Raw genomic sequence first — 72089 nt, forward strand, 5'->3', positions numbered from 1 at the left:
TTCCCCCCTCCCCCCAAGATTTGAAAGTATCTTCTTTCTTCATTGGTCCTTCTGGTCAGGTGCCAACTAGATTATTTGAACTACTTAACACCTTACATGTAAGGCAATTTAGTACATTTAGTACAGCTGCCAAGGAGGGATTTTATGCTACCCTTCTCTCTATATTTATGACACCCCAAAACTATAATTAGATTTCACCAACCGAGTAACAGGGGTGAACTTCTAAAGCACTATAACAGTCTTATCATGGAGTTACAGACAGTCCCCTGGGGCATTCCAGTCTATCTTGCCACCCAGTGATAGATGATTGCTATACACCAAAGATCACTAGATATTCAGGATACTCCCAGCCCCAAAGGACCAGTCACTTACCCCAGGTCAACTGGTACCTTAGCTATCACACCAAAGACAATGCTTGTAGTCAATTCTATAGTAAACTATGTAAGGATTTATTAACTAAGAAAAGAAATGAGAGAGTTATTACATGGTTAAAGCAGGCAAGCATATATATACACAAATGAGTTACAGCCTATGATTTTAAAAGGTGACAGAACTGTAGTAATCTGTCAGTTCTGAATGTCTTTTAGAGTTAACCCAGGTGGACCCTGGGGATCTCGTCTTCTGTTTTGTAGCTCCGACTTGTGAGAGCCCAAACAGCAAAAGAAATGAAAAATTTTCTTGTTGGCTATTTTTTATTTCCTTCTTTCAGAATGCAAGCTGATGGGATGAGCCCTTTTGCGCTAGGCTCTTCATGGCTGCAAGGGGGCAATTAAAAAAAAAAATTGTATTGTGATGTCCCACAATGGCCCAATTTGTTTTGGTAGGCCTTCTTGATGGGTAGATCCCTTCTGACGGGGTTCACAGTTTCAGAGCAAACATTTTTTCCAGTTACAAAGCAAAAACTTAATTACCTTATAGCAGCTGATAAAGAAATTCATGAATGCAGCAATTTACAAGCATTTCATAAAGTCTAAACACTACACACATTGTTATAAGTCCAGTACCCATCTTAACCATACTAACACAAAGGTGAAACAGATTCATTTCCAGCAATGAATTTGTCAGTGGTCAGCTGAGGCCTAACGCCTTGCCAAGAGCTGGCACCTGGTCTGCCAGCATCAATCATACACACCAATAGGGTTATGTTAACAATAAATAATGCTGTTTGTGATGGGACATACAGGGCTCATACTGGCGGGGGAGGAGGGGGGGGTTAATGAGAGCCTGTGGACTCAATTGGCCCTGCCCTGCCACACCTGTAGCAGATGTCAGGTGTGGAGACAGGAGTTAAAAGGAAGAGGCCCAGCTCAGTTTGGGGCTGATCAGGCAGCAGATCAGAGCTCTGGTTCTTCCTTGGTGAAGGAAGCCTGTTGTCAGCCAATGGCGTGAGACAGTTTGCTGCCTGGATGAGCCTCCTGGGCCTAGGAGGACTGACTAAAAGTAATGGCTACATGAAGACAAGCCCTAAGTAGGTGCGTGGGGTCCCACTGAAGACTCCTTAGATGACCCTAGTTTTGAGTTCATAGTAATCCTTATTTTTGGACTTTAATACCTGGAAAGGGTGTAACTCATGTGTACCTTAGCCGGGGATCAATGAACATACCTGTAAGCATAAGCCCCATCAAAGATAAAAGGAGTGTGTGAATATGCCCCAGAGGTGAGTATTTTGGGTGGCGTGGGAGACAGAACACAAAGAAATTGAGAACAGACAAGAAAGACTGGGTGAGATACAACCAAAAGGAGCAAATGAAAGCACAGTGACTGACCCTGGAAGAAACCGAGAGAGGTTTATGGGTTGGGGTGCAGGCCTGAAAGGGTGTTCTTGATGCTGTGAATTAAAGAAGCTGTTTCCTGCTATTTGAGTACTTCTGCATTCAGAGATATAGGACTGTGCATTCTTTGTAAATAAACAAAACAGTATCAAAGAAATATCTGGCTGACACCAATTTCTACTGCCAACTGGAACGTTCATTGGGCCTCAAACCTTGACAAAACTTTGGTCAAAAAGGGCATAAGAGGCAACTTGATCATGGTCTACAAGCACAGGGAGAAGATACTAAATGGCTCTTTAATCTAGCAGGCAAATACAGAACAAGATTTAATGACAGAAAACTGAAACTGGAAAAATTCAAACTGGAAATAAAATGCACATTTAAAAAATTATAGTAATTTAACAGTTTACCAAGCAATTTGAGATATTCCTCATCACTTGGAATCTTTCAATGAAGATTGGATGTCTTCCTGAAAGACATGTTCTAGTTCAGCTACAAGTTATTAAACTCGTTGCAGGATGAGAGTAGAAACATAGGAACGGCCATACTGGGTCAGAGCCATGGTCCATTTAGTCCAGTTTTCTGTCTCCAAATGACTCATACCAGCTGCATAAGAGGAAGGTGCAAGAAAATTCACAGTAAGCAGATATGGAGTAATCTGAGCCCCATAAAAGTCTCATCCTAATCCCTAATAATTAGAGCAGGAGTGGGCAAACTATGGCCTGTGGGCTGGATCCGGCCCATCAGGGCTTTGGATCCGGCCTGCAGGATTGCCACCCCCGTGGCGCTGTGGGCCCCGCGCCACTCTCGGAAGTGGCTGGCACCATGTCCCTGCGGCCCCTGGGGGGAAGGGGGGGGGGGAAGAGGGCTCTGTGCACTGCCCTCACCTGCAGGCACTGCCCCCCCCCCCCCGCAGCTCCCATTGGCCGCAGTTCCCCGTTCCTGGCCAATGGGAGCTTTGGGGGAGATATCCACAGGCAAGGGCAGCGCATGGAGCCCTCTGCCCCTCCTCCCCAGGGGCCGCCGGGATGTGGTGCCAGCCGTTTCCGGGAGTGGTGCAGGGCCAGGCCAGGCAGGCAGGCAGCCTGCCCTGGCCCCGCTGCATGCCGCTGCCACCCCGGAGTCGCTCCAGGTAAGCGGCGCCAGGCCAGAGCCCACACCCCGAACCCCTCCTGTGCCCCTTTCCCAAGCCCCTCCCCTGAGCCCTCTGCCGCACCCTGCCTGCACCCCAACCCTCTGCCACACCCCACACCCCTCCTGCACCTCAACCCCCTGCCCTGAGCCCCCTGCTGTACCTCACACCCGTCCTGGACCCCAACCCCCTGCCACACCCCACAACCCTCCTGAACCCCAATTCCCTGCCCTGAGCCCCATCCCACACCCCTCGTGCACCCCAACCCCCTTCCCTGAGCCCCCTCGTACACCCTGCACCCCATCCCACACCCCAACCCCCTGCCTCAGCCCTACATTCATGGCCCTGCATGCAATTTCCCCACCCAGATGTGGCCCTCAGGCAAAAGGTGTGCCCACCCCTGAGTTAGGATCAACCACTGGCTCTTCTCTCCTTCCCCCTCAAAGTTTAGATGCTTATTGTGATCACATTTTAAAAGGGAAAATTACTGCATGGAGAAGGAGTGTGTTTGAAATGTCTTTATCAGTGTGGCATGGGGAAAAAACCCTCCTCCCTCCCTCAACACTACCAGCCATGTTCTTTCTTCTTCTCTCCTCCCCTGCCATTCCCTCCTAAACTTAAAAATGAAAAATCAGAACACTTTACAATAAAGGGTGTGTTGGCTGAGAGGAACAGTAATTTCCACTCAGTGGCCCTCTACTGTGTTCTCCTAACCCAGGGGTAGCAAACTTTTTGTGCCAAGGGCCACATCTGGGTGAGGAAATTGTATGCAAGGCCGGGGCAGGGGGTTGGGGTGTGGGAGGGAGTGCGGGAGGGGGTGCAGGAAGGGGCTCAGGGCAAGGGATTGGGGCAGAGGAGGGGTGCATGAGGGGGCTCAGGGAAGGGGGTTGGGGTGCAGGAGGGGGCTCAGGGCAGGGGTGCAGGAGGGGTTTGGGGTATACAAGGGGGCTCAGAGCAGGGAGTTGGGGTGCAGGAGGGGTGTGAGGTGCAGGCAGGGGGCTTAGGGAAGGGAGTTGGGGGGTGGGGTGCAGGAGGAGTTTGGGATCCAGCCTGGCGCCGCTTACCTAAAGCGGCTCCGGGATGGCAGCAGCATGCACCAGGGCCAGGGCAGGCTCCCTGCATGCCTGCCCTGTCCCCGGCCCCACGCCGCTTCAGGAAGCACTGTGGCCCCTGGGGGAGCAGGGCTCCGCGTGCTCTGCCCTTGCTGCGCCTCCAGGTACCTCTCCCGAAGCTCCCATTGGCCGCAGTTCCCCATTCCTGGCCAATTGGAGCTGTGGGGGGCAGTGCCTGGAGGCAAGGGCAATGCCCGGAGCCCTCTGCCTTCCCGCCCGGGGGCCACAGGGACGTGGTGCCGGCCGCTTCTGAGAGCAGCACAGGACCCACAGTGCCACGGGGGGCAATCCTGCGGGCCAGATCCAAAGCCCTGAGGGTCTGGATCTGGCCCGTGGGACGTAGTTTGCCCACCCCTGTCCTAACTGGACCTTGTAAGGATTGCTCATCATAACTTTCTGTGATTTATTTTGCACAATTATGAGTTGTCTCATTAAATTAAAATATAATCTATTTAGTGCCAAAACCAGAGAAAATAAAACTTGATCTCATCTTCAAACCACCTTTAGGGAATGACACTATGAATACAGCATAAACAAACCACTCTGCTCTTATGTACTATTGTATTACAATAATGCATGATGGGAGGAAAGCAGGCTGATTTGCCCTAGTAAGTTATTTGACGTTTAACCAAATAATAAGGCTTAATTTATTGTTATGACATAGCCTGTCGTGAAAACAAAAAACCTATATAAAACAAATCCTTGCTTTCATGAAACTCTTAGGACTGTTCTCCTCCTTAGCCTCATATAGTTTCTCGACTTCATTGTAGTCATTGCCATGGGAATGGATTAATTTTGTCATTACCCTTTCTCACTTTCCTTCTTTGATCAGAAAAAAAGAGAGTAAATTATGTGCCAGTTCTCAAGACAGCCAGACATCAGCATTTTAATTCTTGATATATTGTGAACTGGAAGTAGTTAATTAAGACCTACAGATTAGAGAAGGGTTTGGGGTTTTTTGGTCAAGAGCTTGTTCTGGGATGTTAAACTGTGAGGGGAAAAAAATAATTATAATTAATGGAGATATCCCATCTCCTAGAACTGGAAGGGACCTTGAAAGGTCATCGAGTCCAGCCCCTGCCTTCACTAGCAGGACCAAGTACTGATTTTGCCCCAGATCCCCAAGTAGCCCCCTCAAGGATTGAACTCACAATCCTGGGTTTAGCAGGCCAATGCTCAAACCACTGAGCTATCCCTCCCCCTCTTTTCCTTTTTTTAACTGCGTAAAGAAAAACAATTTCCTGAATTAAAGTCTTGAACATATGTATATTTCTAGGATGTGATCCATATGGTATATTTGAAATGTTGCTGTATGCATCCTGACAGCATCACAAGCTCTTGAGGACAATTTAAGTTGCTGTCACGGGTGGGTGTTAATAAATAAACTCAGGACGTGAAGGCTGAGACTTCCTTACTGCTATAAAATGTTTTATTATTTATATTGCAGTAGAGCCTAACACAACTTAGTCATGGACCAAGGCCTCATTGTGCTAAGCACTGTACAAACACAGAACATGAAGATGATCCCTGCCCCAGGAGCTTACAATCAACTATAAGACAAGCAACAACAAGTGGAGGCAGAAAGGGGGAGCCTCAGGAAACACTCAGAAAATGTACTTTTGAAAGTCATTCAGGAGCTATTTTCATGCTTTGTGTGGGCGTTCATACTGTCTCTCTCTAAATGTACTGAGTCTAGATCTGCCTTGCAACCCCAGTGACTTCACTTTCATGGGTGTAGCTGAAGGGACAATTTGCCCTTCAGAATTCAAGTAACCTAAAGTATGCTAATTACAGCAGAATCTGGCCACCTCAGACGAAACAAACACCATATATCAAACACAAAAATGATCTAAGTGCTGAAATGTCCTGAGGTGCAGGCAGCTTACATATCAGTTTGGCCCTGTTGGCATCAGACCGATGTCCATGGATGCCTAGCTCCATCCCTAAGTATGTCATTTTTTGTTGGAGCATCTGAGCCTCGGTAGGGCTAACGATGAACCCAGTCTCCTGCACCTTCTTTAATACGTCATTCAGGACTTTCCGGTTCTCTCTGGTTACTGTGGCTATTAAAATATCATCCACATAACTTATGATCATTTCTCTGTTGTTGAAGCGCTCCCACATTGTAGACATGCACTTGTGGCACAACAATGGCATGTTGTGGTACCCCTGGGGTACCCAACTGAACGTGATCTGACGGTTGTCGTAGGTGAACATGAATTTGTGCCATAGAATATCAGGGTTGGAAGGGACCTCAGGAGGTCATCTAGTCCAACCCCCTGCTCAAAGCAGGACCAATTCCCAACTAAATCATCCCAGCCAGGGCTTTGTCAAGCTAGGCCTTAAAAACCTCCAAGGAAGGAGATTCCACCACCTCCCTAGGTAAAGCATTCCAGTGCTTCACCACCCTCCTAGTGAAATAGTGTTTCCTAATATCCAACCTAGACCTCCCCCACTGCAACTTGAGACCATTGCTCCTTGTTCTGTCATCTGCCACCACTGAGAACAGCCTAGCTCCATCCTCTTTGGAACCCCCCCTCAGGTAGTTGAAAGCAGCTATCAAATCCCCCCTCATTCTTCTCTTCTGAAGACTAAACAGTCCCAGTTCCCTCAGCCTCTCCTCATAAGTCATGTGCTCCAGACCCCTAATCATTTTTGTTGCCCTCCGCTGGACTCTTTCCAATATTTCCACATCCTTCTTGTAGTGTGGGGCCCAAAACTGGACACAGTACTCCAGATGAGGCCTCACCAATGTCGAATAAAGGGGAACGATCACGTTCCTCGATCTGCTGGCAATGCCCCTACTTATACAGCCCAAAATGCCATTAGCCTTCTTGGCAACAAGAGCACACTGTTGACTCATATCCAGCTTCTCGTCCACTGTGACCCCTAGGTCCTTTTCTGCAGAACTGCTACCTAGCCATCGGCATAATGAAACCACCCCCAATGAGCGGCGGTAGTAATGACAGTGGGAAATGCTCTCCTCCCAACATAGCGCTGTCCACACCAGCGCTTTTGCTGGTGAAACTTTTGTTAGTCAGGGGCTGTTTTTTTCACACCCCTGACCAACAAAAGTTTTAGCAACCAAAGTCCTAGTGTAGCCAATAGCCTAAGATGCAACTATGAAAAAAAATTAATAATATGTCATAAGTCATACCAGGCACTAGAGTATAGAGGAATTGAAAAGAAGGCATTCAACAGCTCAAGAATGGTAAACCATTGTGCACCTGCAGCAATGGCCACCATGATCTCCTGGAACTTTGCCCCTACTGGAGTTAACCTTGGTGTAACATGGTTCAGTTCTTGGTAGTCAGCTGTTAGTCTCCAGGTGGTCTTACCTGCCTTCAATACAGGCCAGATAGGCGAGTTACAGGTGTTTGCTGTTTCAACCAACACTTCTTGTTCCAGGAGGGAGTTGATGGTATCCCGGATCCCCTCCTCGGCTTCCGAGAGTACTGAGGGTCAGGACCCTCAACCATCACCTCCGCTTTAATTTTCCCACATTGGAGCTTGTTATTGGCAAAAGCTCTTGGGTACTGGCTGGTTATCTAGGTGTTTCCATTCTCTCCAGGGCCTTCAGGGCTGCAACTCTAAGCAATGCAGGTACAGCGAAGCCACCTTCTTTACCTTCAGATTTGGTCAGCATTCGGTTAGGTAAGTTGACCACTAAGTCCAATTTCTTTAATATGTCCATTCCGATGATGCCATGTCCGTCTAATGCTTGCATCCTGAATGTGGCTTCTGTAATCCGTGTGCCTATTATGCATGAGATAGGCTTCAGAAAGGGGACTGCACTCTCCTTTCCATTCTGCCCCTCCAGTATCCTAACCTCTTGCACAGGAAGTCTTTTAATCTCTGGAGCTGCTTTAGTACATATTAATGACATAGTGGCACCTGTGTCCAGTAACATCACTTGTTTAATTTCTCCAAACTCTCCCCTTAGGATGGTTTCAGTTGCTGGCCTCCTCCGTACATCATTCTCAATGAGTGCCACAAAGGAGGGAGGTGGGAGAGCTTGGCGTCCTCAGAGCAGGCTTTCTTGTTGCTCTTGCAGCTCTGGCGGTCTCGATGAAGCTGCAGCTGAAGAACTGCCATGTCCACCTTTGTACCTAGCCAGCATTCTAAACAGTTCCTCTGAAGGAAGATGATCGATCTGATCCCTTTTCTTGTATTTGAGCAGTCTTTTCCATAATACTGATCGAAATCCCCTCATTTCAGCTGCAGTACCGTTGTACTCCCGATTCCTTGCTGGCGGGGAAGGCTCCTTTCAGCTGCTGCTGCTTGATTTTTTGCTTTCAAAGTAGCTTCCTTTTCCCTTCAGCTCTCTGGCTTTACACGATTTGCATACTTCGCAGCAGCAATTTTCTTCTTGTTCCAGTGGCTTGGGAAAGCCTCACGCTGCAGCTCGAATGCATATCGGATCCTGTCCTCCAGCTCTCGAAGTGTGACAGTTTTAGGGTTGACTGGCCCCAAGGTGATTTTCAAAATGCGTGATAGTCCTTGCACAAAAGCTTCTTTACATTCCTGCGTCTTGCAGGTTGCCATCCCATGGATGGTCGGGGACATACCAGACAGACAGTATAATAGTCTCTTTCTAGCTAAGAACCTGTCAGGCCTTTCTCCTGACCACTGTCTTTTGGAATAGAATTTTCCCCAAATATTTTCATGGGGGAAGTATATCTTAAATACTGCACCATATATCGCTGTCATCTCTCCCATATTGGCTACTTGTACTTCACCCAGCAGACCCCCAAGGTCTTCCCCTTCATACACTCTTAGGAGAGCCAGTGTCTCCTTTACTAATCGCAGCCATGCTGCTGATCTTGGCTAGCCAATCCAAGGCAGTCTCTTTATTGAGGGGTGCCAGATTTTTCCTTATTGCCCTGGCCTGGTCAGGCCCATATGGCCTGGTCTCGTACCGTGTCTCTGTCGGCCTATTAGGGCCATAGTTCACCACGGTTGTGATGATTGGTGCCACTGGGATGTGTTGCTGTATCCCCTCCTCCCTTAGGTCAGACCCCACTAACTCTTGAGGAGCAGAATGTTGAGTCTGTAGCATTGTTTCTTCCCATAGATTCAAACCATCATCTAATTCTTCTCCTTCAGAATCAGAACCTTTAGACTCATACATCCTTAAGGGGTCCATGTTCAGGGCACTAACCATCCCTTGGACTTCTTAGCTTTTCTTTTAAAACATTGATTTTATAATTAACAGAAGAGTGATTCCCAGAAACTTCGTTTGTATTTTGACCAGTTCCCTAACAGCAGTCTGGGAATCTTCCATTTTCTTTACTAAAATAAAGTTGTCTTTATCTCTCTTTGTTAAATCCATATTGAATTCTTTAATTTGCTGCTCTAATTGATTTATCTGTATGGACTGGTTTAATACCTGGGCTGATAATTTCTCAATTTCAGCCTCTCTGCTACCCACCCACTCTTTTACTTGGGAAACGGTTTTGATTTTACATTTTCATTGAGTTCCCTAGAAACCATTACTAGGCCATAGATGAGAGCTTGCTTTCTCATCTTTTATTTGGGGTAGGCTTAGCTGTCACAAAGTTTTTCCAACTACTGCACAGTTTTTCCAAAGCATTTTGTCCCAAAAACAAATCGGCCCCGTAATGGGGCTCACTCACATCTCGTGAGCATCCCCTTGGCCGAGTGCGTGTGCCTGTAGTCTCTTTCTCAGTTTATTCCTGCTCCAGGATAGAGCAGTGCCCCAGGGCTCCCTCCCTGGAGACAATGTCTTTGCCTTCTTGGGCTTTCTGGCTTCAGCTCTCCAGCCAGGCCACTATAGTTCAGTTCCTCCTCTGGGGTGCCTCAATGTCCAGGCCACTTCCCCCCAATGGCTAATGGGGGGCTGGGAGTGACCCAGGCCCACCCATTACTCCTGGTCCCAGCCCAGGGACCCTGTAGATTGCAGCCACCTGCTGTGTCACTTTAACTATGTCACACAGCTTCTCTAATTCTCTGGGCCACTTCCCCACGCCGACTTCACCCTTACCTGAAGGCCTTGTCCTAATGGAGTCCCAGCAAACAGCTCAGGGCTCCTTCTCGCTCTCCCTGGCTTCTGGCATCGCTGCCCTGTCCAAGGTTCTGTAGCCAGCCACACACCAACCACCCTCCTACAGCTCCAGCAAGGAACTGAACTCCCTTTGGCCCTGCAGCTCTTCTTATACTAGGCTGCTGGGCCCTGATTGGCTGTGTCTCACACAGCCACTCTAGGCAGCTTGGAGGACCCTCTCCACTGCCCTTTTTGGGGGTGGGGTGTGGCAGGGAGGAGGCCTCAGAGGGCCTGGTATACTCCATCACGGGCGCATGGATTTTTGCCTTTACCAAATAAATTCATGCTGTGTTCTAGTGAATTTTTATTGATCTACTCGTCCTATCCATTGATTCCAAATGTCCTAACAGCCATCTTTTCCTTAAGTTGTAGGTGCCTGGCCCACACAGACACATAACTGCTTTGCAGCGCTTGCAGCAGTGCCCACCAGACCTTTTTTTAAAAGTCGGGACTGACAGTACTCAACAAGTTGTGCCGGCCTGCCACAGAGCTACTTAAAGTTCCCTGAATCTCAAGCAGCACCCCAATGTCTTTAAAGCCGGAGCCTGCTCGCACTCACCAGACAGTCACAGCTGGAGTGCTAATACAGCAGTGCTCAGTGTTAGTGTTGGCCTACTGTGCCCACCGGGCTTTCCTTGAGACCAGAGTTGACAACACTTACTGGGCCTGCAGGCCCAGAGCTTGCCGATGCTCACTGGGTCTGCTAAGCCAGTGTTTTCTGCGCCCACTGGGCCTTTTGGCCGGAGCGATAACCAAACTCACCGTGCCTTTCGGCCGGAGCCGGAACACAGAGCCACTTCTCCACAGCTCAAGCAGCACACCTCTTTGGTGTCTGCCACTGATCTAGCTTCGGTCCCAGTAGAGAAATCAACTGAACATTGTAGTAAGATGAGGCTCTGAAACATAAACCCTTGGTATCAGAGGCCTGGTATGAGGCCTGAGGCCTGAACTAAAGTAATGGTCAAGATTTTGCTAACATAAAGCAAAGTTAAGCTGTGAGCCAGAGACAGGCCCTGCTCACAAAAATTGGCAAGAAGAAGGCTGCTAATCGGACGTATACACATATCTAAAGGGTATCAAGCACTAATATGATAAACATGGACCAGGATGGCACCAGAACAGTCTGGTATGAGCACATTCCACAGAGACAATGGGGAACAGGCTGACCCATCCTAAAAGTCAGGGTCAAAAGGATAATATAATGGATAGACTTGTTTGTTCAAATCAACATGTATCAGGAGAGAGGCAGCACCCCAACACTCAGAGGAGTTGTACCTTGCTACATAGAGGGGTTGCATCTCAATATGTCAAGAGTGATGTGTAATTTGTTTGTACCTGAGTATAAGAATGCACACCTGAGGAGTTGTCTTTGTCCAGCCTAGGGGGAAGTGGAGTGTCCCGCCACTGACTGAGCTGTGTCCATTGTCAGGAAGCACATATGTACTAGCAGAACTGTAGACATCTGATCCAGGGAGCTAGAGACTGTGTTTCATTTGGCAATAAACCTGGCCGGGTGCCTTCGTATCTTATTGGAGTCTGTGGTCATTGGGGGTTCTCTCGGGGGTCTACTGTGTTGGCGATCTGCAGAGCTGGAGGGAACACACGCACGCAGCCGACTGTTATCAACATTGGATAGAGCAGAGCACCACACCGGTAGCGTCTGACAACAAACACTATCAGTGCTTCCCACCCACCAGGTCAGTGGACCTTTCAACGAACCTTAAACTGAGCAGATAATAATAAAATCAAAGCAGGAGAGAATACTGCAACCATCCGGAGTCCTGCCGCGGTCGCCACAGCTGGTACCAGAAGAAACTAAAGGGAGATGTTTAAAGACCTCTATTTCCAAATCAAGCTAGATTTCCCTGAATTAGGGTCTATCACCTATTAGTCGCAGTAAAGGAAAACTTAAGCACCTTTAAAGGATAAACCAAGAAAGGGTATTAACAGGGAAGGTAAACAGATATAAAACAGCTTGGTAGTTTTAACAAACACACTGAGCAGGAAGCCCAGACCCAACTAGAATAAATGAGCTAACAAACAAATAGTCTTAACATTACAGTTAGATGACCATAAGCTGGATGGACTCAGCTCACTTCTGTCTCTCTCGCAGGCAAAGGGAACCAGGACCAGGGAATTCCGAGGACCATGACACCAGGGATCAGGAACCGCAGATGTCTGGAGCAGGTAACCATCACCATATGGATTGCAGGTAGGTGCTTGATGTTCTTTCGAAGAACCACTTGACCTGAACGCAGGAACACAGGCTGCCTCCTGGGTGGACAGCAACTTGTCAGGCTGTGTCAGTCCCTTATATCAGTGGTTCTCAAACTATTGTACTGGTAACCCCTTTCACATAGCAAGCCTCTGAGTGCGACCCTCCCCCTTATATATTAAAAACACTTGTTTATATATTTAACACCATTATAAATGCTGGAGGCAAAGCAGGGTTTGGGGTGGAGTCTGACAGCTCGCAACCCCCCATGTAATAAGCTCCCAACTCCCTGAGGGGTCCTGACCCCCAGTTTGAGAACCCTTGCCTTATATCATGTCCTGTTACCAGGCAGATTACTTAGGATCATGTGACCCTTTCCCACTCTTTTGTTTGAGTTTCCTGCCTTTGTTCAGTTGCTGGGCAGGATTACATAAACATTAATCAATCAAAAATTAGACACCACAAAAAGGGCACCAAACCAAATATAAAGACAGTGCACCAAAATGGAGGGTAAAAGACAGTGATAAAACAAAATGGCTAAACCCCCGAACAACGTTACATTCTGTTCAACCCCACTGACTTCACGCTTGTCTGAATACACAATATATGACTCATTTTGTTCTGAACATCTCTCAAGAACAGGCTTTTTCAGGAGAATTCCAGTAGTTCTTGCTTTCAGAGGGGTTGGAAATATGGAAAAAGCTATGCTCAGAGTCTTTCCACTTTCTGACCTAGATGAAACCAGGAAGCTCAGAAGTGCATGAAAATATAGTTTACCAGTGGTTTTGAACCTCAGTAAAAGTTTGGGTTCTATGTGAATTTTGGATGAAAGTTTGCACTGGTTCTCTTTCATTTGATTCATTCTGCATAATGCTAATTTCTTGTTATGTACACCTCTACCTCGATATAACGCTGTCCTTGGGAGCCAAAAAATCTTACCGCGTTATAGGTGAAACCACGTTAGATTGAACTTGCTTTGATCCACCGGAGTGCGCAGCCCCACCCCCCCAGAGCACTGCTTTACCACGTTATATCTGAATTTGTGTTATATCGGGTCACGTTATATCGAGGTAGCGGTGTATATGGAAGGGGTACAGTATAAGATTTTTGAATATATGAAAAATGCACTAAATTAGCATAAATTTGAGTTTGTTATTAATGGATAAGATCCTGTTATTAATGGATAAGCCTGTGGCCAGCCTTAAAGTATTACTACACAGGGCCAGATTCTTCATTCTCTCCGACCAGCTTTACCCTGATGTAATGACACTCAAGCCACTGGATACCTGGGGTTGAAAACAGTTGTAACAGAATGGAGAAGTAGACTCAATTTTAATTTTAAACAATGGCCCAAATTTCCAAAAGCATCTAACATTTCTGAGTGCCCAACTTGAGACACCTCTGACCTGATTGTAGTGAGCGAGTTTATTTCCCATAATATTAACCCCTCTTGCCCTGTTTTCTCTTGGTGTTTTCAAAACCTTTATTTTTTGTCTCTAGTGCACACAGTTGTCTCTGTTCTCCCTGATAGTCTGTTTTCCTTGAACTTTAACCTCTATTCTCCCTGCACTCCCCTCTTCTTTTCCATATGGGAGAATCTTTCTTCTTTTATTTTCATCCATGACTATTGCTTTCAATTCTGCCCCATCACCTGGTCTTGTCTTCTATTTATATATTGATTTCCACTTAAATGTATGCATGGAATATCCTGTCTGTATATTCCACTTGTCCAAAAACCTAAATACATCCCATATGAACCACTTTTCCAGCTTAGTATTTATCTGTCCTTGAGTATGGTAGAGGGAATATATAAAACGATATTGTCTTTGGGAAACTTCTCTTGAGCCTGCTGTCTTCTTGCTTCTCAACATACCTTCAGGAGGATTTCAGATGCAGGAATTCTATAGTTCCCCCTGTGAATCCTGATCACTGATACTTTGCCTGCCGCTGCCAAGAATTCTGTATCCTCCCCCACCTTGCTAAAAATGGTATTTAATCCGGTGTGTTTAATTTACACTATTTTTTATACTGGTATTTTCCTGACTGTGAGGATGAAAGGCCCCCTCCATCCAGCCCTAGCAAAATATCAGCACTGTTCTTTTTGTTTTTTTTTCTGCTAAAAATGTCATCACAAGTATTTGTTTTATTGTTCAAGGTCATGTGAGAGACTGTGCGTCCAGGCCTTTCAGTTTGAAACTGATGTGGTACTGGCAGAACTGGAAATAGACAATTAATCAATGAGACAACTTCACGAACACTGTAGTCCCCACATTTAGAGAGACAGCCTTTCAATTAGTTCTGGGTCTGTGATGTGGCAGCAGATATAAAACTGAGCTACGTGGTGTAGTGATTAAAAAAAAAAATCACCTTTCATCTCTATGACCTAGATTCAGTATTAGCACGCATGTTATGACACTGCTATGAAAGGAGTTTGTCTCAACTGATACCCTCGCAAGTTCATTTCATCCTTATGGGAGATTCTGTCCCCAAATCCTGACTGTTACTGTCCAACCAGTTTGCAAAATTGGACCAAAACGTACCAGGAATGCACAGGAACTCAAATGCCACAGCTGATGAACCTGATACACGCCAGTTAGTTTCCGTGCATGAGTGGGCATCTACACTTACTGATGTGTTTATTTGCTGACAGTTGAGGAAGGAGCAAGGTGACAAGCTTGATAGAGTGGGTTGATTTGGGGTATGGGCAGAGGCTATATGGCAGTTGGGTTACTGGGTTAATATTAGAATATTTATCTTGAATATGATCTTGAAACATACAAAGAACCATGGGTATGAGATTGGCAATATGAAGTCAAAATAAATGAACGAATTGATTGAATAAAATTCCACATAGAATCATCTACCTCCAGTAACTAGAAGCCGTTTACCCAGGTGGTGGCATAGCCCACTGATGAATGTATGTTACAGGGTCCCCTCTGTGCCCAGTCCACAGAGGATATGAGTTGTTAGCTTATGCTTTTAGCTCTGGATGTCCCTGGTTCAACTGTCTGCCAGAGGGGTGACCATCACATAGGTACAAATGATTTGTTCAAACCCTGGGGTGGTTGGATGTCAGTGGTTTCTCATATCCTGGAATCTGTCACTTGAAAAGTGCTTTGATCCAGAATGGAAAAACTACTAACAATAAGGCAAACACCCAACTATACATGTTAAAAACAAAATCAGAGTTTTGAGAGGGACAGAAAAAATAATAATACAAATCTTGCTTTCTGAGAGTCTGAAAAGTCATCAGGTTTCAGTGGTAGCCATGTTAGTCTGTAACAGCAACAAACAAACAAACAAACAAGGAGTCCTTGTGGCACCTTAGAGACTAACACATTTATTTGGGCATAAGCTTTCATGGGCTAGAATCCACTTCATCAGATATTGAGCAGCTACAATAATTGTCCCTTTATATGATTCTAATGACTAGGGGTTGTATGAGGATACCATTGCACTGCTAGCAAAGGCTGACGTTTTATCCAAGTTTAATCCACTTCCTTCTGCAGTTGTTCAGATTCTCACACAAGTTGTTGTTACATTAAGAATAAAGAGATCCAAAAAGAAAAAGCAGGGCAAGGGTGGGAGAAAAATGTGTGCAATCTGGAAAGAGGAATGCAGAGATAGAGAAGGAGAGACACTGAAACAATGAAATAGAATTCACTTCCAGAATCATTTGCGGTGGCTGCTCTAGTATCTCTTCTGAAGAATGGCTAAAGCCAGTGCAAAGGCTGCTGGGAACAGCCGAAGGAGTGGTGGGGTGGGAGGCATTACATTTCATCTTTAGTTAGTGGGGCAATGCACTTTGGGCCAGCCCTGGTTGGGCAGAGTGGTGTCTAAGGAATGATGGAGTAAAACAAAGGTTGGAGAAGCAAGAAGGGATTAAAGTCCTGATTTAACCAGGAACATAAGCACTGGCTAACTTCAAGGCTTTTCAGTAGGCCTACTCTTGTGCCTAAAGCTCAGTACATGCTTAACCCAAGTGGGGAAGAAGAGTGGAAAGCAATGAAGGAAGGTGAGGAAAAGACCGAAAAAGGCAGGGAAACTAAAAAGAGAGGGAAACGGATTGGGGGGGGGGGGAGAAGAGGAAAATGTAGGTGCCTGTTGTACAGGGCATGAGGATGGAGGAATGGATAGTCTTCATGGAAGCAAGGTCAGAGAGTGGAGAGAGGGGAGAAAGGGTAGGAGATGAGTCAATGAATTGTGGGGAAGGGAAACTGCAAAGAGAAGGGCAGTGGGGCACAGATAAGTCATTTTAATTTAAACTTTTAAAACTGCACATTTAAAACTACTGTAATGTTAGAGAGATGAAATACCTACAGAATTAATCTCTAACAAATAGAAATGACATTTAATACATTACACATAACAAAAGATCACTGTTATATATATATATATATATTTTAAACATTCACAACTAAATGCTATCCAAGTATTACTAAAGCTTTTAATGCAATATTTGTGGAGGAGCGTTTCATACAACTTTCAGACCCTATCTAATCAACATAAGTGGACCTGAGCTGGTAGATGCAGGGAGTGGGGCTGCGGAATAGAGAGCCAGCACTTTTCCCTCACACTTCAACTCCTGGTACAACAACTGCTTCAAACCTTTTCACAACTGCTTTCAGGGTAATTTGTGCCAATATTCCAAATGCAACAGCTCCCCAGCTCCTTCTGCCTTTCCCCAGCACTGCTCCACCTCAGGTACCCTTCTCAGCTCCCAGGCAGCCTGGTCCTTCTCTCTCAAAAAGCTAGAGAGAGAATGTCCTTTCTTCAGGCCCACTGCCCTCTTATAAGGGCCAGCTGGGCCCTGCTTAAGCTAGCCACAGCTGTGGCTGCTTTCTCCATCAGACTACCTTTTCCCAGGTGCGACCGTGTCCAGGGCTGCTTTAACCCCTTCAGGGTCAGAGCGGGTGACCACCCCGCTACAAGTACCTAATATTTAACAGATACCTAAATATCTCAAGTTATTGTTGATGTACATGTAACTTTGCTAAGTTATAAAAGATGTGTAAATATAATATGCAGATAGCTAGGTATGTACTGCATATATGTTCAACAGAGGAAAAATTGGGCATAGATCAAGGGCTTATATAATCATCTTAAAAGTGATGGCATTTCAGGACACATTGTTCTAAAAATGGGCAAAATTATACAGAGAAAATTAGAGCTGGCAGAAAGGTAGGTCTTGATGCTACAAAGTCTTACTCATCTGGAAGTACTTCGGTGAGTTTGAATTTGCATGAAGATAAGATGCATCCATGTTCAGAATGTCTCCTCCCATCCAGGTAACAAATATTCAGGTGTGATTCTTCCATCTTGATCCCTCCTGAGATTTTAGCAATCAGGTTACCCAATGACAGTTTATAGTGTAAGAGCAAATCCTGGGGTGGAAAGGAGTTGGTAGGAGACAATACTATATCCCTTCTTAAAATTGCAAAGTAGTTCAATATTTCTGTGAAGAGGATAGAAGAAACAGGGAGGCCTTCTCCATTCCCCACTTAAATACAGTAGAACCTCAGAGTTACGAACACCAGAGTTACGAACTGACTGGTCAACCACTCTCATCATTTTTGGGAGTATGCACTCAGGCAGCAGAGACAAAAAAAAGAAGAAGAAAAAAAAAAGAAAATAATGTTCAGTACAGTACTGCATTAAATGAAAACTACTAAAAAAATAAAGAAGTTAAATAAAAAGATTTGACAAGGCAAGGAAACTGTTTCTGTGATTGTTTCATTTAAATTAAGAGGTTAAAAGCAGCATTTTTATTTCTGCATAGTAAAGTTTCAAAGTTGTATTAAGTCAATGTTCAGTTGTAAACTTTTGAAAGAACAACCACAACGTTTTGTTCAGAGTTACAAACATTTCAGAGTTACGAATATTTCAGAGTTACGAATAGCCTCCTTTCCTGAGGTGTTTGTAATTCTGGTGTTCTACTGTATTTACAATTCAAGCCCTCGATACTCTACAGTCATTATCAACAGGATACAGTCCTTTGCTCTAGCTGTTATGAGTGGTTTTGTTATTTTTTTGTTAATTTTGCAACTGTATGGTAAGTGTCTGTGTCTGCTTCATTTTTCTTTGCCTCCAAGGCTCCAAACTGATGCGTCATTGAAGATGCCACAACCTGCCAGTGAATAAACATTTAAAAATCCAGAAAGTTGTTTCACTTCTAATATGTTTAAAGGGTTTTGATTCAAAAAACAATGGACAAACAAAAAAGCCCTGTATCCCCAACTACCCCAGGCACAATCTGAGGTCAGCAGTTTGGCAAAGCACATGAGATAGACAAGACAAAGAGAAGTAAATCCAAGAATGTGCCTCCTTCACAGAGTTCCAAAGCCCCTAAGGACCCCCCCCCCAGCCTCTTTTCACCCTTGAAGTCATGTGCTAAACACGAGGATTTAGGCAGTGCTAATCCTCCTAATGAGGGCTTCTCCCACTCTCTATATAAATCTTGGCAAGCACCACAGAGCAAAGGACATTCATGGCAGTTAGAGTCAAGGATTAAACAAAAACCCCAAATGCCAACATCATAAGCAGCGAGGGAAATTATCTCAGTCTGCTGAGAATCTGGGAAAAAGTGCGGTCCTCCTCTTGTCCAGAGGCTGTTCATGAAACACCCTCACTCCTGTCATTGATTGCTGGAAGCCAAACCCGGCACAGAGCGTGGTCCCTGCAGCAATGACCTCCCAGCTGCAGTGGGTGAGATGGCTCTGCTCTGCTCTCCTGGGCTACCTGAGCTGCTGCTGCGCTCCGCAGGCTGAGGCGCAGTTCCCCCGCGTCTGCATGACAGTAGAGGCGCTGCTGGCCAAGCGCTGCTGCCCAGCCTTGGGGCAAGAGCCAGGCAATGTGTGTGGCTCCCAGCAGGGCAGGGGATCATGCAGGGAGGTGCAGGTGGACACCAGGCCATGGAGCGGCCCGTACACCCTCCGCAACGTGGATGACCGGGAACGATGGCCCCTGAAGTTCTTCAATCAGAGCTGCCAGTGCACAGGTGAGAGGAGGAGGAAAGGGACGGACTAACTCTGCTTCAGAGAAGAGCAAATCCCTGATTGTAGAAAAGGGATCAGGAAGGGTGATCCCTCCCAGCTGTACTACAAATATGGCCAAGCCGTACTCTACCGGTAGGAGAGGAACATGAACTGGCCTAGACACCAAACAGGGTTAGAGCATGGTTCTCTCTCATGCTTAAATTTTGTTTTTTCCCTCTGTACTCACAGGTCAGGAACTCCCCGCCCAGCGCCCCCCATTATTGTTACATGGTTTGGCCATGAGGCTGTTCCATCCCCCCTCTCCCCATATTTAAATCTGTTTTGTTAGGTAGGATAGACAGGGTTTGTGACTGTAGAAATGTGCATGGATGAAGCCAGGGCTTTGGAGCAGAGCCCGGAGCTGGAGCGTGGAGCAGCTCCGGAGCAGTGGAGCTGCAGGTTTTTGCCTGGAGCTGGAGCAGAGCCGGAGCATAGCTCCAAAGCCCTGGATGAAGCTGTACACCTATATCAGCACATGTTGAGTTGGGATTAATTACTACCAGAGTAATATTTTGCACTGTCTGCCCTGAAAATTTTATGGATGTCAGGGATCCCAACTGATAAACTTAGTCCTGCTTTGCAGTGCTGACAGGACCTAATGTTAAGAATTGTGCTAAAGCCAACAGGACTTAGTAGTGCTTTAATAATAGTGCTAAAATTTGGACATATGCCGGGATTTAGTACAATGCTTACAAGATAACTGAGTCCCATCAGCATTACAAAATAGAACAGTGGTTTAACTTTGTGGAGAGAAAACTGATTTGTAGCAGCCTCCAATGCAGTTGAATTTGCAGTGCAGACAGAACCTTAGATAAGCAGTCCCATTGACTTCAAGTCCTGAGTACACTATGTGAACATCAAACCCTCAATATCCTATAGCACACTGACTTCAACGGGACGATTCACCTGACTAAGGACTGCAGAATTAAGCCTTAATCCTGCAAACACATATGCATGTGCCTAACTAACTGTATGTGCATGCATAAGCTTTTAGAAGACTGGGGCATTTGATCGTGAACTCTTGTCTTTTTTCTATGCTATTATATAGAACTATGTATAAAAGATAATGTTAACAGAACACTATTAAGGTTGAAAAGTCAGACACTCGAAAGTTAGGAAAATGCCAGAATTAAGTTTGCCTGTGCAGACTTAATTTGCCCCCCTCCCTTGTGCGTATGCTTTATGATACAGTCTTTAATTACATGATCACATACTAATTTTTCCACAGGACCCCTGCATCATTCAGTGCACAGGATAGACAGTGCTCACTGAATGAGCAGCTAGTCAATATGTTGGTATATCCTTGTTGTTCAATGTGTGGTCCTAGACCTTATTTACTATACATTATTCAAACCCTTCACTGAAGACAGAATTATTACTTTCCTCATGGGCCTGTCTATGGCACTCATCACTGTAGTATCTGAGTGCTTCATAAACATTAATTAAGGTTTCTCCCTAACATCCCTGTGAGGTGTGGGGGTGGTATTATCCCTATTTTACAGATTGGGAACTGAGGCCCAGATCCCAAAAGGTACTTAGGCACCTATGTCTGACTTTTAGGCTTTGCCGTGATCCCCAAAACCCCATCTCAGTTGCTGCCAAACCTCACTTGTGGACTACATTTCTACTGTTGAAGTTCCTTAGGTGCCTAAGTTTATGCTGCTGAGCACATGCACTGCTGCCTCACTTGTATGTGGATGCCTATTTCCCACCTAAGCCCCAGTGAAGTCCACAAACTGGGGGAAGATAAGCAGAGGAGTGCCTATCTCACCTGTGGGGCTCGATGTGGTAGGTATGCTCAGAGGCTGCCTACTGGACCAGGTTCCATTCAAAATCCAGCCAGTGGAGGGGGTGCCCCCTCCCTGTAACTTTTAGCTCACTGGTTAGACTGCTTGCCCAGGATGTGGGAGGCCCAGGTTTAATTCCCTCTGTGGCTGATGAGGAGAAAAGCTTTGAAGAGGGGTAACCCACCTCTCAGGAGAGTACTTTAACCACGGAACTATGGGAGATTCTGATGTTTGGGTCTCTCATCTCCTGGTGAAGTTGTTCCACTGTAGAAAAATGATTAACAAGTTATTGGAGCAGGGAGATTGGCCCCAGGTCTCCCTCCTCTTAGGTGAGTACCCTAACCACCAGGCTACAGAGTCATTCTTTCTCTGGCTCCTTTGTTGAGCCAGGCCAGAGAGATTAAGGTTAAAAGTATCCACTAAGTTTGGGTGCCCAGTTTGAGATAATTGGGACCTGATTATTCAGAGTATTTGCATTATGTAGCACTTTATATTTCCAAAGCATAGCTCCCACTGACTTCAGTTGGAGCTGTCAGTGCTCAGTGCTCCTGAGGTCTCACACCCCAGGGTCTCATCTCAGGCATCCAGAAAATGGAATACACAGTTAGTGACCACCTGTGAACTGTCTGGTTTCAGACTTGCCCAGCATTATCCAGGAACTCTGTGACAGAGGCAGAGATAGACTCCAGTTCTCCAGCACAACATTCAACTGCCTTAACCATGAGCCTGTCCTTTCTCTTTTTTTTTTTGATTCCCTGCCTCATTCCCTGCACACCTTCCACCTGCTGCAACAAATGAGACAGAGGTCCAACAAACAACAGCTTCCTTAACTACACAGCCCTGCTCCTTCCCCAGAGCCGGTCCATCCTGCACAATGGATCAGGCAGGGGTACTATGGAAAAAATAGTGTGTGATCATGTTTATAAAGTCTGTATTATAATACCCATGCACAGGCAACCTTAACTCTGGCGTTTCCTAACTTTGGAGAGTTTGACTTTGCAACCTTAATAATGTTCTTTTAATGTAGATTTTGGCTAGACTGATAATATTAATCCAAGTATCGGGGGGTAACCGTGTTAGTCTGTATCCACAAAAACAACAAGGAGTCCGGTGGCACCTTAAAAACTAACAGATTTATTTAGGCATAAGCTTTCGTGGGTAAAAAACCTCACTTCTTCAGATGCATATTAATCCAGCATTTCATATTTTCCAAACACTTTACAAATAATAAAATAATAATTATAAATTACATTACTATCTCTCTTTTTATTTTGAAAGATCCCCAGAAGTTTAGCAAACTAAATTCATGTGTCACAGATAGCCATCTGGATCGTGATTCAGGCAAGCACTTGGGCATGTGTTTGAGTTTAAGCAAGTGCTTAAATACTTTTCTGTACAGGCAGGCTTTCCTGGATCAGGGCCCTGGTGCACAGCATGCTTAATTATATTCAATGTGGGGGGTGCACATGGGCAAATGTGAGAGATTGTGTGTGTGTATGTGTGTGTGTGTGTGTGAGAGAGAGAGAGAGAGAGAGAGAGAATTCTGGCCAAGAATAGCTTTACCAATCTGACTCTTATTGCAAATACCATGGGATTTTAAATGTGCTTGCAGAACAGAGCGGATCTTGTTTTCTAAGATCTTGTCCAAATTACCTCTATAATGATTTATCTGCTGTGGTTAGGAGCTTTGTCTTATATAAGCAATTATATCCCTCTGAAAAAAAAGTCCCGATTGTTCACACTTGCTATTTGGTCAGCCTAGTTGTGGTAGAATATCTAAGTTGATTGAAACCTTTAATTCTAAAGAATTTAAGTATTCGAAACCTGATGCTTTAAAGTTTAAGGAATCAAGTCCCCAATCCTACTCATATGCTTAACATTACTCGTATGAGAAGCCCCATTGAAGTCAAATCCAGTTGATGTTGGACTACTTATGGAAGTAGGGTTACGAGATAGCAGCTGTGAAAAAACGGGACAGGGGGCGAGGGGTAATCGGTACCTATATAAGAAAAAGTCCCCAAAAACGGGACTGTCCCTTTAAAAACGGGACATGTGGTCACCCTATATGGAAGTAAAGTTAAGCATATGAGTAAGTGTTTGCATGTTTGCGTCCTAAGCTAGCTGACTTATTGTTTAATCCTTTGTTCTTTCTTTGGAGCAGTCATTTTCCTCACATCTTTACATCCAGCTTTTCTCTTTGCCTTCATTACCGCACGATTTTTCCTCTCTTTTATCTTAGGTTCCTTTATACTCCTCCTCTTTACAGTTTCCATTCTGTAAATACAGCAGTGATCAAACACAAAACCAGGAGCAACATTTGCTACTCAAGAGATGACTTTAAGAGAAGTCATCTGGACTCTATTTAGATTCAACCCGATTGATACTGAATGCAGCGGCTCTTCCAGGGGAATGTTAAAAGATCTGTGCTGACTCAGGAGTCGGATTGGTTTTAATAGTTTCCACACAGTGATTGTTGGTTGCTGTGTGCATGCTTTTCTTTCATTCTGCAAATTGGTCCAGTTGCTGAGTGTCCAAGTTTGAAAATTTTTGGTGGGCAACATTTTGTGTTGTCTTCATCAAGTCTCTTACGTAGCTAGGGTGTAACTCCACTTGCTATGTAGATGATTGTATTGGGCTAGAATATGCCCGTTAGGCACAGCACATCATTAGTGGCAATTTGTAAGCAACACTGATGAAGGATTCTCGAAGAGGCAGTGGCCAAGATTTTCAATATCCATACAAAGGTCTTGTCTTTAATACACGCTAGAGTGGTGTACATTGTAGAGCTCTCTAAAGTATTGTGCTCTAACTGCTCTGTGTAGACCCTGCTGCTGACACAGTAAAAGACTCCTAGTGTGCAGTAATGTAGTACTGTTTCAAACGGAACTGCAGCAATATGCACTAGATCCCTTTTAGAGTGCATCTGCAAAATCTCCGGTGGGCAATTAGAGTGCAGCACTTTAGACCACTGTACAGTTTACACCCCTCTGGTGTGCTTTTCTTCACAGTGTAGACAAGCCCTTATGTATACAGATAAATTGCTTGATTTTACTAATTGCTGAGTACCCAATGGCTCCCACTGTGGTCACTTTTGGAAATTTGGCCACACCTTTTCGTTGCCTATTGGGGAGTTGAACTCTTTTGAAAGTATAACAGTTTTGAGTGCTGAGCACTTTTGAGAAACACGAGTCATTGGTTTTGAGGGGCCCAGGATAAGTAATCTAATAGTTTTCTGAAGTTTGATTGAATTTTTTTGTTGAATCATGCACTTTACTTAAACATATTTTTCTTTACTCATTTTAGTTCTAAGCCGATATAATGCTTTAGTTCTACTTTGTTTAATGTGATACTAAACTGTGATCAGTGAAACCCAATGTCTTTCCCCCTTCTTACCAAAGAGAGTTGTGGTCAAAGAACCTATTGAAAAGCTGCTTTCACAACCTTGCTTTCTGTAAAGGATTGACTTAATATGCTGATAGATGCAAAAATATCAACTCTTTAAAATGGATGTCAAGTACATTTTGGCATAAGTCTAATTGAAAGATAACATACAAACATTAGTTATTTTCAGATGTAAACTTTGCATCTGTTGCATGCTTTTTCCAGTTCATTTAAGTGCACCTACTGTACCTATCGTTCGACTCAGTTTTTGCAAATTCTTATAATGGAAAGGAGTGATTGCAATTCTTGAGACAGTTCCTCCATACCAGAGGGGGGAAGGAAGCTCATTCTTATTTGAATAAGCTGTGTGTTTTGAATTAGACAAAGCACTTTGCAAGCATTTATGAATGGATGCATTAGTATGTGGCCCCTGTAAATGGCAATTGACACTAATTATACTTACACTTCGATTCAAATGAGAAGGGTTTTGTATTTGGGCTAGATTCTGATCTCAGCTACACAAGTGTAAAGCTGAAGTAATTGACAGCAGAATCTGGTATATGATTGTTTACCCGTTACAAGGGATTATTGTTAAGCGATCACAGCAATTTCTGGCACAAATCATGACAGTGGTTGGATAAGGAAGTACTTCAGAATCACTGAAAAGCTATAAGGAGTTATCAGCATTCATTGCTCTTGCCTCTTTTTCAGTTTTCTAAGTTAAATTTCTGTATTTTGAATGTGTGCTGAACTTCTACTCCCGAGTACAATACGGTAAAGTTCAATCCAGGTCTGAAATTAATCACATCATTTTACCATTACAGTTTTCAAAGAAAAGCGGATGGGCTAGTTCATTTGGTGGAAAGAATAATTTTGACATTAACCAGTGGAAGTACAATTGATAATCAGGCTGAGAAAACAGAGCAAGATTTAAATCCCATTATTTAAGTAATTCTAAAAGTATCTAATAAAGCTTAGTAACTGACAGGATTGCCCAGTGGCAATCCTAAAAGCCCTTATGAAGTGGTTGTAGAATAAATTTGCACGTTGTTGTTATAAGGTTATTTGGCTCTAGATTATGTGGCAGTGCTAAAACTGAGCCATATGGGATTACTGTGCTTCCCTATACCATGTATTCCAGAGATCTTCATAATACTGTAAAAACCTGAGTAGACAGCACAGAAAGTACTTGTCAACAGAGGGATGCCTGCCTGTTTTAGAAATAAGGCAATGGGGTGAGAAAAGACCTTTACACATAGTACAATACAATTTTTCATACTTTTACATAGTATCACTGCACCATTGAATGATACCTCAGTGTGCCACCAGCAGCAGCCATGTGGTTTGTTATTTTAAAAATACTTTTAAAGAGCAGGAGTCTTTGTCAGACATCCTGTCTTTGGGCTTGATCCTGTACGATGCTGCGTACTCTGGGCCCAGTCTAGTAAAGCACTTTATTATCTGCTTAACCTAGGCAGGTGAGTAGTCACATTAAGTTCAATGAGACTATGGGCATATTTAAATGCTTTGCTGGATCAGGGCCAGAGTTCTTAGTACCTTGCAGGATCAAGCCCTTTATCTGGCACTTTATCTTGATAACCAGCCTTCTATGAATCTTGGCCCTGCTGTGTTTCTGGGAAATGAGCCATCATTTTAGTTAAGCAATTGACAAAGCTGCCAATATTCTCAGCTGCTGAACCTTGCCAGAATAGAAATCTCTAGGGAAAAGACAGACTAACCAACTCAATTCCTTTGCATTTCAGTCTCAGTTTCTTTTGTGTATTGATTAATATAGACACATTTTCCTAAACCCAAACTCTCTCTTAATATAGGAAACTTTGCTGGCTATAATTGTGGTGACTGCAAGTTTGGCTGGACTGGCCCCAGCTGCGATGAAAGGAAGCCACTTCTTGTCCGGAAAAATGTCCATGCTTTGACTGCAGCGGAGAAAGAGCAGTTCTTAGATGCTTTAGACCGTGCAAAGAATACCACTCACCCAGACTATGTGATTGCTACACAGCACTGGCTGAGTCTCCTTGGGCCCAATGGAACTGAACCACAAGTTACAAACTGCAGTATTTATAACTACTTTGTGTGGCTTCATTACTACTCAGTCAGGGACACCCTATTAGGTTGGTACTTTTCTTTACTAAGGCATTTAGAATGTAAAGAAGGTGGTAAAAATGTAATCATTGAACAAAGGTAAGTAAGTTGAAAAGTGATCAAGTCATGGTGAAAGGAAGAATGGTCCAGTGGTTAGGGTGCTAGGGCTTATCTACACTGGCAAGTTTTGTCGCCAAAAACTGGCTTTTGGTGACTAAACAGCGATAGCGTACACACTGCAAGGTCACTTTTTTCGGGGAAAAAAACAATCTCCTAGTTTTGGTGACAAAAAACTTCCACCCTTACGAGAGACTTTTGTCTTTTCCCCTCCCTTTATTGTTGACAAACAGACAGGGTTTTTTTCGATTTTATTGGCCTCCAGAAAGTATCCTACAATTCCCATGCTGCCGCTCTGGTCAGCGGTTTGAACTCCGCTGCCCTGCAGCCAACCCGCCCCTCCCTCTTGCAAGCCCCAGGAATTTTAAATCTCATTTCCTGCTTGCTGGCTTCCCAGAGGAGCTTCCCAGGTGAGCATGGCTGGCTATCGCACCAAACGTGCTCCTGCTTGGACCATTGCTGAGTTGTTGGATCTGATCAGTATATGGGGAGAGGAGTCTGTTCAGTCGCAGCTGCAAGTGACCCGTAGGGATTGGGACACATATGGGCAAATTTCTCGAGGCTTGTGCGAAAAGGGCTATGATCGGGACACGCAGCAGTGCAGAGCGAAGATAAAGGAGCTGAGGCAGGCATACTATAAGGCATGGGAGGCAAACCATCGCTCCGATGGTGCACATAAGACCTGCTTCTATAAGGAGCTGAATGCTATCCTCGGTGGTCACCCCACCTCCATTGCCAATTGCCCCGTGGATACTTCACATGCAGCTGAAAAAGGGGGTAACCCGGAGGCTGAAATTGTGGATGAAGAAGACAAGCTAGAAGAGGACATGGTGCTCCCAGCAGGGTCACCCAGTGGGTCAGGCAGCCAGGAACTTTTCTCCACTCCAGAAGTGCTCAACGGGGAGCAGGAAGCAGATGAGACTCTGGGTAAGTTGCTGTGGCTTGTGTAGAGAATAGAAAAGTGGAAGGCAGGTAGTGTTTTCTTTGAGCTGGACATTGCCCTGTGTAGCTAATCTGCAAGGCCAAGCAGGGTGTCGATGGACATCAAGACCTGCAGGGAATCCTCCAGAGAGAGGCTCTGGAAAGTTTCAAAGAGTTACTTGTTAATCCTCTGCCACAGATTCCAAGGGATTGCAGCCTTGTTAGTTCCCCCATTGTAGGAAACTGTACTGTGCCATTTAACAATCACTGGAGCTGGGACCAAAGCGGCACATAGGTGAGCCGCATATAGCCCGGGGTGAAAGCTGCAAGCTTTCAGCAGCTGAGCCCTGGTTTCTCTGGTCACCCGCAGCAGCGAGATGTTAGCCAGCAAGTTGTCCGCCTGTGAAAAAGTGTGGGATAATTTTAGAATGAGTTCCCTGTAAAGCTGCCGTGCAAGCCGTGACCTTTTTGTCCATATGGACAACCGCCTTCCCCCCACTCCCGAAACTCACCATTATTGGGGTGCTCGCGGAGCTGTGTGCCTCCTTAGAATCTCAGAGAGAAAGTGATTTCTACTAGCAAAATGCCCTTTTTATTAAAATGTTTCAATCATTTGCTGGAATGTAACAATCCCTCTTCTGTTCAGCACAGACCGTGAAGAACACATCACACACCCCGGCGGATCGGCTGCGGCAGATAAGAAAAAAACCTGGGCACAGCAAAGAAGACATGTTCCGCGAGGTGCTGCAGCGCGATGAGAGACAGACCAGGGGGCAGAGAGTGCTGGGAAGCCGAAAGGCAGGACAGAAAAGAGAATGCTGCTTTTGCTAGGCAAGCGACAGAGCGGATGATAAGTTATGGAGGATCAGACAGAGATGCTCAAGTCTCTGATACAGCTGCAGACTGAGCAGACCCGATTTTGAGCACCACTGCAGCAGATGCACAATTCTTTGCCAACCCCACCCCCCTCTATGCCCACACATTCCTTTTCACTTCACAGCACTCCTGAGTTTCCCTATCACTCCACCCCCTCTCACAGCCTGCACAGTGATAGCTGGAGCTACACACAGTTGTGAGGTTTTCCCCTTTTTAACAATAAATAAAGCCTAAGGTGTTTAATGGTACAGCGTTTTTATTCTGTGTTCTACAAAAGTGTATAGCAATCAATTCACTCTCAGGAACAGGCTTCTAAAGCATTGTGTTGCACGGATCTTGGGCCCCAAAATTGTACGTGGATGCACCAGGGAAGCAACTCCAAAGCAGACGTGTTACTGCCCCTCATTGTCAAATGTTTCCTCAAAGCCTCTCTGATGTTAATAGCACCCCTCTGGGCTCCTCTGACAGCCCTAGCATCTGGCTGGTCAAACTGTGCAGCCAAGCGCTCTGCCTCAGTGCTCCACACCTGAGCAAACATTTCACCCTTAGATTCATACAGATTATGCAAAGTGCAGCACATGGCTATGACCATGGGAATATTATCATTGGTAAGGTCTAGCCTGCCATTTAAACACCTCCAGTGAGCTTTCAAACAGCCAAAGGCCCATTCAACTACCACACGGCACCTGCTCAGCCTGTTGTTAAAACGTTCCATGCTGCTGTCCAGATGCCCTGTGTAAGGTTTCATGAGCCAGGGGTAAGGGGTAAGCCAGGTTTCCCAGGATTATTATGGGCATTTCCACATCCCACACTGAACTTGTGACCTGGAAAGAAAGTCCCTGCCTGCAGCTTTCTGTACAGGCCACTGTTCCTGAAGATGTGTGCGTCATGCACCTTTCCAGACCTGCCTGCATTGATGTCCGTGAAACACCCCCGGTGATCCACAAGCGCCTGCAACACCATGGAGAAGTATCCCTTCCTATTGATGTATTCAGAGGCAAGGTGGTCTGGCGCTAAAATTGGAATGTGTATGCCATCAATCACCCCGCCACAGTTAGGGAAACCCATCTCTGCAAAGCCATCCACTATTTCATGCATATTTCCCAGAGGCATGATCCTATGTAGCAGGATGCGATTTATTGCCCTGCACACTTGGAGTAATACAGCCCCAACAGTGGACTTTCCTACTCCAAATTGATTTGCAACTGACCGGTAGCAGTCTGGATTCACCAGTGATTGCAACACGCTTCTCTACCGAAAGGGCAGCTCTCAATCTGGCATCCTGGCACCGCAGGTCGGGGCCAGCTCAGCACATAGCTTTATGAAGGTTGCTTTACGCATCCTAAAGTTCTGGACCCACGGGTCGTCATCCCACACCTGCATGACAATGCGATCCCACCAATTGGTGCTTGTTTCCCTAGCCCAAAAGCGACGGTCTACCGTATGCAGCTGCTCTGTGAATGCACAAAGCACTGATAAGTTGCTGCCGTCCTTATCACACTCGGGTGCCTGTGATTCATCCTCTGCTAACTTTGCGAGTAACTCTGAGAGTAACTGTGCTGCCATGCGCGATGTCCTCATGACAGCTAACCGCGCATAGGAGAGAAGTGCGGGATCCATCCTCTCTCACTGCAGATGCTGGCGCGCACTACAAAAGAATGACAGTTGGAAAACAGCGCAAAAGGAAGCCAGAGACCTTTGGAGGGGTGGGACACAAAGTGGTGCATGATGGTACATTTTGCACATCCCAGAATGTGCCACGCTCCGTTTCTGCATTCCCACAACACCTAGCAACGGATGGTGTTGCCAGGCACTGTGGGATACATACCCACAGTCCATTGCTCTCGCTGTTTACAAAGGTGCCCCGAATGTGGACACGATCTATCGACACAGGGAGCAAATGCAGACACGCTTTGGCGACTTTGTTTTTGTCAATTTTTCCTTGGTGACATTAGTTTCATCGAAAAAACTTGCCAGTGTAGACAAGCCCTTGATATCTGGATTCAAGTCCTTGCTCTGCCATAGATTTCCTCTGTGACCTTGTGTAAGTCACTTAGTTCCAGATCCTCATAGGTATTTAGGCATCTAACTCCCATTGGCTTAATTAATTTAATTTCAGTGGGAGTTAGGCACCTAAACATTTTGGAGGCTCTAGGCCCGTGGTGGGCAACCTGCAGCCCACGGGCTGCAGGTGGCATATCAGGGTAATCCTCTGGTGGGCCGCCAGACAGTTTGTTTACATTTGCACGGCTGCGCGCAGCTCCCAGTAGCTGCCCGTTCACCGTTCCCAGCCAATGGGAGCTGCGGGAAGCGGCACTATGTTACCATTGAATAACATAGTGATACCATGTTGTACATACGAGACAATAACTATGATTTATGACACAGTGAAGATTAATGAAGGGATTCCTTTCAAATTATAGCTGGTCAAACATGGGGAAAATGTGCAAAATGTTGTCTAACTGCCCCCCTTTTTTGGAATGTGAAATTTTGGTGAACATTTTAATCAATTTCAAAATTTAAAAAAATTCCCACCAACACTTTTAAAATGTTTATATTTCTGATGGATACCATTCTAGCATGAACTCCATTTAATAAAGCTTTAAACTCATAAAGCCAGTTATGTAAAGTACTCTTTGTCTATTTAACGTTAATTGGATGCTGTAGTTCTTACTGTGCCTTCCTTTTTGTAGGACCTGGCCGCCCATTCACCGCTATAGATTTCTCCCACCAAGGACCTGCCTTTGTTACTTGGCATAGGTACCATTTGCTGCTGCTGGAAAGAGATCTCCAGGTTAGCAACATGTTCTATCTTGGCACATTCAAAGATGCTCGCATGACTCTTACTATTGTGATTTTCCCATATTACTTTGAATCTCTATTATGCCAACACAGAGTTCTCTGGCATAACTGAATGTCTGGGCTACATTCCTTAGACAATGACATTTCAGGAATGGTCATTCACTAACCCTGTTTTAAAAGTGAATTTAGCGCTTAGGAGGTGCTGATTGGTTTGAAGACTCCAGTCTTCTATCCCCTTTCCCCCCCTCCCTTAAAAAAAAAAGAACAGGTATTACAAAAGCAGGTGCAATATAATATTTTTACATAGCCAGCATGCCTCAGAGTTCATCAGAAGGTGGTTCAGCCTCTACGTTTATTCAGGTTATTTCTGTCGTCATGCTGGGCCACTCTGTGCCCTTGGTCTCTTTGCTGACTCCCAAGAATGTCAGAATCACCACTTTTTGGGCCATCAGCACTTTCAGTAGGAATCAGAACTAGGAACCACTTAACATACGAGGCCATCAGATGGTACAGTGTTTAGTTAAGGTACCGATTTGAATCAGTGACCTTAGGAAGTTGAAACAGTATTCTGAGAAAACTGCAGCGTGGTTTCAAATATTAAAATATAGATGAGCCAGGTATCAGTAACCTCTCTCTCTTTCTCTTTTTAAAGAATGATTTCTTGCTAATAAGTTTCTTTTCATTATAGAGACTGATTGGCAATGAATCCTTTGCATTGCCCTATTGGAATTTTGCCACAGGTAGAAATGAGTGCGATGTGTGTACAGATCAGCTTTTTGGAGCATCAAGACCAGAAGATCCAAGCCTAATAAGTCAGAATTCAAGGTTCTCACGCTGGGCAATAGTGTGCAATAGGTAATAGAATGTGTAGGGGAAACCAGCATTCTAACTAACACTTGTTTTCATTAGCCACTAACAGCATGAACTGCTCTTTCAATTTGCATGAACTGCAAGAAAAAGAACCTAGATTTCCTTGTAAAAATTGTGAAACTTAGTGGAGGGGCTAAAGGTGGGTGTCATTCAAGATTTCCTCAGATATAATCTGCATTTTTATACTGTTTATTTTTTTTTAATTTGATACAGGACTTTACTTAAAGACAGTAATTTTAAGACTGACTGAGGTATTAGAAGTGTTTGCCATACTAGAGACTAATTATTTAGAGGAGCAATACTAGTATGTTAGCTCAGTTTGCCAACCAAGAGCTCTTGAAAATTCTGTCAATAGGAATTTTCCTGTGTGTTTAATAGTGAGCTCATATTAGACTGAAAAATCTGTGCCTCTTCAGTTGGACTGGAAAATACCAGACATGAGATTCTAGCCCTATTGCAATCAGTGGGAATTTTTGCATTAACTTTAATGAGGCCAGGATGTCACCTCAGATTTAGAAATAGTTTTTAAAAAATGAAATTGAACTGGTTTCTTGCAAAATAAGGCTGTGATCTTGCAACTGACTATAGTTAGGCATTTCCCATTTGGAGTCAATGGGGCTTTGTGTGAGTGCAGGGATTCGACTGTGGATTCACATGCAGGATTGGGACTTTAAGATGGACAAGTGGACATTCAGTAACACAGCAAAATATAATACTCCTGTAGCACTTTTCATCCAAGCTTGGAGCGGCATGAAGGCCTTGGGAGCTGCTCAGCACAGGGGCGACAGATTCTTCCTAAAAGTGGGGTTGCCATGAGGCCCCACTCTGTCTGTGGCCCTACCCCATCCCCCTTCTCTGCTCCATGAAGCCCTGCCCCATGGCCAAGTTGGAAGCCGGAGCTGGACTGGGGAGCCCAGGCCCCTCCACCTGCCCACAGCTGCCCACATGGCTCTTACCTGACTCTGGCTTCTGGCCTGGCCAGGAGGCGGGGCCTTGGAGGCTGAAGAGTTGCCTGGACAGCTATGAGGAGCTGTGTACCCTCCATCTGCCCTAGGCAGGAGGCCGGGGGGGGGGGGGGGCAGGGGGAGAAACATGGGCCGGGGACTGATCTCAGGCCCCCCACCCCAGGCAGGTGGACAATCCACAGCTCCCCACAGCTGCCTGGGCTCCCTGGACCACTCTTATCCAGGCTGGGCTTCAGTTTCCGGCCTGGCCGGGGAGCGGAGCTTTGGGGGGAAGAGGAGGGGCAGGGGGCCAGGCCCATGGCAAAAAGTGGAAGGGCTAGAAATCAGGCCACTTATATGAGTACCTAAATATCTACTCCGAAGCCTAACTTTAGGCACTGATTTTTTGAAAATCTTGGCCTTTTCATATAGCTGCTGCCCTCATCTTGTAGTAACATGAAGAATGGGATGGGTTTTTTCCCTGAATACTGAAATTTCTAAACTCTTCCTTCACCAGTGTTACAGGAGAGCAATTTTTACTTTTTTATTTCAGTAGTCTGTGCATATGCATTTTAATTTAAAATTAAATAGAATCTTCTGGATTCTTTGCAACTGTCATATGAGACTTGTGCTTCACTTCACATCTCCCATGGGGCACGGGTCACTTGCAGGTTTAAACTAGTGTAAATGGTGAATTCTCTGTAACTTGAAGTCTTTAAATCAGGATTTTAGGACTTTAGTAACTCAACCAGAGGTTAGGGGTCTATTGCAGGTTCTGGGGCCTGCAATGTGGAGGAGGTCAGACTAGATGATCACGATGGTTCCTTCTGACCCTTAAGTCTATGAATCTCTTCACCACTTCTATCCCTGGCGTTACAGGACTCCTCACACTAATTGATATACAAACAACACCTGATGCTAGCGGATAACAGCATGCCTGATAAAATAGGATGCAATGCAGTTCATATTCCATCTCTCTCCCCCTAAAAAGGGTGAAGTCTGGAACACTGAATAACTGTTTACCCATCAGCTAGTTCCTGCATTTCCACAGCCCACCACCATCCTTACTGCACTGCTCTGGGCCAAGGGCGCAAAGTGAGACCTTGTCTACTTTAAGGAAATTTGCACCAGTGTAAAGATGTAGTTACATTGGTGCAACCCCTGATGTTTATGTGCTGCACCCGTGCAAAGCAGGGCTTATATCAGTGCATTACCAGCATCAACATAACCCTTGCTTTGCACAGTGCAGTGCTTCTGCATTAGGGGTTTACACTAGTGTAACTACAGTCTATATCAGGGGTCGGCAACGTTTGGCACGCGGCTCGCCAGGGTAAGCACCCTGGCGGGCCGGGCCAGTTTATTTACCTGCTGACGCGGCAGGTTCGACCGATCGCGGCCCCCACTGGCCGTGGTTCGCCATCCCGGGCCAATGGGAGCGGCGGGAAGCCGCGGCCAGCACATCCCTCACCCGCGCCGCTTCTCGCCGCCCCCATTGGCCCGGGACGGCGAACCGCGGCGAGTGGGTGCCGCGATCGGCCGAACCTGCTGTGTCAGCAGGTAAATAAACTGGCCCGTCCCGTCAGGGTGCTTACCCTGGCGAGCCGCGTGCCAAACATTGCCGACCCCTGGTCTATATAGTCAGGCTGCTGTGATATTTCAGCCCAAATGATTATGGTAAATTTGCAGATGTATCTAAGCCACTGAAAATCAAGCCATAATGGAAGCCCTGCTGTAACTTCAACTGCCGTATAGCAGGTGGAAGACAGAGCCTCCTCAGGGCAAGTCTGTGAAGTCTGCAAGAGGGAAGAGCCTTGTAAGCTCATCTACTGGAACTTAAAAACTCTGAATTTTCCTTTTAACTTCTTGGGAAGAAAACAAGGAAATCAAAATACAAAAACGTATGTACACTTAATGGAAAAGCTATACATTAAAACCTCAAATGACATGAAATGAGAAAGCTAAGGTTGAATATGTGACCATAAGACAGCCCTGTGTATAATATGGTCTTTAATTACATGATCACACATGTGTCAAAGAATACAATATCATAGACTGTCCTCTAAATCTTTACTACATCCATGTGGCAGCTGGTAATATAGTTCTCATTTTTGATGTACATAGACAATACGTTTGTCAGATATTAGCGAAAGACCCAATCCTGCATCTGACTTCATGTGGACAGACACCTGCCTCTGCCTGGAGTCCACTCTAGATTAAGTGTTTGGGGCTTTGTGAAGGTACAGGTATCCACACACGTGGAATCCTGTTGCCTTTGAAATGAATGGAAGTTTTGCCATTGACTTCAATGGGAGCAGAATAGTCTCATATCTAATGGCCTGTTGATGAGGCCACCAGTTGGGGTACAGTGTGGGAGAAACAAGCACAAATACTGTCCCAAGCTTGGGCTGAACAGTGAACAAAGAAAGAAGTGGTGCATAATTAAAGACTCTGGCTTGTACTACAATAACTCTCTCCATCCCTGCCAAATAGCAGGTGGGGCTAGAGTGTAGAAGGGGCTGCTATGACATGGGCCAGCAGTAATTGTTTTTGGTTGGGCAGCTATACTACATGTCAGCTAAGGAAGCATACTTGACAGTAAATTAGTGGAACCATTGACATTTAATTAGCCACATTATCCTGTTGAAAGATGTGGCACCCACTTGCTAACATCCATATCAATCTCCTTCATGAGATTTTTAAAGGTGGAAATGTGAAAGTTGGAGCCAGTTCAAAGATGATTCATTTACAAGCAGACTTACGATTCCAGCTCAGATTAGCAGTATGACCATTTTCTTTTCTGGTACAAAACTTCTCAAACCATCTGAGGTTCTGATCCTGCAAACACTTGCATGTGTGTTTAACATCAGGGACGTGAGCCATCCCAGTGGTTTTGGTGGGGGACTGAGTGTATAGCGTCTATTGACTCTGTCAGAGTGAACCCCCTCACCCTCTAACATCCTATTCTAATTGTTCCACTCAACTTTGATTTTAATCTAAGCTTGGATGATTACAACCGTCTGGTTACACTGTGTAATGGGACTAATGAAGGGATTCTACAGAGGAACCCACAAGGGAAGTCTGGCGAGCAGCTGCCAACCATGGAAGATATCCAGAACTGCCTTTCACTTCAAGAGTTTGATAATCCTCCTTTTTTCCGGAATTCTAATTTCAGCTTCAGGTTTGTGCCCCAACTCCTATAATTTGTGCAGCCCAAAGATAGCCTTTTATACATACATTTGGAGGTAGTGCTGGTCAATAGATGGTTACTTAACTCTTGTCTTATCGCACACACAGGAATGCCCTGGAAGGGTTTGGTAAACCAGATGGAACTTTTGTCTCCCCAGTGGTGAGCCTGCATAACTTGGTTCACTCTTTCCTGAATGGAACGAGCGCTTCCCCTCATGCTGCAGCCAATGATCCAATTTTTGTGGTATGTCATTTTCTTAATGTTATTGCAACTGAATATGCCTCTGTTGTGTTAATTTAGATGGAATATATGGGCCAATGGTGTTCACATAACCCAGTCACTGTCCAACATTAACCAGCTTAAACAAGGCCTGGAGTTTGGCATACAGAGATCCCAATGTACTTTGTCCCATGGCAAATAAACCATTAAAGATCCTTCTAACCTTTTATTAAAGATATAGAAAAGAAGGAAAACAGTGATAGCCTTTGAAATGTTAAGTATTAAGTAAACCTCTAATTTTAACAATGTCCCTTGTTCCTTTGCACTGTTATCTGGAGAGAGTTTTCAGAAGGAAAAACCCCCGTGTGTGAGTGCCTGTTAGATGGTATCAAAGATGGTAATATTGGTCTTTTTGGGGAAAAGAGAAGTTAGTTGAGATGGGCTGGAGATGTTGTGTTGCTGCTGTTGTTAAAGTCTGATCCAGTTTCATCCCAGATGGTGTTTGGGATTCAGCTGGAGCCGTAGAGGTGGCAGTGTCATCTGGATCCCCCCTCCAGAGATGTCATCTCTGGCCCGGACATCTCTGAGGATCAGGAGGATGAAGGCTAAATGCCCCAGGAGATGGTGGGGGTGGCAGCCATGATGATGAAGCTTTGCTCCAATAGCCAATTTTTCTCCCTAAAGTCTATTTCTTTAAGGACCTATAAAGAGAATGGTGGGTAGAATAGCTCATCCCCTCATTACTATGTCCACCAATTAGGCCTAGTTTATGACACACCAATGTTGGCTCATTGATTTTTGGTCCCACACTTTACATGTTTACCAAGCATGATCTTAACACCGCCCTTGAAATAGATCAGTAGGTCATTTTGTTTTGACTAATCCAGTCTTTCTGTCACACTTTTGCATCTTGTCCCATCAACATTTATTGTTACAGGTTATGGTGACATCTTATGAACTTATACTCACTTTTTACAGCTGAACTCACAATTAGGGTAAATTTGAAGGCCCAATTGTCACAACACCTCTAAGGCAGTTTTCTCACCAAGAATTTGGAGGATAGAAGTAGTGAAGTGCCTAGACTAAAAATGACTACTTCAAATACAAAATAAAAGTTTTTCCTCTTGTATTTTATATTGCTACATCTACTAGTAGTTAAATAAAGTGGGACGAATTGTCAAGACAGTTAGTGCAATCCAAAGTCATAGAATCATAGAATATTAGGTCATCTAGTCCAATCCCCTGCATTTGGACTAGATCTTAGGTAAGATTGGTCATCTAGTCCAATCCCCTGCTCAAAGCAGGACCAACACCAACTAAATCATCCCAGCCAGGGCTTTGTCAAGCCGGGCCTTAAAAACCTCTAAGAATGGAGATTCCACCACCTCCCTAGGTAACCCATTCCAGTGCTTCACCACCCTCCTAGTGAAATAGTGTTTCCTAATATCCAACCTAGACCTCCCCTACTGCAACTTGAGACCATTGCTTCTTGTTCTGTCATCTGCCACCACTGAGAGCAGCTGAGCTCCATCCTCTTTGGAACCCTCCTTCAGGTAGTTGAAGGCTGCTATCAAATCCCCCCTCACTCTTCTCTTCTGCAGACTAAATAACCCCAGTTCCCTCAGCTTCGCCTCATAAGTCATGTGCCCCAGCCCCCTAATCATTTTTGTTGCCCTCTGCTGGACTCTCTCCAATTTTTCCACATCCCTTTTGTAGTTGGGGCACCAAAACTGGACACAATACTCCAGGTGTGGCCTCATCAGTGCCGAATAGAGGGGAATAGTCACTTCCCTTGATCTGCTGGCAATGCTCCTACTAATGCAGTCCAATATGCTGTTAGCCTTCTTGGCAACAAGGGCACACTGCTGACTCATATCCAGCTTCTTGTCCACTGTAATCCCCAGGTCCTTTTCTGCAGAACTGCTAAGTCATCTTTTAGGGAAGAACAGCAGCCATTCAAAGTGGAAGAGCTGCTGGTCTGACACAGCTTGAATTTTAATTTTACATTTAGCTCATCGTATTCTTGTCAATATCTCAGCAGAAGGAGATTTTGAGAGTAGGACTGTATATTTTAGGATATGAAGCCCAGATCCTCAGCAGTAGTTACACACCTAACTTTCACTGAAATCAGATTTAGTCTGGGTTTGTGTCAGTAGTTTATTTGTTTATTTAAAAGTCAGCTCACTGGGATAGGCTGAGTAGCTACATCTCATTTTCGGAGTGTTCTGGGGGATAAAAATCATATAATTTTACTGGTACTTCAGTACAACACAGAACTTTAAAAATGAAGCAGACAGCAGTGAGCAAATGTAATTTCAGTAGCTGAGCCTGTTACACATTTTTGTCTCCACACAGCTTCTTGCCAAATTCACTGAAAAGCTTTTTAATATTACATGTTTCTAGAGCTGGCTGCCTTTGGTAGATGAAGCCATAATTATTGTGTGTAGGTATTAGCCTAAATGACCATGTAGTAGCTCTCCAATTTATTTCCTTCAGAGTTTTTATATCCCTCAGTGACGTTCACTTCTTACTCCTAAGCCTCTTTTTGAAAACACATTTAGATTTTTAATGAACGAGGGTCAGCAGTGAGCTGCGATTGCTAGTTCAGATACCGGCTGAAATGAGATGCCTGCAGAGTAGCTGTGTTTTAAAATAAAAGAAACACAATTTTAAAAAATTGAAACAGGAAAAATCTTTATTTCATGATATCATTATTTTATACAGTGGCTTACTTTTCATCAGGTGGTTTGCAGATCAAAGTTTTCTAGTGTGGATATTGAAGACAATAATTACACCAGTAATGAATTTGGCCCCCTGTCTTGGTACTGGATAGTTGTCTGAAATGGACTTAGCTACAACTTTTTCTAGCAGGTGCTTTGTAGTACGTACAGCACAATTCTGGAAAACTCTGGACCAAATTCAGGGGTGCCGTGGCATGGTGTAAATGGTCTGTTATCAGGTGGATGGAAAGGAGTTTAATTTGGTGTAGTATGCTGTACACAGTAAGGGGGGTGGAAGAGAATGGTGTATAGACAAGAGTTAGACCCTGATCCTGCAATCTCAGGGTGACCTCAGAGGAGCTTCATGTGAGTGAAGGGACCTGCCCTCTCCAATCCAATTGCGAGATCAGAATCTTAAGTTCATGAGGAGAGGCAAAATGGAGGGGGGGGCTTCATCCTATTTTATATGGTATATGACTTAAATAGTGATGAGGGATATTTGTACAAAAATGGTTGAACCTTATTATGGTATTTGGATGCTATCTGCACCCTTACACTGCTTGTAACATTGTAAAGAATAAAGAGCAGCAAGGATATTCTTTTCAGCAGGGATTGTGCTCTTCTCTGTTTGGAAAGCACCAAGTACCTTTTGGGCCCTATCACAGTCCAAATAATATTTTTCTTTAATTTTGATTTAAAAAGACTCCCCACACCATCCCAATCCTCTGGGCACTTTTTCAGACATTTAAAATATATAGGTGCCGATTCCATGGGTGCTCTGGGGCTGGAGCAGTGACCCAAGGAGCAGAGCCTCCCCCTCCCACCCAACCCTCCTGCCCACCATGGATCAGCTGTTCTGAGGCATAGAGGAGGTCCTGGGGGGGGGGGGGGGGGAGGAAGAAGCGGGGGAGGGAGCAGAAAGAGGTGGGCAAGGGCAGGAGCGGGGGGCGGGAAGAGGTAGTGGTGGGGGCGGGGCTTGGAGGAAGGGGTGGAGTGGGGGCCAGGCCTGGGCGGAGTGGGGGTTGAGCTCCTCCGGGCAACTCTGTAAGTTGGCACCTATGACAAAATCAATGAACTCTTTCCCACACCATGTTGCTTAACCCAACCCACCACAGAAGCCTAAGATAATAGCTGAGGCTTGCAGGTTCTTTTGGACCAATGAGAGGAATGAGTTCCAGAGTCAAAGAGCTTATTGGAAAATGTGCTGCCATTCCCTGTCCTTCTAATCCTGTGAGCTGACTGTAACTGTGGCAGAGGGGATAGAGACTGCTTCTCAGCCATTTTGGTCCTAAACCACTTAGGGCTTTATAAACCAAACCCAACATCTTACACATCACTGGACAATGGCACTGAAGCACTAGTGCAACATTCTCTCAGTGTGAAGCACGGCTCAACGAGTGGGGAGTCGCATTCTGAACTAATTTATGGTTTTGAATGATAAAGGGAAACCCCATATAGATCACAGTACAATAGTATAACCTTGAGAAGACACAAGCATGGATAACTGTAGCAAGGGCTTCATCTGTAAGAGGTGCTGGGGGGAGGAGGGAATGGGGGGAGGAAGAGGCTCGATTCACACAGAAACTTAGGAGTGGTGACACTTAGGTGCCTAGAAAATCACTGGGATTCACAAAGCCTGAGTTTGGCATCGAGGCTCCCTATACAACGAATGGGGTTCATAACAGCCAGCACGCTAGGTGGCTCCTCACGTAAGCTAGTCACTGGGCGATGCTAAGCCAAGGGGTGTGTGCTAAGCCCTGCCCTCTCTCAAAGATAGGTGCCCAAGTCTGGGGTGTAGGAAGGCAGCTCCCTCTGCTTAGCATTCTCAGCTGCAAACCCTCTCTTGGCATTAGGCGACTACGCCATTTTAGCAAGAAGCAGAGGTGGGAGGAGGAGCAGGAGCTCCCTCATAACTTTCAGCCCAGTGGTGAGGGTACTTACCTGGGATGTGGGACACCCCTCGCCCCCCCAGTTACAGGGCCGCCCAGAGGATTCAGGGGGCCTGGGGTCTTCGGCGGCGCGGGGCCCCCGCCGCCGAATTGCCGCCGAAGACCCGGAGCGGAAGAAGCTCCGGGGGCCCGAGCCCCACGAGAGTTTTCCAGGGCCCCTGGAGCGAGTGAAGGACCCCGCTCCAGGGGCCCCAAAAAACTCTTGTGGGGGCCCCTGCGGGGCCCGGGGCCTGGGGCAAATTGTCCCACTTGCCCCTCCCTCTGGGCGGCCCTGCCCAGTTAAAGTCCCCTCTCCATGTGAGGGGAAAAGGCATTTCAACAAGGATCTGTTACCTCACAGGTGAGGGCACTAGACACTGGGCTGTGGGGTATTCTGACGTGAGGCTCCCCAAGTCTCTCCTATTGATGCTTTGGATAACTAATTTTAAAAGGCAACAAAGAGTCCTGTGGCACCTTAAAGACTAACAGATGTATTGGAGCATAAGCTTTCGTGGGTGAATACATGCATCTGACGAAGTGGGTATTCACCCACGAAAGCTTATGCTCCAATACATCTGTTAGTCTTTAAGGTGCCACAGGACTCTTTGTTGCTTTTTACAGATCCAGACTAACATGGCTACCCCTCTGATACTTAATTTTAAAAAGTCATTACAGCAGGGGGCTGGAACCTGGGCCTCCCAGGTGAGTGTGCTAATCACCAGACTACAGAGTCATTCTCCCACTTGCTCTTTCTGTCCTAATGTTGAAGCCGTTCCACTGTGGATAAATAATGGAAGAATGATGGGGCCAGCAAGTGAGAGAGAGAGAGAGAGAGCAAGAGAGCGAGCAAGTGTGAGAAGGACTCTGTTGCCAATTGGCTATAACACTCACCTGGGAGACCAAGGGTCCAGGCCCCCTGCTCCCATTGCTCTTTCATGATTTAGCCAAAGTAGAGCAGCTTCAAAAGGAGAAGGCTGAGGGAGATTCCCATCGGAATATCCCACAGCTCAGTAGTTACAGCACTTCCTGAGAGGAGGCAGAGGCGAGGTCAAATTCCTGTTCCCCTCAGGTGAAGTGGGGACACCCCAGATTAATACCCTAACCACTGGGCTAAAAGTTAAGAGGGAAGGTGTCCTCCTCCACAGGGCCCTGATCTGGTAGGTGAGCTCTGAGCATGCTTACTTGATTGGGTCCTGCAGGCAAAATAAGTGGATGAGCTAATCTGCCCCTTGTTACTGCACTGTCTGGGGCTTAGGCAGGCCCTCTCAGAGGTCCAGAGAGGCCCGGACCACTTCCAGCTTTGAGGCCTCTAGCCATAATAAAAATAAAAAATGACGACACATGAAAACAAAATAAGGCACCAAAAAAGAGTGAGACATAATTTGAATACTTTTTTATTTAACAAATGCTTTTCTGGTCCAATAGGGATGCACATAAAAACAAGTTGTGAAACTTATCAAATGCCAAAAAATTAACAAGTGTCTAAAATTGTGGCCCCCTTTGAGCTTGAGGCCCAGGCCAAATGGCCTTCTCCCCCCGACTGGCCCTGACCTTAGGCATGCAGATGACTGGTGTGGGGCTGCAGTGCTCAGAGCCAGAACCATGGTGTTTAAGGAACTTTAATTACAAAAATAGGGGTGCTTGCAGACTTTGGGGGCAGCCGAGTCAGGCCTTTGTGAATTCCAGTGAGGCCTAATTCTGGGACACCTAAGTCCTTTTGTGAATCTAGCCCAGGGATCGGCAACTTTTCAGAAGTGGTGTGCTGAGTCTTCATTTATTCACTGTAATTTAAGGTTTTGCGTGTCAGTAATACATTTTAACGTTTTTAGAAGGTCTCTTTCTAGAAGTCTATAATATATAACTAAACTACTGTTGTATGCAAAGTAAATAAGGTTTTTAAAATGTTTAAGAAGCCTCACTGAAAATTAAATTAAAACGCAGAGCCCCCCAGACTGGTGGCCAGGATCCGGGCAGTGTGAGTGCCACTGAAAATCAGCTCGTGTGCTGCCTTCGGCACGCGTGCCATAGGTTGCCTACTCCTGATCTAACCCAAAGAGTCTAGCTACCGTTGCTATCTGAGCATGCCGGAACAGCCAAGGATGAAGTACTTCTCTATTGGTAGCTCAGCTTAAGGAAACTCAGAATTGTCAATATGTTGAAAAGGATTGGATGTTGTAAACGTTTCTGTAAACTTTGTTCTAAACCCTTCTTCCTCCCTGCTATATGTCCATTTTGAGAGTCTCTCTTTCTCTGGAGTGTATGGGCTCCCTCTGGTGGCTAACCAAAAACTTACTCTCTGAAGAAATACTTGCATTTGAAAGGCTGAGCTCAGCCCGTTTTAACCCAAAGTCATAAATTCCTAGGCCAAGCTTTGCAAAAGTGAGTGCCTAGATTTAAGGTTTTTAGGCACCTAAATAAGTGGCCCGATTTTCAAATGTGCTGAGCACCCAGAGAGAAAATTAGTGAGGAGGGAAAACAAGAAAAGAGAATGGAAAACTATGCATTTCAAAAATTGCAGTGTGGAGAAAATAGCTCACATTAAACAACACTGGACAACACTTTTCTTACTGGCAGCTCCCAAATCTTTGGTACCATAGCTGAAGTGTTTCAAACTTGGCATTATTGATTTGACAGCCCACTTTCCAGATCTTCTTCTTGCCCACATACAGAGATCACCTAAGCTCTTTTTCAGTTCATCGGGACCTTCTGTTTCCAGAGAATTTTTTTTAAAGTGCAGAATAATTTGTTTTTGTCTGCTGCATCAGAGTTCTGGGAGGGTTAGTAATGCTAATTGGAAGACTGTTTCCTGAAGACTAAAGCCTAAGGAGTGAGGACTCCTATGGCCAAATTCAGAAGCGAGTTTAAGTTGAGAAAGGGAATAAGTTGATGTAATTTACACCCTCATTGGCCCCTAAAACATGTATGTTACACCCACTTAGACTTCACAGAGACTCTCCTAGACTTGGTTTTTAGACTCATATCCACTTACCAAGGTGTAACTGGCACCCTCCACCCTTTACACATCTCCTTGGAATTTGGTCCACTTAGTATGAGTCGCAGAAAGCCTAGGGCCTGGTCTACACTACCCGCCTGAATCGGCGGGTAGAAATCGATCTCTTGGGGATTGACTTATCGCGTCTCGTCAGGACGCGACAATCGATCCCCGAATCGACGCGCTTACTCCACCAGCGGAGGTGGGAGTAAGCGCCGTCGACTAGGAGCCGCGGCAGTCGATTTTGCCGCCGTCCTCACAACAGGGTAAGTTGGATCTGATACGTCAAATTCAGCTACGCTATTCGCGTAGCTGAATTTTCATATCTTAAATCGACCCCCCCCTGTAGTGTAGATGTAGCCTAGGAGTACGTCTACATTTGAGCTGAAAGGTTTGATTCCCAGCTTGTGGAGACGTAGCCATGCTAGCGCTACTTGAGCTAGTGCCTAAAAGTAGCAGCATGGCTGCCGCAACACAGCTGGCAGCTCAGGGTATCTGCCTGACTATGTACGCCGGGGGCCGGGTGGGGTTATACTTGGAGTGGCCAGGCTGAGCAGCCACCTGGGCCACTACGGATACATTTTGAAATGCAGAGCTAGCTCGGCTATGTCGGCGTGAGCTGGGAATCACACCTTCCAGACGCACCCTAAGATTGTCCAGTTTGGTGTAACTCAGACTTCCAGGGTCAGAGGGAGCAGTGTAGCAAGAAACACACCTGTGTATAATAAAACAGCCCCCATTCTACTTCAATTGACATCTTGGTAATACCTTTTACTGGCTCCGTGGCATGTAAACTAGACCAACTTAGCTTCCCTACCCTTACCAGTGAAAAGCTGATCCAGTGGGCTGGAAAGTCTGGCCCTCATTTCTCTTTAATCTTTGTCTTAGATTAGGGCTCAATTTTAAACTGTTTTATGAGCCCATGTAGGGGAATATACATCCCCTGCTCATGCATATATAGCATGGGCTACTTGCATTGCAGGTTACATTATATGGAGCTAACAGTCGCCACCAGGTTGCTACTCTACAGCCGGCACAGGTGGGCAGGGAGTGGGCTGTCATGGTGAGGGAGCCAGCAGAACCAAGGCTCTGCTCTCTCAGTACACTGGTCAACACGGCTGCCCCACCACCTTGGGGAAAGTAGGTGCATGAGGAGAAGGAACGGCCAAGCTTCCTTCCCTGGTGGGACTGAATTGTGACACTTGGTGAGTCGTAGCTTGGGCCTTGCTGGGCTCCTGAGGCAGCGCATCAAAGTGAAGGGCAGATGACAAGGGGCCAATCCAGCTTCTAGGGAGTTCAGCACTCTTCAGTGTGACAGCGTCCGCATGCCTAATTTGTGATATTTACTGATATTTCCTACTTCCAAACCGATCCTGTCCTGGGGATTCTTTTAAAAGCACAAAATGTTGGAAGCTGTTGGAACCAGAAAGGTGTTTATGTGTGTGTGTGTGTAATTGAATTGACAGGTCCTTCATTCTTTTACGGATGCCATCTTTGATGAGTGGATGAAACAATTTAACCCCTCTGACAATGCTTGGCCTCTGGAGCTGGCCCCTATTGGGCACAACAGGATGTTCAACATGGTCCCTTTCTTCCCTCCTGTGACCAACGCTCAACTCTTTCGAGCTGCAGAACAACTTGGCTACAGCTATGCCATTGACCTGCCAGGTAACTAACAGAAGTGCTAAAGGAATTGCAGAGTAAGAGACTGGGCCACTCAACTTTTCACATAAAGGTCTTCAGATAACTGAGCATTAAGAGCAACATTTTCATAAGCACCTAAGTCACATTTTTCAAAAAGGGCTTAGGGAACCAAGGGGCCCAAGTCTCACTGAAAGTCAGTGTAGGGAGAAGATGGCAGTAACTGACATCAGGAATACATAGGGTAAAATTGTCAGAAATGCGTAAGTGACTTAGAAGCCTAAGTGCCCATTTTCAAAAGAGACGTAGTCACTTTTGAAAATGAGATTTAGGGTACAGCTACGCTGCAAAAAAATCAAACCTTAAAAAACAGGAGCAGCAAGTCTCAGAGCATGGGTCAGGCTCACACTGTAGGGGATAAAACTAGCAGTGTAGCTATTCGGGCTTCGACTGGAGCCCAGATTCTGAAACCTAGGGAGTTGGGAGGGTCTTAGAGGCTGGACTCCAGCCTGAGCCCAAATGTCTACACTGCTATTTTTAGCCCCACAGCAGAGCCCCGCAAGGCCGAGTCAGATGACCCGGGTTCTGCGACTTGCTGCTGCAGGTCTTTTTCTGCTGTATAGACATACTCTTTGGCTTCTAAATCACTGAGATGCTTCTGAATATTTTACCCAAAATAATCTTCTGAAAGGTGCAGTGAAAAGACCAGGTAAAGTTGTTCTGCCATGTGAGGGTGGGATGGACGGATTGATAAGAACATATTGTGTTCTAGCACTTCACACTAGTGAGTATTGCTGAGATCATTCATTTTTCCTTATTTATCTCAAAGCTACCTAAATAAATAAAATCCTGACCCGAAACTTGCAAATTGTCCATCGCGAGGCTTTTTAACTCTGTGCTCCTGTCCCTCTTTCCATTGTCCTTCCTGTCTCATTCCTTTCATTTGTTACACTCGCTTCTTGTATCTAGTCTTACATTAGATTATAAACGCTTGCAGCAAGGATTGTGTTTTATTGTATGTTTGCACATTGCCTACACAATGGAGCCCTGACCCTCACTGCGGCCTTTGGGTGCTATGGCAATACAAGTAATAATAGTCCTACTGTTGTTAAAGTCTAATATTTGCTCCTCCTCCTTTGTGATTTTACAAGCAAAATTATTCCCATTCTATAACTCAGACATTGTTTCTGTATTTACAGATTCACTTGAAGAAACACATGCTTGGGCTATTACGGTTGGATCCACTATTGGAGGAGCACTGATAGCTTTAGTTGTACTAATTATGCTGCTTGCACTCTTTCAGCACAGAAGAAACAGAAAAGGTTTTGAACCACTGATGAATGCAAGATTCAGCAAAAAAAATTATACAGAAGAGGCCTAGTGCTGTAGCATTGCGTCATCAGATTTACCTGTAGGAAACTAACCTGATTAGTTGTTCAACTCTTAGCCAAGTGCTGAACTAACAACTTGACCCACATTCCTTTGCTAGACAGCTAGCTACGTTGTTCTCATCTCAGTGGCCCTGTACTTTTCCTGTCATTTGGGGTCATCAGTCTCATGTCTTCAAACATTTTGAAACAACATACGAGATACATGTGCAGCCTAAGACAGGATAGAGTTTTCCTGTTGCCAAAGATTGTTTGTAGTTTGTGATGCCCAGGTTTGGATCACATCATCGGAGAATCCTGAAGCCAGAAAAAAAGAAAAACAAAGACAAATGCAAATATTTTTCCTAAATGTGTTTCTAAACTAACAGTACTGTGATAGGCAGAATTTCATTGACTATATATCTTTGGATAGTAGATTTATATACAGGAATAAAACAATATTGCAAGTAAGTGATGTTGCTTTAAAAAAAGGACTCAAATATTCCACGTACGATTCTGCAAATGCTCTTCTGGGGGTGTGGCTAGATGGAATATTGTAAGGAATATGTGGGGACAGTTTAAGCCACAGAATGAGCTCTTAATTTAAATTGCATAAGAATTAAAATAAACACCAGGAAACTCCCTAATTCAAATTCCCCATGTCCAAGTAAGTAATGAGCAGGAATTCATTTCTAACTAAACAGACACACCAGGGGCCTGTGGCAGAGCGTGAATCCTGCACCTGCCCTTCTGCACATGGAAACTTCTCAGACTATGCTGAGAGGAAAGAGGTGAGTGGCGGGGGGGGGGGGGGGGGGGTGTCAGACACAGCTGAAGTGGTTGAGGATTTCAGGAAATTGTCAGGAGATGGCAGTGTTATGAGTACCAGAGAAGCAGGGGTCAATGTGTGTTTGTGTATGGAGGGCAGAAATTAGATCATAGATATGTAGGACCCCATGTCGTCCTTCCCAAATGGCCTCACAGAACCTTTAAGGCCAATCCCAGCAGACAGAGGCGACACATGGGGGGGGATGCAGGATCCCATCCTCACCCCAGATTTGCTGCTTAGCTTTTACTGAGCATGCTCACTATGGTTGCCAACTTTCTAATCGCACAAAACTGAACACCCTTGCTCCACCTTGCCCCACCCTTTCCCCGAGGTCCCGCCCCTGCTCCACTCCACGTCCCCCCATCGCTCACTCTCCCTCATCCTCACTCACTTGCTCATTTTTACAGGCTGGAGCAGGGAATTGGGGTGCAGGAGGGGGTAAGGGCTCTGGCTGGGGGTGCGGGCTCTGGGATGGGGCCAGAAATGAGTGGTTCAGGATGTGGGAGGGGGTTCTGAGCTGGGACAGGGGGTTGGTGCATGGGAGGGGGTTCATGGTGCGGGCTCAGGGTGGCGCTTACTTCAGGTGGCTCCCCAGAAGCGGCGACATGTCCCTCGGCTCCGAGGCAGAGGTACAGCCAGGCAGCGCAGTGCAGTGCACACTGCTTCTGCACACAGGCACCACCCCTGCAGCTCCCATTGGCTGTGGTTCCTGGCCAATGGACGCTGCGGAGCCGGTGCTTGGGGCGGGGGCAGTGCATAGAGCCACCCCTGCTGTGCCTCTGCCTAGGAACCAAGGGACATGTCATCACGTCCGAGGAGCTGAGCGGAGCCATGTAGGGAGCCTGCCTTAGCCCTGCTGTGCCGCCAACCGGACTTTTAATGGCCTGGTCAGCAGTGCTGACCGGAGCCGCCAGGGTCCCTTTTCGACCGGATGTTCCAGTCAAAAACCGGACATCTGGCAACCCTAATGCTCACATGGACTGAACATGCTCAGGTTTCAGAGTAGCAGCCATGTTAGTCTGTATCCGCAAAAAGAACAGGAGTACTTGTGGCACCTTAAAGATTAACAAATTTATTCTGTTCTTTTTGAACATGCTCAGTTACACTGCTGAAGCTGCCTGCCCTCACTCTGCCCCCCTACCCCCCATTGGCAGGCATAGGTCCTCTCTACGGGCAGCAGTAGAGAGCAAAAACATTTTCAGTCTTTTGTTCTAGCTACCTCTTACTCCAGCTGCTGCTCTTCCCTACGTGTAATATTGGCACATGTCACTGGCACTTTATATATTCATTCACATTATGGAATAGCATGTTATTTTACAGCCTCAACAGCTAAATCCTCACACCAGAAAGAATTTAGCTCTAGTAAGTTCTCTCATAGGCTTCCTCTACTGAACAATGTCAGCTAGAGAAGGAGTCCGGTATTTCAAATTTCCCTCTAAATTTTGTAGTCTCTTTTCATTTCAACCTATACAGATTCTCCTATATTACTGACTTGAAAAAATGTTACTCTGAGTATTGAACAAATTAGTCCTAAAACATTTTTCAAAGTGTAGGATGCAGAAATTAAGCCTCTCACCTGGAATGACTGAAATGCTCTTTAGTTTTCCAAGCCTCTGGGTATGGGAGGAGGATTAAAACAGGATTTGGTATTCCCCACTCTTCCCTCTTGCTTTCTTCACTAGTCTGTAGGTAGCTTGGCTTAATATTGCATTTGTATCAGGGTTTTGCCATATGTTCTTGAGCTCACCTCTGTTCCCATAATTTATTAAGTCCTGGATGGATCTTGTAGGCTTCAGTGGATAGTACGTTATATTGTTGGAACTACTCACTGCTATGCTTTACCTATGGTATCTTTTATGGTACAATTTACTGTGTTGATTTCTAGAAAAATTAATCTCTGTTTTAACTATCTGAATAAACATTTAGCATGTTAAAGGACTTAGTATTTTGACAGTGGTAGTATAAATCTAACTGCAAAGCACACTAATCATGGAAGATATGTGCAAATCTTGTTATATACTTAGCAGAAATTACAATAGGGCCATATGTATGCAAAGAAAGCTAAGTGCAAAATTTGTTCCTAAAATACTGACTTTGAGGATGTGGGGATGTTGTATATGATACATTAAATATATGTCATTACTTGCAATGAGTCATATTTTAAAGTATATCAGCTTTGATTACATAAGTAAAATATCCTAACTCAACATACATCATTCAGTCACATGATGCATTGTAAATGTGTGGGGGGGGAAGGTTTGGCTCTCCAATAGCTCTTCGTGCTCTGACTTACTATTACATTTTTCTTAATCAGTATATAGCATTCCAACTTCCATTGAAAGTTCTAATGTGCTGGAGTGTCTGTAGTAAAAAATACAAAGTTGTTGGTAGATTGTTTATTACCTATCTCTTCATCATTTAATGTGAAGTACAACTATCCTCACAAACAGGGCAAAGAGAAACCAATGTTGCAATGAGAGTTGAGCCAAACTAAATTTGTGAACCATTCAGTTGTACTTTCATAGGTTAGACTTAGATTCCATTTCTCTGTAAGGACCTCTTGCTGATTTGTTTTAAATTCCTGGTGTGCTGAATGGAGTTTAAGTGTTGATGCTACAGCGTATGCAATCATCAGCACCAGCACAGGTCGGTGAGTAACGTATTCTAGCTGCTGTGGACTCAAAAAAAGTAGTGAACATGAAACTCCAGCAACCAATTGACCTACCTTTACTGGAAACTAAATACCCAGGAGTGGAGAACATGAAGGGCAACATTTCGTCCACTCCTGTGAAAGGATTTCTTTGGATGGAGCACTTTTTTCTCTTTCTTCCTTGCTGTCCAACCACTGGGGCTGAATTCGGGCTGGTGCTGTGCATAAACCTACAGCAAAAAAAACTACCATCAGGAATTCAGGTTGGAGTCTGGCACCTCTGAAACATGGTGAAGAGACTATCTGCCCTGTGACAGGAACTGTGGATGGTCATTCTGGGGCATGGCCTAAGTGCCAATGGGATGGTCCATGTGCTTTATGTAGATACACGCCCCGATCTGGCAATGATCTATATACACAGCCTCTCAGCCAAATTATTCCTATTCTTAATGGGATTTAAGCCCAAATTGGGGAGGTTGATGCCATCACCCATTCTTTGGTTTTCTACTGTATGGGGAGCAACTTTAATTGCTGCTGAGTATTTCACAGAAGCCCTGACTTCATAGGAGACTGCTAGAGGGAATGCACTCAATCAGTGTGCTCCCTGGCTACTTTCAATTCTCAGCTAAGGCCACCAGTTCTTGAGCTGTGAGCTTGCTACCCACAGTCACTTTATAGCACCACCCTTGTTTCCCACCAGCAGCCATTTTACTCCCACAGGCCTCTGTAAGTTCTAGACTGGCAGAATGCTGAGAATGCTGTCCCATGATGGAATGTGCTACCTCCTGCCACCTGTGCGAGATGGATTCTAAGGTGCATGAGCAGCAATCTCACACTGGTGGTGAGATGGGGAGCTACTTTCAAATTAAAATGCCATTTTCTCTCCTGGACGCAGGCCACTCAGCTTACAAGATAGTGCCTTCCAACTGTGCTAGCCTGGTGGGCTTTCTAATAGCACAAGCTGAAAAAAAATGCCACAAGCATTCACTCCCATTCTGCTTTTCTTCCTAGCAGCCTGTGGCTGGACTGAAGGGCAGTGATAGGATGCAGTCAGGAAAAGGGCTAAAAATGTGACACACTAGAAAAGTTTTTTAGAAGATACCTTCACTAAGGGCAAGGGAGTAAATCTGGCAAATGTCTGTGCTCATTCAGTCCTTGTCTGTCTGCTGAGAGAACCCACTGTGATGGTGTTTTTTGTGATCTGGACTCTAGTCTCTCAGGAGTGCAATTAATGCACAAGACTTAAGTTCTGCCCATTAAGTAATAAAAAAAAAAACCCTATGCCAAGCAATACAGTTTCAATCCCTCTTTGCCTATGTCCTTGGCATCATAGCTGCAGCTTTAAAGATGTCCTTATTGTTCCAGTTACTCATACTAATAGTGAAAGCATGGCATAATCTGCTGTACATAAAAGCACTACATGCCCTCTTGTGGCTTACTTGAAAACCACCTGGAGACATTGTAAAGTTCTCTGCCTCATTTTTCTTTAAAGTAGTTTTCCAGTACAGCAGCTGAGGAAGGATTGTAAGGCAGTGGCTCTCAACCTTTTCAGACTACAGTACCCCTTTCAGGCATCTGATTTGTCTTGCATATCCCCAAATTACACCTCACTTAAAATCAGACATAAAAATACAAAATCAGACATAAAAATACAAGTGTCACAGCACACTATTACTGAAAAATTGCTTACTTTCTCATTTTTACTATATAATTATCAAATAAATCAATTGGAATATAAATACTGTGTTTACATTTCAGTGTATAGTCTATAGAGCTGTATAAACAAGTCATTGCCTGTATGAATTTTTAGTTTGTACTGATTTCAGGCTACATAAAAAGCACAAGTGTTGTAAAACTAGGCAGCTATTTAGATGAGTTGATGTACCACCTGGAAGACCTCTGCGTACCCCCAGTTGAGACCCACTGTTGTAAGGAATAACATTGCATTTGGCTCAGGAACGGGGCTGTATTGGATTCAAAAATTTGAACCGACAAAATGTACATGAAGCTCTTTCAGGAACAAAGCACGATTCATATGCAAATAAAAAAGTGATGCAGTGAGTCTGTAACCATTTTGATTTTCATGCGTGGTTGAGAGGGTTTAACTTGATGGCTAGATCAAACTGTAAAAAGAGAGAAGAACTTTTTATGCCACAAGACACAAATATTGGCAAGTGTCTATAGGTTTTTCTAGTTAATGATGGCATAATTACCTTGCAGCTCCAAGTGGCTAAATCCTTCTGTAGGAAAGTTGATAGTGAAAATGGAAGCTCTTGAAAGAATCTGTGAGAAACTGCCTGGTAAATTAAACCCCGACCCACTAGATGGATAGGAATGGTCAGGGTTCTGTTGGGACGTTCTGGGAAAGCAGCAGCAGCCATGGAGCAGCTCCACTTCAGAATGTTAGTTATGACATTGATGAGAAGTTGCAAAACAATTCTCAACCACCTGCTTTCGTTAACTTCTGCTGAATTTTCTTTGGGGCAGAGGTTTTCCAGCCACTACAGTGATGGAACCAAATGAGAAGGGGGAGAGAGAGAGAGACACACACACACGGGCCATTCTTCTCAGTTGACAGGTGATTGTTTAAATGGAAAAATGTGATTAAAATCCATGTAACTATTTTTGAGTTATGCCAGGCTGAAAAATACCTTCCTTACTTAAAAAAAAAGGGGCCATGTTCTTATTATCCATTTATTTTACCAAGTGACACAGCACGCTGGCAATTTTCAGAAAGACAGAAAGGCAACAGCCCTGCTCTGAAGAGCTAAGGCCTTGCAGTGAGCTTCACACAGGTAGGCTGCTGAGCCTACGTGGAACTCATTGCAAAATCAGGGCGACAGAACTCAATCTCGCAAACAGTTCCTCCTGTGAATACTATTACCAACATGCAGTCATGTTATGCCAATGGGAATTCCCAGGGAACCAGCAAACCTTTACTGGACAGCACACAGTCAGAGAAGGAGAATGGTGAAAGCAATGGGCTCGAGTGGTGGTATTAAGCAGATATTTTTGTTAATTTCATGACTGTATGTTGTGAGCACATACATCTAATTCAATAGGCTGTACAAAGACTTGCTATTTCTCCAATGCTCTCAACCGCGGTAACGTACAAGTAGAATTAATAAAAGCCAAGAAAACAAACTAACTTATTCTTTCCTTTGAGTTTCCCAGAGCATTCTTCTTTTCCCTGCCAATGTCTTTTAGAACTGGGATTTGCAAACTTGTCATCCCGGGGGGGGGGCATCTAAAGAGAGAAATGCTCTCACAGAGACTGCCCCTGCAATTCGCAAGCATACAGACTATTTCCCTCTCACACATGACTGTGTCATATTGCTGTGGCAGGTACAGCAATTATTTACATTGAAAAGTCAGATGGGGAAACGAATTAGGCCTTTTTAGCTGCTTTTAATGCAGTACTCAGACAGCTACCAGAACAACTGGAAACCAGGAGAGCTGGAATCATCTGATCTGTAAGACCTCTGCACAACCTGGCTGAAGGGCAACCAGCCAGCCTGTGGTGAGAAGTATCTAAGTTTGTAAGCGCACTGAAAGTGTTAAGATCAGCTTAGAATATGTTTTGCTTTTATTTCATTTGACCAAATCTGACTTCTTGTGCTTTGACTTATAATCACTTAAAATCTATCTTTGTAGTTAATAAATTTGTTTGTTTATTCTACCTGAAGCAGTTGGTTTGAAGTGTGTCAGAGACTCTCCTTGGGATAACAAGCCTGGTACATATCAATTTCTTTGTTAAATTGACATACTCGTATAAGCTTGCAGCGTCCAGCAGGTATAAGTGGACACTGCAAGACGGAGTGTCCTAGGATTGTATCTGGGACCGGAGATATTGGCTTGTGTCATTCAGTTGCACAATCCAAGCAGTGGCTAGCCAAAAGTGCTCACTCACATAGCTGGGAGCAGCTTACATGCTAGAGGCTGTGCATGAACAGCCCGGGAGCGGGCGTTCTCACAGCAGAGCAGGGTAAGGCTGGCTCCCAGAGTCAAGGATTGGAGTGACCTAGCAGATCACCGGTCCAGATAACACCAGGGGAACGTCACAACCAGCTTTTCTGGAAACAAGAAAATGTGGGATTTTTAACAGAATGACAATTTATCCTTTCATTAAGACCAAATGTATCTTCTCAGCCCTATGGTGAAATGCAATCTCAGGAAGACAAACCTCACAATTCTGCAAATAAATATCCCATTTTATGGATTTTCCATTTTTAGAACTCATCATTTTTCAAATGCCACATTCCAATTAAAACAATCTGAGCTGGGGCATATGCAGAGAGATAACATAACTCAAATGTTCAGTTGCACTGTCTCTTATCTGCTGGCAGGGAGGAACTGTCCCCTGGGGGGCTGGACTGCAATAGAAGAGCAGAGAAAGAGAAGTACATTTCTATTAAAAACTAAAAAGAAACTTCCTGGAAGAAAAAAAGATGCTTTTTTTCCACCCTTGCCCCTTCCCTGCCCTATTATAACAGGTCTGCAGATTTACTACATCCTGTTTAGATGTATGCCTCATACTGTTATCCTGGCAGGTGAAACTGATTAGCTTTCAGTCAACACCTTTATACTGTCTGCCTACTACTTCACTCATTGGTGTTTCTGCCTCACTGGCCATCAATCATTTGACAGCAGCCTAGCTCCTATCGATATAATCCATTTCAGTGTAGCAGCATACAAAAACGTGCTCTCTGCTTCTCTTTAATATTACACAATTCATTTTACACAGAAGCAAAGTAGGGTCAGGTCGTACTGAGCATTATGAATGTGCATGTTATTGCATAAACAAAATAACTACTCAAAATCCTGACTGACAAATTGCTGTAAACTCACCTGGCAGTCAGGAAACAGCAAGCTTCTTTCCCCCTCCTCCTGCCCGCCAGTCAATTCTGCAGAACAGAAATCTGTTCGTTTTTGTTGTGGCTGTCACCCAGATAAGGACATTTTAAATTGTTGGATTCTTCTGGAACAGTTCAGTGCACTGTAATGTACATCAGCCAATTATTATTGTGTGGGGGAAACAAAAGTCACAGAAGTCAGAGAAGGAAAAGGCCTATTAGAACTTCGAGTACATCTCCCTCTCAAGGCAGAACTGTTTCAACAATACATTTTCTAGTGCTTTAGCCAGACTAGTTTGAAAAGTACCCCATGATTATGATTCTACAACTTCCCATGTAGACTAATCTACAGCTTTGTGTGTTTCACTGGCAGAAAATGTTTACTGCAAGTCAGCCCAAATGTCCCCTCTTTGTTTCATGCTGTTAGATCTAATTAGACCCTCCCTTCTCCAGCCCTGCACAACATGAAATAATTCCTCTCTATAATATTTACAAGTATCAAATATTTGTAGATTTTCTCCCTCTCAGTGAGTCCTTCACCAAGCTATTCAGAATTTACTCTCTTTATTTTTTCCTCATAAATCAGTCACTGCAGCCCTCAGGTCATTTTTGTTGCTCTTGCCTGAACTCTCTCCAATTTGTCAATAGCATTGTGGTAACATCATGCCCAGAACTGAAAAACGATATGCCCGGTGCAGCCCACCGCCCTGCTTGATGTTGACCCAGGCTGATTAGCACATTAGACCGAGTGTTCTAAAAGGGTTTGTATTTAACTGAAACCCATGTAGACCAAGGTCCAGTGTGCTTCAGCAGCAGCAGTGGGAACTACAAGTTGTGGACCCCAAACTGCTCCATGCTGGGAGATCTGCTTGGTTCCTGCCAGGAAGTAGCCTCTCCCTGAGGCCCAGCAGGAAGTTTCAGCACAGAAGGTGGGAGTCTGAGGCAGGCAGAGAGGAGGCTGCTGGACTGTAAACCTGGTCTATATTTCCTTATAGAATACAACTTTGTTCCTCGTGGTTTGGCCAAGGGGGGTCTGCTCTGAGGTGAATCCGCACTGGTGCACAATGCAGAGCACACTGAGGAACCTCAAGCCCAGTCCCCCAATGTTGCATGAAAAATCACAAGGCAGCAGGGGCGCCATTTAGGGAGGGTGGGGAGGCACCTGCCTCCCCCAAGTTTCATACAGGAGGGTTGCTCACAGGACATGCCCCAGCACCAGGTGGAGCTCTAACCAGCAGTGCCGCGCAGCCAGGCCCCCTTCTCCAGGAGTCGGGGTTCTCTGGCTATGGCTCTTGTGGTCAGTTTCCTCTGCTGCACTAGCTCACCCACCCTGCTCCCTTGTCTGCCTCCACCAGTCATCTGCCTCTGGGGGCGGGGCAGGGAAGGAATCAGTCAGGGTGGGAGGAGGGAGCACAGAGCCCCCAGTGGTGGTGGTGGTGGGAGCACAGAGTACCCCGTTGGGTGTGTGTGTAAAGGACAGGGGAAGCACAGGGCTGCCAGTGGTGGAAGGGGTGTGTTGGAGCCGGGGGGGGGGGGAGAGCTGTGGGGGGAAAGGGGAGTCAATCTCCAGGGAAGGGAGAGATGAGGGCATAGGGCTGTGCCCTGATGGAGGGGGCAGTGATTGTGGGAAGAGCAGCTGAGGGGGAACAGTCCCTGGGCAAGGATCCTGAGGGAGGGGGAACTGAAGAAGGGTGGGGCTAGGAGCAGGTAAGTGGATCTTGGGGCCCATTTGCCCTCACAGAACCAGGGAGTCCCCTCACCTCTGCCTGCAAAGAGACCAGGGACAGACCTTTCTGGTCCAGAGCCATCATGTTCACTAGCGGTTGCAGCTTCAAGGGCAGGTGTGTGTCCGTGCTGTGCTGCAAACTCTGCCAGCAGGCGCTGAGCTCACAGGGGATGAGGGCTGTGCTGCTGGCCAACACAGAGGTTCACCTGTACTCCACCGACATCCCACCCACCATGTAAGTCCCCTTCAGCTACCACCAGCAGGCATCTCAACAGATGATGTCACAGTAGCGCCCAAAGACCTTAATCAGTAGGTGTCCCCCATTGTGCTAGGGCCCACACAAACAATTAAGAAGGCCCCACAGATCTCAATTCCACATGGCAGGCAGGGAAGTATTATTATTATTCCCATTTTGCAGCAATGGGAACTGAGGCACAAGCATGTAAACACAGAATGGTACATTATATATATATATTCTCACTAATAAACAAGACTCATTTTTTCCCCCTCAACTTCAAAATGTGGCATTTTCTTGGTGTTTGTTTTTAAATATTCTCCTGTGAGAACTGCAACTCAATCACTGTAGTGTTGTGTTTCAGAGCCTTCTGGAAAGTAAGTAGCCTTTAAACAGAAGTGCAAGTGCAAGGCTTTAAACAGAAGTGACAGAAAATGTCACTTTCACTCCTGTTTAAAGTCAGTTTCCAGTCTACTATTATTTGCAGTAGGGTAACACCCCTAGACCCCCCAGCAGGTGCAGTATAAACCCACAGGGCCTTGTCCTAGTAAGATGTTTCCAAAAGTTAAAGGCTCTATTCCAAGCTTGGTGAACTGCAAAAAGTAGGAAGCCTAAACAATAGAAAGTAATCTAGATTGTTCTACAATTATTTCAATTGTTGTACTCAAGAGTTAGTAACAAAGTAAGAATATACATTAAAATTTTATACCTAACCAGTGTCACTTAAGTGACTTGCCACAAGATGTCAGAACGTGTTTGTATTAGAGCTGGAAATGTATTGCAGCTCTGATCCCCATTCCGCTACACTACCCTCAAGACTGCACATGTGCCTAGCTAATATCTTAGATGATGGGTAATGAGATTGTTAAATGACATATCTTGTATGTACAGCCTGACAAAAATAAATGTTTTTCTTTAAAGTCCAGTTGTGGTCTGAAAAGCAGCTCTGTAAAAATGTCACCACAATCAAATACACTTATTTTCTCTGTTTCAAGTCAGATCTGTTTATTTTATGTATACAAATATGCTTTTATTCTTAATGGTGCAGGAACCAACATCAGTCAAGGAAAGCAAGCTGTATTCTTTTTGGCCTCATACATCAACAGAATTGTTGAATTCATTACTGGTGAAGACGAAAGAAGCAGAAAGAACCCAATTTCGCTTTCAGGGTTAAGCAAGGGCAGGACTTAAAAAATCTTTCTTGTACATTGATCATATTTAATCTGGAGTCAGAGGATGAGTAACGTGTGTTTCTGATACTGTGTTAAAGCTCCAAAACTGATACCTCAAGGCTTGGGATTGGGAATATTTTGCTGTATTATCTCCTGATTGTTCTAAACTTACATATAAACTTAAAATATGGCTTTAATTGGTGCTTGTATATTTTTCTCTCTTTATATAGGTATTACATACATTGCGCCTATCAGCTAATTTCTAAGTTATCATCTGCCAAAATACAAGAGTTTTCAAGGGCCTAAGTAGCTCTTGGAATCATGGTTAAAGTTGACTCCCCCCAAAAGTCTGAAATGGTGCCCTAAGGCAGACATTTTCTACCTTGAACAATTTCATTCTTAGGATTGCCAGTTTTGGTTGGATATATTCCTGAAGGTTTTATCACATGACATAATCTTTAATTAAAGATTCATCTCTTATTCCTGGATACTCCCGGACAATCCTGGAGGGTTGGCAACTACCAGGCAGGTGAACAAGATGGGGCGTGGTTACGCCTCAGAGTGATTTTATTGCCTTTTAAGAACCTTTCCTGACAGTTAATATTAGTCATGGTAGCAGAGTCATTAGCAATAGTGCAGGGCCTGCCTGGTGTGTCACAAAGTGTGTGACAGGAACATTTGTGAACAGTCCCTCTGCTTGGTCCTGTAATGATGTGCTGGACAGCATGCACTTTCAGCATATTCTTTGCACGTGAGGATTCAAAAATCTGGTTTGAAAACAGCTTCTCTAGGCAGTTTATGGCAGCCAAATTCATAGACAGATCGTGTCTAGACTTGTAACTACCTTACACTGATCATTGGCGGCTGCTGAGAGTGCCTAAATGATGTGTTTGACTTTCTGGGCTGGGAAGCCAGGATTGCTGCTATTGGTAGTTGTAATACTTACAAAAAAGAACAGGAGTACTGAGCCATTACACACACTGAATCTATTTCCCCATGTTAAGTATCCTCACACCTTCTTGTCAAGCTGTCTGCAATGGGCCATCTTGATTCTCACTACAAACGTTTGTTTTCTCCTGCTGACAATAGCTCATCTTAATTAATTAGCCTCTTAGAGTTGGTAGGGCAACTTCCACCTTTTCATGTTCTCTGTATGTATATATAGCTCCTCACTATATATTCCATTCTATGCATCCGAAGAAGTGGGCTGTAGCCCACGAAAGCTTGTGCTCAAATAAATTTGTTAGTCTCTAAGGTGCCACAAGTACGCCTGTTCTTTTTACGGATACAGACTAACACGGCTGTGACTCTGAAACCTGTAAGACTTACAGTCACATCCAGAGCACTTTATAGTATCTGCAAAGAACGTTTTCAAACAGTAATGAATTAATTAATTACTTCTTACAACCCCGCTGCCAGGGAGGGGAGTGTGATTTGAGCTTGTTGATGCCATTCTACAGAACTGTGTTTTGTGTGATCCGCATTAAAACAAGACCCCTATAGGCTTCTGTAGTAATAGTGTTTTGGGCCTTGGGTGGAGCGTTAATGACCTAACAGTCAGAGGGAAGCTTGTGAATACTATGTCAAATAAGGCTGGACAAGGAAATGCAGGTCTCTTACTCCCTTGGCCAAAGACTGGATATGATGATTGTGGCTAGTAGCAAAAAGATAGAGTTGTGAAGGCAGAAAAAATAAAAATGAGTCTTTCTTGAAAGGCAGTAGCTGTTATTGTGTTAGAGTCAAATGCAGTAACTGAAATGGGGCAAAAAAGTAGAAGACCAGAATTTTGGACTATAATAGACTCTGCTTAATGGCCACATTCCCACATTCCTTAAAGAATCAAGCCCTAACTTACAATTAAAATTCTACTGTTGTTTTACTGTATGTACCCAGATATAAGCTGATGACCCATGTATAGTAGACACATGAACAAACTACCATACACTTGCCAAGACAGGTATTTATTAAATGGCACAAAAGACAAAATAAGGTATCAACATGAGTCCTCAAATTCTCTGATTCAGAATGTAACTGGAAATCTTGTTTTTTGATGGTATCATTATAAAATTGTCTTCTTAGTTGTAGACACAGGCAGCTGTCTTCATTATTTTCAGTGGCAGCAGTCCCTTGTAATAATCCCTTAAATAAGCGGAATCTGCAAATTCTGACTGAAATTTTAGACCTGATATCTTGGTTTATGTCAATATATATTGTGTACTTTGGAATGGGGGCACGGGGCATCAGGGCATCTCCATAGTTCTTCATTTCCCTAACATACTTTAGAGTAACATACCTTACTCATGAATATAACTCATCCATCGCAGAGGATACTGTAGAAAGAGAGCTTCATAAAGGATTTGGAAGATTTATCTTACCTCATCACTCTTCCAGTGGCTGTGAATCATGGGCTTGGTAGACTGTAGAGAACACCTTTCTTATTCAGCTAAGAAGAAACCACAAGACACAAGCCACGTACTTACTTTAGATATTTATTGTAGTCCATCAGAGGGTACTGAAAGCCCTGTTTTCAACCCACCAGAATACATTTCCTTCATGGAGTAAAATGAAGGTGATAAGATGAAGAATGGGGAGAACTGATGAACATGGACAGCTTTGTATTAAATAGAAATGAATAGGACAATTGTAATGTCAGAGCAGTTACAGTTTTATTTTTTTTATGGTAAAGCAATCTAACAAAACCATACCATAAAAATAGCTAGAATGAATAAGGCATGTCAAAGTCTTCACTGAGGTGTCAAGTATATATACATACAGTACTGAATATATTAGCAACAGTGTAAAAGATTGCCCCACACTTTAGTATTATTGTTATTAGGAGCTAATAAAATAAGCATCATATATGTAGTTCGGCAAATTGACACTGAGGAAATAAGCACAGAACTTGCTAGCATCAACTCACTGGGCCCACTTCTCCCCTCCTTGGAGTCAATTGCAAAATTCACATTGGCTTCAATGGAAGCAGGACTGGAAGCCCATTCAGCTTCGCTAACAAAGATAGAAAAGGAAAGTGCATATTTCTTTGTGAACCCACCATTTAACTGAAACTTCCACTGAGAGGTGGTGTCACAGGTTTTCTGATCCTCCACCACTTGGCAACCCCAGACTGGGAGCCCATTGTCTCCATTTCGGTAAATCATTTGGCCATGAATTGTAGCATTGTTTTCTAAAACGATCATCATGGCTGAAGGAGCTCCGGGAGGGAGTTGCACAATGGGGTCCCAGTCAGCTGGTGGGGAATGGTTTCTCCTTGGTCTATGTCATCCTCATACCCCTAAAACCATCTCTGATCAGAGACTACTTCAATATTTGGAACTTATGCTGTCTTTTCCCAGTAAAGACTTTTCATAATAGCAATAAGGACTTTTCAGCTGAGTTCCTGATACCTCTGGATTTAGAGGTACTTATCCATGTAGCCCACCTTTTAATGCTTTAGAGGTCTGATTATCTCAAGTTAACATCACCCTCCACTGTATCTTATTACTTAAGTGAGAAAAGTCCCACCATTTCTCCTAATCAGATTCAGGACAACTGGAAAAAAAATCTTTTTAAACATGTGCTAAAGTGTCTTTGTGGCAATACACCACTAGAGAGTGTTTAGTATCTATTCTGAAATGTGCCCTCTGGGGTCTTATCACCAGAATTAAAATATATTTCTTAATGTTGTCTTCACAAAAGATAGGCCTCTGATAGTGGTCAGGTGATTATTGACTTGACTCTCCAACAAGTCATTACAAATGGTTATCCTTTAAAATATGGACACACGTAAGCAGTAGAGTGAGATTATGACAGAAATAATTTTGCCTTACACTGTTGTCAATGAAAACACATATTCATGAATATATGTATAGTATGAAGCAGGAAAACGAACAAGGTACGATCTGTCTGACAAGCATTATACTGGCAAAGTTTGCAGGCAAAAGGCAGGGCAAATCAAATTATTCTTTGGGAATGGTAGTTATTGTCTCCAGCTGTTGCTGAATATTTGAATTGGACCTTAACTCTCAAACTGTGCTTTAAGCACTTCAAGGGGCTTTCCCAAAGGCAACAAAATAAAGTATTGGTTTTGCAAATAAAATGTGTAGCCTCTTCCAAATGCCTTTGTCTAACAACATGATATTGCACCAGGCTTGGCTGCCCTGCCTGGAAAGCAAGATCTAATAGTACATGCCTATATTTTAGGAAGATGCCCAGTTACTGACATGAATTTGTGTTAACAGGATGTTAATGTCAAGGTACATGAAAAAAGCAGGCTCAGCAAGAAAAATATAATGAATGTAAATACACCTCCTCTCCCCCCCCTCCCCCACCCCCGCCAAAAGATCCCTGCAGTCAAACTCTTACTAATGGACAGGAGCACAGCATTTCAGGGTCTAGCTGCTTTGTGGTTCCCAAATATACTGGCTTTAACATATTTGACATGACAAATCATGAGACAAACAGGCGTGAGAAGCACAACATTAATAATACGCCTTGAGGGAAGAAATGATTCTTACATTAGTGAACACAGCCTTGTGAAACCCTATAAACTTTCCCTGTGCTGGACATAGTAAAAACTCACAGGTAAATGGAAAAATAATGGGCCAAACAGTGCCCATCTGAGGATATCTGGAAAATGTCAAGTGCTTCCCTTCCTTGTATTTGCTGAGGATTCTGAATTCATTTTTACTAGTCAAACCTCCCTGGAGCAGAATGTTAGGTAAGGGGAAAAAGTGTGATTAAGAAAACCTAGTAGCTGCAGAGGTAATTTATTGTGTAGCTTTTCTGTAATGTAGTTCAGGCTCTTGGATAATGGATAGGGAGAGTATGATTATAAAGCTGTAATTCAGTTGAGGGGTCAGATGCTATCATAAGCAGTGAGAGCAAACCTCATGTGGATTATGCATGCTATCATCAGAATCCCAAAACAGAACGAGAGCTTTGATCATCAATATCTCACTCTATTCGCTTTCTGGGAACATATTTTTTTAAAAATAGGTCATTTGAACAATTGTTCCAGCATGAAAATGGAGATTTTTTTTTGAGGGGTTGGTGAGCTTTTACATTTTTTTGTTCAAATTGAGAGCAAGAAATGACAAACTTTATAATGGCAAAGCACAAAGATGTACAAGAATGGGATGATTGCTAGGTTGTTGTTTCCTTTTTTCTTTTCTTTGTGTGTGTGTGTGTGTGTGGGGAGGCATACTTAACAGCACTGCAGATACTATTAATAGCTGCAGTCTTATTATTTTCCACAATTATTCTACAGTTGCTGTGAGAACTCTGTCAGAGACCCAAGCTCTAAACTCCTATAAAAATCAAATTCCAGCCCAAGCTTCTATTGACCTATTAGTTCTCTGTCAGGAAAGTGGTGGCAAAATAAAATTCTTTCAATGACCCTTTTCTAGTGCAGACTGGGTTGTGTGTATGTAAATGGGAATGTGCCCTCTCCTCAGGCATAAGAAATGGAAAACATAACAGGCACAAAGAACACTTACTTGCTGGAAAAGGAGGCGCTACAGCAAGCATCAGTCAGATGCAGAAGGCTACAGCTGTTCGTTCTGAGTAATTTAAAAGGCCAGCTGCACAAAGGCATGTTGGAAACAGACGATAACCCCACTGAGGGGGCTCCATAGGAAGCAACCGGTTACAAAGGAAGCTGAACATTGTTACTACGAGTCACCTCTACAAAACTAGTGAAAATCAGATATGTTCAATTTTTGTGACTATGTTGCTTTCTAGCGGCTATAAACCCTACTGACTGGCTAGCTAATGGATAGTTTCCTGTAGCTGAAGCAGTAGAGACTGTTTTTTTGACAAATGAGCAGAATTTACTTGTAACAAACAAATTAAAACGTAACTGTGTCGTTATCTGAGTGCCAGTGTTCTCACTTTCCGGGTGCTATATTAATCCCTTTCTTTAGCATCTCTGCCTCTTATTGATGGGCCCCTTTTGTCACATTAACACCTCGTTAAGGCAGCCACCTGTAGGGGCTGTGCTTCAGCCCACTGCACTGCAGCCCTTGACCTACCTCATGGCAGCTGCCATTTCAGGACAGCTGGTCTTGAGAGCCGTTTGTCATGCCATGCGTGTGTTGTTTGGAGGGCAGCCATGGTGCATGTTGGTGTCCAGGAATTGATTACATAGTTACACAGTAAAAAAGAAAAGTTCACAGCTGCATGAATCTGGATGTACTGGCTGGTGGGTGAGTGACTAAGGATAGTAGGGACCTGACCCTGCCTTGCACCTTGTGTAATCATTTACATATGTGCGAACCAGCGTCAATTTGTCAGCACTTTACACGTAGCGTACAACGGGGTATGGCCCAGATCCACAAAGGTACTTAGGCACCCAAACCCCAGATTGGGTGCCCAAATCTGGGGTTTAGGTGCTTAAGTCCCAGTTTGGCTCCACTGTGAGCCACAGAACCTTCATTAAACCTTGTAGGCACCTAAACCCACTCGGTGTCTATGTTTTCAAGGTAAAAGTTCTCTAAGTGCCTCTGTTTCAGCCTCTGGGCATGTGCACCGCTGCAGCCCTCTCATCTAAATCCCAGAGCAATTCAAAAACTGGAGGAAGATAGATGCTTGGCCACCGAAGCTGTGTGGGGGTCCCGATCTGGTAGGCAGTCTCTGAGCATATCTATCAACTCAGGCCCTATTTGAAAACTGGTGGTGGTAGTGCCCACCTTATAACTCTTAGCCCAGTGGTCAGAGCATTCTCCCAGCACATGGGAGATCCAGACTCAGTTCCCCCCTATCTGCCTGATGGGGTGAAAGATTTTGAACAGGGATCTCCCACCTCTCAGGAGTGTACCCTAACCACTGAGCTATGGGATAGCCTGATAGGGGACTCCCTCATTCTCTGTTGAAGCTGTTCCATTATGGATAACTAATGACAGAGTGATTGGTGCAGGGAGACTGGGCCCCCCCAGCTTCTCCCGCCTGCCAGATGAGTGCGCTAAACACTGCCCTACAGAGTTGTTCTCTTCTTCTCATGCTCTCTCCCTGGCTCAATGGCTGTTTAACTACTTAGCCACAATAGAAAAGCTTCAACAGGAAAGACAGGGATTCTCCCACACTGGAATATCCCATCGCTCAGTGGTTAGTGCACTGTCCTGAGAGGTCGGAACCCCCTAATCAAATCCTTTCTTCCCCATCTCTGGCAAAGAATGTGGAACTGAACCTGGGTTTCCCATATCCCAGGGGAGTGCTCTAACCACTAGACTAAAAATTATAAGGTGGGGCATGGCACCTCCTCTGCCTGTTTGTGTGGAGGTATCTAACTCATTCCTATAAGAAGTGCCTAAGGTGCCAGATTGCAGGTGGGGGGGTTACCATTTGTTGATCACTAAGCAGAGACAGGCACCTCCCTGAACCTATCTCCATGAGGGGGAGGGGCTTAGGGCACATCCCTCTCATCAGCATCTCCCACTGGGTAGCTTAGGTGGCGCCTCACCTCACATACTGGTTTTTGTGGCTTGCAGTCTAAAGTGCCTATCTCTTCCCATCCCGCCCCCCCGGCATTGCAAGTTAGGCATTGTGATGCTCAGTGTTGCAACGCCTACATCTCTTTGTGGATGTGGGCCTGGCTGCTGAGCACTATTGAATACTTAGTCCTGCCATGAGTGCAGGGGACTGGACTAGATGACCTCTCGAGGTCCCTTCCAGTCCTATGATTCTATCTGGCTGCCTCATTTAAGTGCTTAAATGACCCATAGAGGTATGTATAATGTATCCGTATAACATAATGCTCACATAGTCGATATAAACATAAACGGACAGACACTCAGGATGAAATTCTAAAAACAACCCCAAAGAGAAAACCAAAACATATAACACAGTATTGACTGCAAACTTCTGCTGTTGTTGTGGCATTTTGAGCTAACTCTGGTTTCAGCAAATTGGCAAATTCTCTGCTGTTGGCTTTGCTGGGTGACTAGACCAACAGGACAATCCAAACAACAAGGCAAGAGAAAGAAGCAATATTTTGTCACAGTGGAACCACTGATGCAGAGTGTTTTCTAACAGCTATAGTACTACACCCAGCTGTCTGAGTTTGGAAAATAAAGGGTGACGGTGGAGGTGGAATAGATCCTGTCAAGAAGAAAAAGATGTGAACAGGATTTTAACTGTTATTATCTCTTCTGGCTGCAGCATGTTGCTAAATTAAACATTGATGCAGAGCTCTCCAGAGGCTATTTAGAAGGAAGATAGAAAGTCACCTCTGTGCTGTTCTGTGAAGTGGATATGACCAGCATATGCACTAGTCTTCATTCTAGATGAGATGATGGGTTCAGGAAAATTGGCCATTCAAGCCAGACAAGATTAGGTGACACTGAGAAGTGAGTGAAACAAGGTGGAGAGAAATTGATAGCTGCCTTCTCTCTCCCTCTCTCTCGCTAATAGCCCGCAAACCGTGCTAAAGTGGGCGCAAGAAATACACCGTTTGTTGGGCAAAGCTTGTTTTTGTAATTCAGTTTGACCTATATTGAACTACAGAGTGACAATGGGCAAATGGTGCTTAGCGCATTTCCTTAACAGACATTCATATAATTAGTCTTTAGTTTCCAAACACACATCTCCAGGGGTTTTTACCTGTAACTCACATTTCTCTCAGTTATCTGGGGTGAGGTCAGTACTACCTTCAGCTACCAGTTTGAGCATCAGCTGGGAAGATGCAACACCTTCTCATCCACTGCATTAGGGTAGCAGGGATGTGTAAATAAGGTCCATTGTGGGCTTTAGAAGACAGCTCACTGGACACATTTGGAAATGAGTCATTCAAATAAACTTGGGCTTTTGGGCTTACATTATTTATGTTTCTTAGAATAGAGACTTCGGAATCACATAGTTCTGTTTCAGAGAGCAGAGCTACTGCCTGGGACAGAAAGATACAGGACCAGACAGTGTGCCTGTAAGGCCTAGCATCAGCCTAGCAAACTTCTCTGAGCTAGGAAGCCTTCAACTTCTTGCATGTGGGGGAGCTGCCAGTTAGGCTGTAAAATCAAGTGTAAAATGAAAGCTATCTAGCCAGGAGAAGCAAAGCAAAAGCTGGACAGTGGTATTGTAACTGCCTTACTCCTTATGCAATCCTGTTGATTCTAACTCCTTTCCCTCTTTACATCACAAACTTGCCGTGTTTCATTCTGAAATCACTGCTTCTCCCAATTAGCCACCAACTATCCCCCCAGCTTTTTTGGAAGAATAAGACAGTCTGTGGACAGAATACCGATACACTACAAGGATTCCTGTCTCAGATGATTTGAGTGGGAGTGCCAAGTTCAGCAGAGACATAAGAGCAGCTCACGAAGTGACACCCGCACGGCTGTCTAAATGACTGGCCTCTAAGGGCTGGTTTACACTACCGCTTAAGTAGATGTGACTTACGTCGCTCAGGGGTGTGAAAAAGACACTCCCCTGAGCGATGCAAGTTACATCGACTTAAATGCTGTCTACATTGGCACTATGTTGGCGGGAGACACTCTCCCGCTGACATAGCTTCTGCCTCTCGCAGAGGTGGAGAAATTATGCCACCAGGAGAGTGCTCTCCTGTCGGCATAGTGCGTTGTCAGGAGTGCTGGAACAATTTTTATAGTGGGGCTCCTGAGAGCCATTGAACCAAACTGTAAACCCTGTATATAATGGAAACCACCTCAAGCACCCGCAGTTCCAGCACCTATGTTCACCAGACACGCTACAGCGGCACAGCTGCATCGGTGCCGCTGGGCTGATGTAGCGCTGTAGTGTAGCCTTGCCCTAATTTTTGAGAAGTTACATTTCTTCCCTTCTCTGCTACTCAAAACTGAAAGTCAAATACTGCACCCCTTTCTCAGGTCAAATGCTTACTGACTTTTAGGGAGACTGGATTTGTCTTCCCTGGGAGTTTTGCCTAAGTAAGGTCCAAGGAAAGTCTGGTAGATTGCAGCTTAATGTATTTTAGCTGAAAGGAAAGAGAAAGAACTGTCCTCCCATTACCTCTTTCCCCCTCAGTGATGAATGAAAACAGAAAAGGGCCAACTTCTGATCCCTTAGTAACAGAAAACCCCCTAGATGCTGCCTGCTTCCTAAAAGATGTAGCCTGACAGATTTACTAGGGCTGGAATAGGACTAAGGGAATGGAGAGAGAGAGCACTTCCAGTGCACTATGAGACAAAAATCCCTCATGCATCTGTGACTCAGCGTAATGCTGAAGCTGCATGGTCAGATACAGGCTAAATTAGAGCTGGTCAGAAAAATTCCACAGATGTTTTTTCATTGGAATTTGCCAATGCAACAAAATAGACATGATTCATGGAACCAGTTCAATTTAAACCCAGGCAGGGTTTCATGGGAAACTTGCCTGGTTTCCTGTCAGCCCACCTGCTTGGCTCCTCTGCAGCCTAACTGGCATGCTGAGGGGAGCCTGCCAGGCAGATAGCCTCAGAGTCAGGGACCCAGGTTTCCAGGGTCTGTGGCTGGGAGGTAGCCTGCCAGGCAGATTGCCCTGGAGTCTGGGATCCACTCCCTTTCGCAGAGAAGTTTAAAATGTTTGATTTTGGTTCTGAATCAGAATGCAAGCAAATAGCAATGTTCTCTGCAAAAGGGAATTACCTTTCTCGTTGAAATCTTGGCCTCATCGAAGTCAGTGGCAAAATTCTCATTGAATTCAATGGGGCCAGGATTTCACCCATAAAATGTAGCTGACACAAATTAGTTCCTTATCTGAAATGTAAAAACAGAGTTGTAAACTACATGTGTGACGTTGTGCAGTCTATATGGTTTTATAAAAACATAATAAGAAGTGAATATAATGTAACTGGAATAGTTTTATAAAAATATGATAATAAGTGAATATAATGTAACTGGAATATGCTTCATGCAAAAGGTCTCTTGTAAGGTATCATTACAAAGCTTATGATCTACTGAGTGTGATCATCCTAGTTGTATAAATGTACCACTCTTGTATCTGAAACTAGAAATATAAAATATAACTCTGAGGACCTATTGTAATTATGCAAAGTGTGGGATATTAATGGTGGTTTGGAATCTTGATGACTCCCATTAACCAGGACCATTGTCTGCAGATGGCTGTGTTTTACCTGTGAGTCTTCCTGTATATGTGTGTGCTGGCAAGTGGGCAAAGAAGTCTTGCAGTGACATGTGATCATGTCACCTGAACTGGATTCCATCTTTAACCTGGTGCTTTTCCAGTGAGGGGAGGTGGAAACCCAGAGGGACAAAGGGTTCCCACCTTATGCAAAAGATATATAAAGGGGTGGAAGAGAACAGACGGGGGAGAGGAGCCATCATGAAGAATCCCCTAGCTACCACCTGAGCTGGAACAAGAGCTGTACCAGGGGAAAGAATTGTGCGTAGGCCTGAAAGGTGTCCAGTCTGAGAAAAAACTTACTGAAACATCTCTGAGGGTGAGATTATCTGTGTTCAGTTTGATTAGACAGATTTGCGCATTTTATTTTATTTTGCTTGGTGACTTACTTTGTTCTGTCTGTTACTACTTGGAACCACTTAAATCCTATTCTTTGTATTTAATAAAATCACTTTTTTCCTTATTAATTAACTCAGAGTATGTATTAATACCTGGGGGAGCAAACAACTGTGCATATCTCTCTATCAGTGTTATAGAGGGCGAACAATTTATGAGTTTACCCTGTATAAGCTTTATACAGGGCAAAACGGATTTATTTGGGTTTAGACCCCATTGGGAGTTGGGCATCTGAGTGCTATAGACAAGCACACTTCTGTGACCTGTTTTCAGGTAAACCTGCAGCTTTGGGGCAAGTAATTCAGACCCTGGGTCTGTGTTGGAGCAGATGAGAGTGTCTGGCTCAGCAAGACAGGGTGCTGGAGTCCTGAGCTGGCAGGGAAAACAGGAGCAGAGGTAGTCTTGGTACATTAGGTGGCAGCTCCCAAGGCGGTTTCTGTGATCCAACCCGTCACAACATGGTCCACTGATTAGAAACAATAACTCTAGTCTGAGGGCAATTCATATTACCACTATCAAGTTATCATCAGATAACTATGCAAATAATCTGGGTCAATAAATAAGCCCATACAATTACAAGAGGCTGTTGAAAAAGTTTCCAGCAGGAATATCTCTAAATCTTCCCCCTTTCTTATGTCTACAAGTTTTGTTTTTAACTACAGCTTCATGAATGCACTAGATTAGGAGCGCAGGCCTGCTTTCTTGTTTCTCCATTTGGTTTCCTGTGCTGTAGAAAAGATGAGAAAGCGGTTAATAGCAAATGTCATTTGTCTTTTGCTTTGTACTGCATGTTACCACCAATTCTAGATCTTTGTGTATGCCATTTGCTCATTCAACAAGGGTGGATAATTGCACATTAATGTGATCATCACAGTGAGTGTGTCTGTGTAGAATGGAAATGTTACTCCATTCAGTGCATTGTTTATCTTTAGTTAGTAGGATGTATGCATCACGCTCTCTCTCTCTCACTCTCTGACAATGTATTCACAACACTCTGCATCTAATCCTCAGCATTTTAATGTTCTGTCTCCCTTTGAAAATGTGTCAGTTTGAGGATTTCACAATGCCACTTGATACTGTACTCTCCTTGGCTCTCTTCCTTCTTATCCATCAGGCATAGCAAAGTAGAGACTTTGTGGGTTAGTGTAACAAATGCCAACTTTGTGGGTTTAAAAATTTGGCATTCTTGTTAATAACTGCAATCTGTATGCATTCTTTTGTTTCCATAAATACATTTGTGGCAATCTGATTTTCATGGCTGGAATCAATCTAAAACATTCTTTATTTGGTCTTAATGGGTTTTCTTTATGCATAAAGTGAAAGGAGAATCACAGGAGAGGTACTGTGTTTTTGTTTTTTGTTAAAATCAACAATGAAAAAAAGTGTTTAAATGGCCATTTAATTATATTGACATTTGAGCATGATCTTTGGGTTGGTTGGAAGCTAAGGACAAGTGATGCTTCTTGTGACCTGGCTTAGCATGTGGTTTAGAGCTCTCCATGAGCAGTTCTACATTTTCTAACTCTAATTTTCTAACTATTGCATGGAAGTGGTGAGGGTCGGTTCAGACAATAGTGGGAAACCTTGCATCTGTAAGGGTGCTCCACAGGACATGGAGACCACCCAGTGCTTGGCTGATCTTTACCATTCATACTCAGATGTAAAAAAGGTGTGGAGAATGATGTGAGCAAAGCACTGCAATGATAATAACACAAGCTCTCTAGGGAACTGGGATATCTTGGCCTTTACCATGACCTTGTCTGGGGCACATTGTCGGAGTAAGGAGGCGAGACAGTGATTAGGTGAATTTACCGCATATAAAATGGTAAGGGCCTACATGTATTTAATGGATAATATATACTTTACATATCAGCTAGCAATATATAAGCAAATGCATAAGCCATATAAATGGGGGCTTAGTTTAATAGTTTGGTTCATAAGACCTTTGAATACTCCTT

At 44.5% G+C, this 72089-nt stretch overlaps 1 protein-coding gene across 1 annotated transcript; it reads left to right on the plus strand.

Annotated features, from left to right (window-relative positions):
* The first annotated feature begins 18979 nt into the window (after positions 1 to 18979).
* Positions 18980 to 47198, plus strand: DCT (dopachrome tautomerase). The gene is made up of 8 exons (XM_065414078.1): positions 18980 to 19292; positions 26330 to 26629; positions 31208 to 31308; positions 32005 to 32171; positions 36129 to 36308; positions 36425 to 36560; positions 45643 to 45844; positions 47017 to 47198. The coding sequence occupies exons 1-8, from the start codon at positions 18980 to 18982 to the stop codon at positions 47196 to 47198; spliced, it is 1581 nt and encodes a 526-aa protein (XP_065270150.1).
* Positions 47199 to 72089: the final 24891 nt, after the last annotated feature.

The sequence above is a fragment of the Emys orbicularis genome, chromosome 1 (assembly GCF_028017835.1).
Source record: "Emys orbicularis isolate rEmyOrb1 chromosome 1, rEmyOrb1.hap1, whole genome shotgun sequence".
Lineage (NCBI taxonomy): Eukaryota > Metazoa > Chordata > Testudines > Emydidae > Emys > Emys orbicularis.

What these genes read in the sequence shown, in the direction of transcription:
- DCT (XM_065414078.1), top strand. Translation starts at nt 18,980, where the DNA reads ATGACCTCCCAGCTGCAGTGGGTGAGATGGCTCTGCTCTGCTCTCCTG. An exon ending in AGTCAGGGACACCCTATTAG is followed by an intron (nt 26,630 to 31,207) that starts GTTGGTACTTTT and finishes TCCTTTTTGTAG; the next exon opens with GACCTGGCCGCCCATTCACC. An exon ending in TGGGCAATAGTGTGCAATAG is followed by an intron (nt 32,172 to 36,128) that starts GTAATAGAATGT and finishes TTTTAATCTAAG; the next exon opens with CTTGGATGATTACAACCGTC.